Source organism: Fistularia commersonii, chromosome 5 (assembly GCF_037954325.1).
Source record: "Fistularia commersonii isolate RoL2024-O1a breed Wild chromosome 5, RoL_Fcom_v1.0, whole genome shotgun sequence".
NCBI lineage: Eukaryota > Metazoa > Chordata > Actinopteri > Syngnathiformes > Fistulariidae > Fistularia > Fistularia commersonii.
In genome coordinates, this window is record NC_141288.1 from 10,659,204 (window position 1) to 10,731,292 (window position 72,089).

Sequence of the window (72,089 nt, forward strand, 5' to 3'; positions counted from 1 at the left end):
GTTGGAATCGGTGGAAAGCATGTCAGTGGTAGTGTGTGATAAAAGAACATCAGCTAGAACAAAAGGAAAGGAGTTCAAGATGGATGTGAGACCTGTATGGCTTAGAGAAAAGGGCATTGAATAAAGACAGAAAAGAAAAATTTGAACTATCAGAGAATGAGTCTATCAGATGGACAGCCCATGTTGATTTAATTTTTTGGAGATAAATGAGAGGGATAGTGAATATATTTGTAAAAGGATGATGATGTTGGAACTGCCAGGCAGGAGGCCTACAGGAAGACCAAAGATGAGATTTATGGATGGAGTAAAAGAGGACATGGGGTTAGTTGGTTTGAGAGAACAGAATGCAGAGACTAGACAAGGTCAGATGAATTGCTCTGGTGACCCCTGAAGGGAGCAGCTGAAAGGAAAAGAAGATGAAACTTAAACAGGATGGCTGTTGAGTCTATTATGCAGGTAAATATGTCCAAACTGTTGGGTGCAAGTGACACTGACCGTGGGAAATCTTTTCAACTGAGTTGGGCACTGTGTGTGTTTGTGTGGTGGTGGTGATTGGAGGTGGGGTTTCATGGCTATTTTTTATTGAATATACTGTACAGTGTATCATCTTCTACAAGTCATTTTTTTTTTGCGTTTTAGGGAAAAAGAAATATTTGCTCCATTAAAAAAATGAAAGAAAGAAAGAAAGAACAACAAATTAAGATATCCAATTAAATTTTGATTCAAATTCAGTCATGCAAACCACTATCTGTCTTTATATATGAAATCGTTTTTTTAACAATTCAAATGCTTAAATATGAAGATAGTCACACCGTCCATGCTAATGGCTAAAAAACAAAGAACAACTAACAGAAAACTATATTATAAAATCAGATCAGTTGAGTCATTAACAAGACATGTATTATAAATAGAATATTCCCTAATTCTCTGTTTTTTTGTGGGGGGTCATCTTATACAGTTGCAGCAGTTAATGTGATTAGAGAAACTTTTAAACAAGTAAGTTACATGAAACAACACTTCTCATTTATTTCTATGCACCTCATTATTGATTGCTGGCGTTTGAAGATCATACATTTTTTAATGATACTAAAAATATATCTCCTGGGACTTCACTTGGCAAATAAGTCAAAGAAAGATTGACTTAGCAAAAACCAAGATTTTCTCAGAGACTCATTAACCTCTGCGGTGAGATTTACTTTTATAATGGATTTTAACTACAATGACTTCCCTCAATCATCCCTTTATAAACATCAAATCTATAATCTCTTGCTATATCTTGTTGCTCTAACTAAAAAATAGAATGACATATAGAAAAAATATGTTGTGTGAAATTATTTCTTAACCACCTTCATTTTGGTTTGATTAGTTCGTCCCCCAGGCCAACCAACAGGTTAAGGAAACTGCTGCTAATGTTACCAGTGAATAATTTTGAGCACCTGGCTGTGTGTTAAAACAAATAATAAACAGTCTGTACTTATATATCGCTTTCACAACTCGAAGTTGCAAAACGCTTTAGACTAGATCACATTCATCCATTCATCCACACACTCACACGGCAATGGCAGCAAAGCTCAAATGCATGTCACTAACCTGGAAATCAGGATTGACTTGTGGTTCAGTATCTTATTGAAGCATATTTCGCTGTGCCAAGAATCAAACCACCAGCCTCCCAATAAGACGGTTGCCTGCTATACAAACTGAGCGAGGGCCGGCCAGAGCTGCCTGACGACATGTTAGAAGAGCTTGTAGTGGGTGCTCCCACCTTCCCCTCCGCTGTTGAGGAGGGTAAGTTGCTTAAAGTTGTGAGTGCATGGGGTCTGAAAACAAACCTGTGTTGCTGTGATGGCACGACTGGTGTCTCATGGATTGAATTTCAAGACAGTTATAAACTGGGGGTGCATAGTTTGATTAAAGCGCATCGACTAGATGAGATGGTCTAATTAAAGGTCCTATCACAATGTATTATGGAAACTTTCAAATAGAACATTATGAAGCTCAACTGGCACTGAAGAAGAAAGCTGTGAATCTCTTCACCCTCCTAACCTATCTAATTTTTCCTTCTGGGTGGCACTCTAGGTATCTGGAATTTTTATGACTGTAAAGAAAAGGGAAAAAAAATCTAAACATTTCATTAGTAATCAGTGATGGCCAGACTTGAGATTCGGAAAGTGTTTACACTGCATTATGAAAATAGTTGACTATAACAAAAAGTCTAGCTTTTAAAGCCAATGTCAATTAAAAAACTGCATTCTCTCCAAATATAAAAACAGGAATTAATCATTCTGCAATCAAAGAAGTTATATGTTTTATAGAAATTCTATTTAATTAAATGCTGCCGAGGAGGTCTTAGAATTATTCTTTTCACCTATCCATAATGTCCCGAGTTGAGGTCAGTAGCCTGCTACCCCCACTGTACACAGTTTTTATGGCATACTGCTTCCCCATCCGGGGCTACCGGTTGGCAGACCTGAATCTCCTTGGCACCTTCTGAAAGTCATTCTCCATGGTCACACCAAATTCCTCCCTCGACAGAGTTTTTGCCATGGCAACCATCACAGCCACTTGGCCTGCAGGTACCTTTCAGCTACCTTTGGAGTCCCATAGGCCAGAATGACTTGGCAGGAATCCTTATTCAACTTGACAGCATTACTTACCACCCCGGTCAAACAACTTTTTTGGGGATTATTGCCTTGACAGGAACCGACCACCCTACTGTCAAGGCTCTGTTCTGCCACCTTGACAATGGAGGCACAGAACATGGCTCACTCACATTTGAGGCCCTGCCAAGTTTTGAACTCTACCAGTAAGAAGGAGTCCCCAACAGGAGTGATGTTTAGCAGCTCCTCTAGAGACCGGACAAAGAGTCGGTAGTCCAAACTGCTGTTGCATAGAGACCAGCAACAGTCATAACCTTTCCTCACGTGAAGGCGGAGGGAGGCTACCCTCTGGTCCATTGGGTTGAACCCATACATGTGGTGGCTAAGACGGGGGGCAATTAATATGGCCACACCTGCACGGCACCTCTCACCAGGGCAAGTCCAAAGTAGAAGAGAGTTCAGCCTCTCTCGAAGTGAATCTAACTGTATCTAGCCAGAACCTCTTAGCCTCGTGCACTCGCTCAGGGTTCTTTCCCACCAGAGAGGTAACGTTCTATGTTCCTAGAGATCGAACAGTCAAGGTCCCCCGCTTCGGCCGCTATCCAGCTCACATTGCACTTGACGTCCATGGACCCTCCTATAGGTGGTGAGCCTAAGGGAAGGGAGACTCACGTTGCCCTGTCGGGCTGAGCCAAGTAAAGCCCTGTGGGTGCAGGCCCCTCCACACTCAAATCTAACCAAGGGAAAACCAGGTCCGTATGATTTCTTCTTCATTGGGGTAATCTTGAGCCACACTTTGTCTGGTCCCTCATCTGGGACCTATTCGCTTTGGGTGGCCCTAACAGGAGCATAAAAGCCTCTATAACATAGCTCCTAGGATCACTGGTACACGCAAAGCCCTCCGACACGATAAGATGGTGGCTCGAGGAAGGGTTAAGACTGATGTCTATACATTTTGAAAGCCTTTTCGTCAACATTCATGCTATTATTTTGATCAAACTGAGCTGCATCTGCATTTCACATATGTGGATAAATAAAATCCAAATAAATGAATCACTTAAAAATAAATTAATAAATTTATACATTTGAAATAAATATTTTAATTATGGGATTGCCTTTACAATGAGAAAAGCAATTAAAAAAGAGAAAAGCAATTGGTTCATTTTTATGAATGTCCTGAAAAACAGGTTGGATGATATATATCAACCCATTTTGCTTAATGAAATATTTGCTAAATATGAGTAATTAAATTGTCTTTGCATTAGAGTATAGAAAATATAGTGATGTTCAATAGAATGGCAATTTGCAGTTTGTTAAAAAAATCTTAATTACAATTTTTTATGTCCGTTATTCCCGATATTTTTGTCTGTCTTTCTAATGTCAAATTAATATTTAAGTAGATATGATAGTAATTGCAAATATATATAGAATAGTAAATCCAAAAAATAGGAATTCATAGTTGCATATTGAATTAATTTTAAGAAAGAAGCTTTAACTAAATCTATGTTTTTGTGATTCCATGCTTAATTGCTTTTAATGAGGTTTACATATTGTCATATTAAACATTTCTTGTGAAGCACTTTATGAATTTTATTCCTGCCAGGGGTATAAAAACAAAACATATTTTCATTGCATGTTGTCAAGACAATTAAAATGGTTGAACTTATTAGCAGCAGGTCATCCACTCGTCTCTGGTTGCCAGTGTGACTCATGTGTCAACATGTCCTTGAGCAACAACCCCTATTTGCTCCCCACAAGAGGCATTATTGTGAAGCGCTTTGAGTGCCATTAAGCCAGAAAAGTGCAGATAAATGCAATCCATTCACCATTTTGCTGTTTGCTTGGTTTCCATGGCAACAGCATTGACCAACACTCCAACTGGCACCAAATCAACAAAGAAAAGCTCCTAAGCAGCTACTTAGAGCAGCAGTGCATCACTTGTGATGTGCAGGTATTAAAGCCAGAATTCCTCCTGGGAGCAGCCGTCATCAGGTCCAAGCAAGGTTACTGATCCCTCCATCATTCGGGCATAGAAAATTTAAAAAAAAAAAACTTTTAATCAGAAAATTACAAATTAAGAGGGCTAAACTGGCAGATTGAGCCACTTCGATTATCTTGCTGCTGGTTCTCCGACCCACCTTAAGTTAACGCTTCTGCTCAGAGATAGACTTGAATATTTCAATACAGGTAATAATTAACATTTTCTGATTCAAATTTGTCCGGGAATATATGTAATCATTCCATTAAAATATTCTAATTCATTAGAAAATCAAATACGTATGAATCTGTGAATACATTTCATTTCAAATTATGATCACTCATATCTTGCTTAAAGGACATTCTGAGTATTTCTGGTTCTTTGTTATCGTTTTAAATATTAACTATTTCTGAATATTGACAAAGGGTTTATTTGCTAACCCTGACCCAAGAAAAGAACAAAGTTTTTTATGTGACGTTTCATACTTTCTAAGAGACTCCGGGAAAGTCCTCATAGGCCCCACCCACATGTCATACACATAAAGCATCAGAATAATCTCACAGAAACAACAACGATAGTATGATGAGAGCGAAACGCTCATGATGTTGGTCATTTCCCAGTGTTTGATGCGAGCAACAAGCAACAACACCATCAGCAACGAGGTGTAAAGTGGGATTGATTATCTCCTGCCACTCTTCCTTGCCTGCACACCTTATTTGGCCTTGGCGCAAAGGAATTGCCACCTTGTCATGCCAAAAACTATACAGTATATCCCTGTATAATGTGCTGCCAAAGCGTAAATGTCAACACTTTGTCTATACTGACCATGCCCACTTCAAATATCTGACCAAAGGCATCAGGGTAGAAAAGAACCTGAGTGGTCGAGGCCCAGGTTAACAACAACCAAAATTGGTATCAATGACCTACAGGGTACGAGTGAAAACTGGGTTACTGTGAGTCGAGGAATGAGAGGGGGAAGGTATGCTCAGAAGCAGAGAGAGAGAGAAGAAGAAAGCCAAGTGTCTGGGACTGACAGTAAGGAGGAAGGTGGGAAGGTGGATAGACTGTGCCCAGGATATCAGGTGGAAAGGTAATAAGGCTAGAAGCATAGGAGCAGGGTTTAACTTGTACTATCACAGTACTGATAGAGTAATTTTAAATGAGTTTGTAAGGACTGTTCTGGAGGTGAAAAGAATGTCAATTAGACCTATGTGTTTGAAACTGGAACTTGAGGGAGTGATGCTCAATGTTGTTTGCGGCTAAGCTCCACAGGTGGGATGTTAGTTTGAGGAGAAGGAGAAGTTCTGGAATGAGTTAGTGTCAGGATCTCCTCTCTGCAGCCGAGAGGAGACACGGCTGGGATTAATTCGCAATCGGCGCCAGCTGCAGCAGCTGCCGCTAATCAAGATCCCTATAAAGGGCAGCGGCACACTCTGCCTGCGGCCGGAGGAATATGGATGTCCCAGGCCCCTGTCACACTGGACCCCCATCCTGCCAGGACCGGACCCCTACCCCGTTACAACTGGACCCAGCCAGCCGGTGTAACATCTGATCCTGCCTTGACCCAGCCCGAGATCCTGCCTTCACCCTGCCTGGGACCCGTCCTGGTGAGACCCAGCACTGTGCAACTCTGTCTCGGGGCCGGGTGCTTACCAGCGACACCCTACCTGTCGTTCAATCTGAATAAAGCGCTTTCAATCCAGATTCCTGCTCTGAGGTGTGGTTCCCTGCTTGAGTCCGCCCCTGCGCATCGTGACAGTTAGATGATTTAGAGTGATTTATAATATCCCCAAGAGATGAGAGAATTGTATTGGTGCAGACTTCAATGGACATGTTGGTGCAGGGAATAGAGGTGAAGAAGTGATGGGCAGATTTGGTGTCTAGGATAGAAACGCAGAGGGACAGTTGGTGGTAGATTTCACAAAAAGGATGGAAATCGCCATGCTGAATACTTTAATTCTAGAAAAGACAAGAACAAAGGATAACTTAAAATAGCAGAGGTAGGACCATGCAGGTAGGCTATATCTTGTATAGATTGGGTAATCTGAAGGAGATCAGTGATTGCAAAGTAGTTATAGGTAAGAGTGAACAGTAGTATGGCTTCATGCCTTGAAAAGAGTACTATACATGCAGTAGTTGCTTGGAGAATGCTAATAGAGAAGTATAGCGAAGGCCAGAGGGAGCTGCATTGTGTTTTTGTAGATGTAGAAAAAGCATATGACCGGGTGCCGAGAGAGGAGCTCTTATATTGCATGATGAAGTTTGGAGTATCAGAGAAATATGTTAGACTGGTGCAGAACATGTATGCTAGCTGTGAGACAGTGGTGTGGTGTGCTGTAGGGGTAACAGAAGTTCTGGGGGGAGGTTTGACTCCATTAGGGATCAGCTCTGAGCCCCTTCTTGTTTGCAGTGTTGATGGACAGGCTGAGAGATGAGGTTAGACAGGAATCCCAGTGGACCATGACATTTGCAGATGACATTGGGATCTGTAGTGAGAGCAGAGAACAGGCTGAGGAAAATCTAGAGAGATGGAGATACAGTATGCACTGGGAAAGAGAGGAATGAAGGTAAGTGGCAGCAAGATAGAGTATATGTGTGTGAATAAGAGGAACCAGGGTGGAACAGTGAGGCTGGGGATCAAGACGTTGGAGGATTTAAGGTACCTGGGGTCAACAGTTCAGAGCAGCAGAGTGTGTGGAAAAGAAGTGAAGAGATGGGTTCACGTAGGATGGAATGGGTGGAGAAAAGTGTCAGGGGTACTATGCTTTTTTTTTTTTATAGATTCCTGGGTGTAGTGACTGACAAACGGATGGACTGGAGATCCAACACGGAGTCTGTGTACAGGAAAGGCATGAGCAGGCCATACTTCCTCGGGATGCTCAGATAATTTAATGAATGCTGCAAGATGTTGATCTTTTATCAGTCTGTTGTCTCCCGTTCCATCTTGCAGCTGTATATTGGGGGAGCGGCATCGGAGCCAGAGACTCCCACACACTAGATAGAGTGGTCAGAAGAGCTGGCTCTGTGATTGGTCTCAGGATGGAGAAGTTTGAGACCAGGGGGGGAAAGGAGGATGCTTAAGAAACTGTCATCCATCATGTACAACCCTGATCATCACCTCTACCTCAAACTGGATAGACAGTGGAGTAGCTTCTCTAGCAGAATGTTGCAGCTCCACTGTCAAATGGAAAGATACAGGAAATCTTTCCTACCCCTAAGCCATAACCCTATACAATAACTCACTCTAATCAATTACTGTGCTACTTCACATTACCACTTTGCTTCTTATTCATTCCTGTGTATTGGTAAATGTGAGACATTTTTTATGATACTTTATACTTTTACACTTTATTTTATTTATTTTTACGTGTATTTTTAGCTTATCAAGTCCTTGTATGTCTTACTGCTGCAGTGAAAAAATTCCCAAGCATGGGAGGGTTGAAGTACATCTCATCTCATTGCACAAATGCTAACTTTTGCTCTTTGTCTATTTTCCACTACTCTTTCCCATAACTTCATTGTGTGGCTCATCAATTTAATACCTCTACAGTTTTCACAATTTTGCACACTCCCCTTACTTTAAAAAACGGGCTCCTCCAAACGTCTTCTCCATTCCTCAGGCATCTCTCTCACTCTCTAAGATCCAGTTGAATAATCTATCAAGAAACTCTACCACTGCCTCTCCCAGACGCCTATACCTATTCCATATCTTCACTGGTATATCATTGGGACCAACTACCTTTCCTTCCCATCCTCTTCAATGCCCTTCTCCCTTCACTTTCACTACTCTCTGCTACTTTGTGGTCTACAATAGTCACCACTTCTACCCTTCCCTCTCTTTCATGTTCCTCATGAATCAGCTCTTCAAAGACTCCATCTTTCCACCACTCTTCTAGCTTCTGTCAATACTTTTCCCTCTCCATCCTTAAATTATCTGGACCTGCTGTGCATCCTTTCCATCTCTATCTCTCTGTTTTGTCAACTGTATAAATCATTCCCTCCCTTGTTGCAAATCATCGTACACCCTTTGTTTTGCCTTTGCTACCAATCTTTACCATACCTGTATCTCCATGTACTCCTGTATGTTCTCTTTAGTCCCCTCAGTGTCCCACTTCTTCTTTGCTAACCTGTCCACCTCATTCTACCACCAAGTCTCCTTATCTATTTTCCCTCAAGACCACACATCAAGTACTCTCCTACGTGTCTCCCTGATCACATTAACTGTAGTTGTCCAGTCATCTGGAAGTCATCTCCCTGACCACCCAGAGTTTTTCTCAACTCCTCCCTGAGAACCATATAACACTCCCCTCATTCCTCTCTTTTCAGCTTCCACCACTTTGTCCTCTGCTCTGCCTTTGTCCTCTTGGTCTTCCTCGCCACCAGGGTCATTCTACAAACCATCCTATGCCATCTGGTTACACTTGCACCTACCACTACTTTGCAATCACTGATCTTCAGATTACCTTGTCTATACAAGATGTAGCCTACCTGCATGCTCCTACTTCCGCTATTATAAGTTACCCATATGATCTTAGCATTTCTGGACAAAAGGATTCACTACAGCGTTTCAATCCTTTTTGCAAAATGTACCACCATCTGTCCCTCTGCTTGCCTATCCTGGACACCAAACCTGCCCATCACTTCTTCATCCCCCTATCCACCAGCATGTCCATTGAAGTCTGCACAATTACCACCCACATCAGTGGGGAAAATCTGCATCACATCTTCTAAATCATTCCAGAACTTCTCCTACTCAAACTTACATCCCACCAGTGGAGATTAGGCACAAACATACCTTCAAGTTCCAGTTTCTTACTCAATTCTTTTCACCTCCAGCACATTCCTGACAAACTCCATGAAAGTACAACTTAAATCCTGCTCCCAAGCTTCTAGCCTTACTACCTTCCACCTGGCCCCCTGGACGCAGTCTTTCCACCTTCCTTCTCTGCATCATGCCAAGCAACTCTCTACCGTTTCCTGTCATTGTCCCAAATCGTCTCATTGTCCAAAAGTCCCTACTCTCAGTATCAGACTCTTGCCTTTCCTCTTCTCTCTCTGCTTCTGAATACACCTTCCTCCTCTCCTTCTTCAACCAACAGTTGCTCAATTTCCACTGGTACCCTGTTGGTTATCCGCACCAATGCCGGTCGTTGTTAACCCATTTGTTAATTCGGTTAAATTTGGATGTGTGGTTTTGGCAGATATTTTATGCCGGATGTCCTTCCTAATATAACCCTCTGCATTTATCCGGACTTGGGATCGGCTCAGAGTGAGACGCTGCCCAAGTACATTTTTCAATTTCAGCAATGGAACTCTGCGGGAGATGGAATCAGTGTTTGGAATTAATTTAGACCTAGTGCTTCTTTAATACATTTTAAATGAGCAACATTTGACAGTTATCCCCAAGCAACTTGACTTTGCCAAATGTTTCAGTGAGAATTAAAAAAAAAAAGAAACTGCTTTTTATGTACATGAAAAAAGATCTGCAAAATGCTGGAACTTTGTATTGCCTTTAAGTAACAAACTAATATCCAATTATGATTCTGACAGCTGCAATTATCATGCCTCTGTACAAGCTTTGATATGGACGGATTTACCAATGAAATAAAGCAAAATGTCTGGACTACGTGTGAAGCGGAGGAAAGACTCAACATCTGTCAACTTCGAACACTCACAAAAAGGAAGAAAAAAAAAAGTTTTGTTGGAACTATAAAAATTATTGTATTTCACAAAGCATTTGAATAGAAACAAAGATAGACACACTTTTAGCCTTTAGCATTTTTAGTTTTACTCAAAATTATTACCCGATGTGTCCCCCTCCTCGAGCCACCACCAGAACATGGTGAAGGGGTTTGCGTGTCCCAGTGATCTCCAGGAACTCTGTTATCAGGTGTTTTATGCTTCTGGTAGAGTGACCCAAGGCAAACAGGTGAGGGACCAGATGAAGCATGGCTCAAGAAGTGAGCCATCCCAAATGAGTGAAAAGATAATGGACCTGGTTTTCTCTTGCCCGGATGGGTTCACAAATGCAAGCGCCTGGTGGCTGGGCCTGTACACATTGGGCACAGCCAGAAGGATTCCCATTGGTCCCCTTTACCCTGGGCTCACCACCCACAGGAAGGTCCAGGGAGGTCAGGTGTGAAGTGAGCTAGGTGGAGGCCGGAGCGGGGGACCTTGATGGTCCAATATGTGGCTGCAGAAGCTGGCTCTTGGACATGGAATGTCACCTCCCTGGCGGGGAAAGAGTCTAAGAGGTTCTGGTTAGATAGTCAGACTCTATGAATAGCTCAAGCTCTGGAACCAGTCCTCCTGATAGTGTTTGGACTCTTTTCCATGCTTGGAGTTACCCCTGATGAGAGGTGCTGCACAGGTTTGGGCATACTGATTGGCGCCCGTTTCAGCACCTGCCCTTTCGGTTTCAACCCAGTGGAAGGAAAACGTCAAAGGTCTCCTCAATCTCAATGACACTTCTTTAAATAAGGAAGCAGTGTTGGGGCACTCTGGGTTGGACTCCCCTATTTCCAGAAGCTGCAGTTACTGAGGTAGTCAAAAGCTTCTCTGCGATGGGGTCCTGGGGATGAATGAGATTTGCCCTGGGTTCCTAAAGAATCTGGGTGTTGTGGGGCTGCCCTGGCTGACACCCATATGCAGCATCATGTGGAAGGCAGAGGTAGTACCACTGAATTGGCATACTGGTATGGTGATCCCCCTCTTATAAATGGGGATTGGAGGGTATGTTCCTACTATAGAGGGATCACTCAGTCCACTCAGGGGTGCAGGGGAGGAGGGTCATGAACCCTAATTCCAAGAGGAGCAATGTCATTTTCGTTCTCGGTGTGGAACAGTGGACTAGCTCTAAACCTTCGGCAGGGTTCTGAAGGGCACATAGGAGTTTTCCCAACCAGTCTACAAGTTTTCTGTGGACATAGAGAAGGCATTCAACTGTGTCCTGCAAGTAATGCCATGGGGTGCGCCCCAGGAGTGCTCCGATGCCAGAGCATAGTCATTGCCTGTTGTATATTGCCGCATTGCTGTTTCCAGTGAGGGTTGGGCTCTACTAGGGCTGTCCTTTGTCACCGATTACGTTCATAACTATTATTGACAGAGTTTATGGGAGCAGCCAGAGTGTTGAGGGGATCGATTTAGTGATGTCAGAATTGGGTCTGTAGCGGATGATGTGGTTCTGGTGGCTTTATTGTGATCTCTGGAGAGCCACCACCCTGCCCCAAGTGGAGAAGTTTGGGAAAGTCGTGTTTTTTTCACAAGTGAGGGAAGGTTGGAACAGGAGATTGACAGGAGATTGATGTGGCGTCAGCAGCGATACAGACTCAGCATGGCTCTGTCCTGGTGAAGAAGGAGCTGAGCTGGGCTCTTCTCTGCGCCAGAGTCAACCAGAAATCTGAGTCTATACCTTGAGTCCCTGACGAACAGCTGCTGGGTGTGTCCGCTGGCTCTCACAGCTGCTACTGAGTGCTAGCTTTTTACTTGCTATCTAGATAGCAAAATCAAAATCTAGATTAACTGAATCAAATAAACCAATCAGATCAATTAATATAATGCTATATATGATATATTATATTATTCATGTGTATAATATATAAGCTATTATAGGCTATAATACAGTATAATACATTTTAGTACAAGAATAATAAATAATAGATTATAATTGGATAACATATGATATAATACAAATATATACATATATTTTGCAAAATGAAATCAAACCGACCTTTACAATGATTTTGAATTCATATATCTATAATAAGACACCTTGTGATTGACAGGTAACAAGAGAGACACCCCACCTCTGTGCTAGCATCAGCTGGCATTAGCTCCTGGGTATACAGATGGGACCCTGTGTACATGGTAAGCCAAATTTACAATGAATCAATGAATCAATGATCATTTAATTGATCAGAGATTATATTTTTGCACCAGAACAAATCATGTGACTCTGTTTTGCATGTATGACTTTGACACACCTTAGAACAAATGAGAGCAATTAAATCAGCCTTGTATCATGATTTGAACAGGGATTACTCAGGGTGTGTTCAACCAGTGAAACAAGCTGCACTGGTTGTTTTCTGTATCTAATCCCAGTAAAAACCTGCAGGACATGGAGAGGGGGATATCAAGAGGATGTGGCTGAAAGATGGGTGGTGGGATAATTGGAAAGGGTAGGAGGGTGGGGTAATTATTTTGAAGGGTATTAAGTCATCAGATTTACTTTTATCTTGATTGCATTGTGGAAGTCGTGCATAATTAATGGTGGGAGCTTATTAGGAAAAGATGATTAGGCAAATTACACAGGTGTCGGGTGCATTTTTCATGATGAATTTTTGCTGGGATGATCCCAGATTTCCATCTGTTCCGAATGTCACTTCGGGGGAAATTGATATGATACAATAAAACCACAAATTGCAAGCTGGAGAGAAAAAAAAAGATAAAAAAATAAAGGAAAGAAATAAAATGCAATTACGAAACCAGAGCTGGAATTTTGTGGTTTACGAAACATGTTTAGTGAGGTTTTTGAATTAGGATTACAAACGATTAATGCAAGACATTTTAATTTATTGCCACATCTATTCTATTGTCCTTCTCACTATATTAAGCATTTATTACAGGTGTAATTAAGACTCACCACTCATTTAATGATTTTATGAAGGAAGTTTGAAATAGTCCGGAATTATTCCTCCCCTGTTTATCACCCCCAATGCAGGGTCAGCTCTGCTTTTTATTTCAAGCATTTCTATCAAAACCTGACACTGATGTTCATACGTTCAGTTCATCAGCCCTGTCTTTCAAACTGTGCCTTTAAAGAAGCCGTAAAAAACAGTCTCCTTTCTGGGTTTTCACTTCTAATTAACTTTTTTATATTTATTTACACATTTTCAGTATTCTCCCAAACATTACCTCTCCAACACAGAGGAGCCATTTCACATTTAGCTATGCTTTGGCTCTCGGAGCTGCAATCAGCTCGTTCAGCAAAACAAGAAAAAAGATGGAATCAATTTTACTACATGGATATAACATAATTTTATTCTTTAATGTGGTCTAATCGAGCAACACAACGACACAGTAACAGCAGACAATGAAAACAGGTACAGGTGAAAACAATTGAAACAAGAACGACTGGAGGACCCAAAAAAAATATAAAAAAACAAACAAAACACTTGACACAAAACTTTTTTGAGGGGATTGTAAAAGTCTGTAGATGAATATATGATCTTTTTTCTTTTGATATTTATCTAAATATTAATCATGTTGTATATAGTGTTTAAATTGAACAGCAGGACAAAAATGCGTATCAACAATACAATGAATACCCACTTATGAATGTTGTTTTTTTTCCATTTCTTTTTTTTTTTTTTAATTTTATTAGCAGAAAAATAAAATGCACCCAAAATCTATATCTTTTATTAAAAGTATGTTAAAAAACAACTCCATATTGTAAAACAAAGTTGAGAAAGAAAGAAATTGGGAAAGAAAGCACCAGTATATTCACTATCCCTCCTTTGCACGCTGCTTAACCATCTCAGTCTGGCTTCTCTGACCTTCTCTCCAAAACATCTAACATGTGCTGTTCCTCTGATAGACTCATTCCTGATCCTATCCATCCTCCAATCACTCCCAAAGAGAACCTTACCATCTTCATTTCTGCGACCTCTCGCTCTGCCTCCTGTCTTTTCCGCATTGTAACTGTTTCTAAGCCATACAGCATCGCTGGTCTCACCACTGTCTTGTACATATTTCCTTTCATTCTGGCTGATAGTCTTCTATCGCATAGTACCCATGACACTTTTCTCCACCCATTCCAACTTGCTTGAACTGGCTCTTCACCTCTTTTCCACACTCTCCGTTGCTCGTGACTGTTGACCCCAAGTACCTGAAATCCTCCAACTACTTGATTTCCACTCCCTGTAGCCTCACCATTTCACCCAAGTTCCTCTCATTCACACAAGAATGAAACCTATACTAAGTTTCATTCCTCTCCTTTCCAGTGCATACCACCACCTCTGGAGAGGTGGAAGTGTTCTCTGCTCAACCTGTTCTCTGCTCTCACTGCAGATCCCACTGTCATCTACAAACATCATGGTCCATGAAGATTCCTGTCTAACCTCATCTGTCAGCCTGTCCATCACCACTGCAAACAAGAAGGACCTCAGAGCTGATCCCTGATATAGTCCCAACTTCTGAACTTCTCTGTTACCCCCACAGAACACCACACCATCTCACAGCTAGCATATGTCCTGCACCAGTCTAACATACTTAGAGCTCCTCTCTTGGCACCCTTTCATATGCTTTTTTTTTGATCTACAAAAACACAATGCAGCTCCCTCTGACCTTCTCTGTACTCCTCTATTAGCATCCTCAAAGTAAATGCTGCATCTGTAAGACTTTCTAGGCATGAAGCCATACTGCTGTTCACAAATGCTGACTTCTGCTCTCATTCGAGCTCCCACTACTGTTTCATCTAACTTCATTGTATGGCTCATCAACTTTATCCCTCTATAGTCGCTGTAATTCCGCACATCCCCCCTTTTCTTAAAAATGGGCACCATCACACTTCATCTCCATTCTTCAGGCATCTTCTTGCTCTCTAAGATCCTGTTGAATAATCTAGTCAGAAACTGTACCACTGCCTCTCCAAGACACTTCCACACCTCCACGGGTATATCATCAGGACCAACTGCCCACTCTTCATTCACTTGAATCCCTTCCTCACTTCACTTTTGCTAATCTCTGCTTCTTTGTGGTCTCCAATAGTCACGACCTCTATCCTTGCCTCTCTTTCATTTTCCACATTCATCAGCTCTTCAAAGTACTCCTTCCATCTTCCCATCACTCTTCGAGCATCTGTCAATACGTTCCCCTCTCTATCCTCAATCACCCGGACCTGTTGTACATCTTTTCCATCTTTATCTCTCTGTTTCACCAACCTGTATAGATCCTTCTGTCCCTCCTTACTATTCAACTCAACTTACATGTCATTATACACCCTTTGTTTTACCTTGATTCCTCTACCTTTAACTTACATTTAATCTCCCTGTTCTCCTGTCTGTTCTCATCAGTCCTCCCAGTGTCCCACTTCTTTGCTAACCGCTTTCTCTGTATATAAGCATACACTTCCTCATTCCACCACAAAGTCTCCTTATCTACTTTTCTTCCAGATGACACATCAAGTAGTCTCCTACCTGTCTCCCTGATAGCAAAAGCTGTAGTTGTCCAATCATCTGGAAGCTCTCCCCGATCCCTGACCACCCAGAACCTTCCTCAACTCCTCCCTGACAACCAAACAACAATCCCCCCTTTTCAGCTTCCATCATTTTTTCCTCTGCTCTGCCTTTTTCCTTTTGATTTTCCTCATCACCAGAGTCATCCTACAAACCACCATCCTATTCTGTCTGGCTATACTCTCACCTCCAACTACTTTGCAGTCACTAATCTCTTTCAGGTTACCTTGTCTAAACAAGATGTAGTCTACCTGCGTGCTCCTACCTCCGCTCTTAGAAGTTACCCAATGTTCCTGTCTTTTCTGGTTCACTACAACAATTTCTATCCCTTTTGCAAACTCTACCGCCGCCTTCAATTTTCAGTTTCAGACTCATAAGTCTATCTGTTATTCTTTTCACCTCCCGAACATTCCTAACAAACTCCTCCTTCAAGATAACTCCTACTCCATTCCTCTTCTTGTCAGTACCTTGATGGTAAAACTTAAAGCCTGCTCCTAAGCTTCCAACCTTACTACCTTTCCACCTGGTCTCCTGGACACACAGTCAATCCACTTTCCCTCTCTGCATGATGTTGACCAACTCAATACAATTCCTCTCATAGTCCCAATATTCAGTCCCTACTCTCAGTCCCAGACTCTTGCCTTTCCTCTTCTTTCTCTGATTCTAAACACGCCATACTCCTCTCATTCTTCAACCCACAGTTGCCTAGTTTCCATTCGTTCCCTGTCGGTCATCGGTAACAATGGCAGTCGTCGTTAACCCGGGTCTAGATACCAGATACCAGATATCATAAAGACCTGGTATGATCTGGCCCGTCATCTTCCGAAGTTGGATCAGGGAGGTTTCGGGCCGTGCTCCTCTGAGGCTGCAACCACAATAATAATAATAGTAAGTCTTCTTCTTGCCATCATTTATTTTCCATTCTGTGTGCCCTGCAGTTGGGGTCAGGGCAGGGCTACTTGTCTAAAATTAAACTTCTGAATGAATTGGTCAATGAATGAAAGAATGAATCACTGAATGAATGAAGTACCTGAATTAAAAAAATATTCCCGGATACCCATTTATAGACCTTTGTGATTAATATGTCTTTTTTGTATGTGATGCAGAGTTCAATGACACAAAATATTTGTTCTATATTATTTAAAATAAATTCAGATCGATTGATAAAATGAAATATATTTCTCTACCAGCTGAAATATTGCCAGGCCTATTCCAATGATCAAACCTCATTGGTTCCTGCATTATTGAGAGGAAACTCTTCTACTGGGCTGTTTTTGGTGTGGTCCTCTCTGGCTTGCCTTTATTGGGGCTCCCCAAGGAGTACTTCAAGGCCTCCTCAGATCATTAGATGCTCAGGCGCTTGGGTTTTCACCTCTCGCACCTGTGAACCTTCTTCATAAATTCCATCTTTCCACAAGCAAATCAGCCATGCTGTTTGTGGCATTTTCATGGTAGACACTGCTTGTTGCTGTGTTTTCTTATTTTTTTGAAGGTGTTTGGAGCCTCACTGGGATATATCACCATTAACACCATGGACATTTAAGTGTCCTTTTCAACAACAACATTGAATGTCTTGAAATTAAAAAATGCCTCTGTAATTCTGTTTCAAAAAATGTTCCATCATATAATTTTCCATCTAATGCTTCCATGGGGACAGAAGGTTGGTGTCAGTTTAGGGAGTCAATGAACCTCTCTATTCATCGGAGGCCATAATACCTGATTTAACTCAAATATCAGGCTGGTAAATTGACTGTTGATTACATACAGAGGCTTTATGCCCCTGGAAGGGTCACCCAGGGCAAACAGGTCTCAGGTGAGGGACCAGACAAAGCACGGCTCAGAAGACCACCCATGAAAAGAAAAAGCTTTGGACACTCTAAATTTTTATTATTATTATCATCATTATTATTATTATTATTATAGTCAAACTAACCTTGACACATGGTGTGGGGTCTGGAACCAGGCCTCTGGAGAGGGGCTGGACTCAATTTTACCATGGCGTTGCACCCGGTGAGAAGCGCCCACCAACTCTGGGCTTCTAATTGGGGTTCAACCCGGAGAGTCCTATTGGGCCTTTCTGGCCTGTGGAGCTCCTGTGCGGCAGCTGATATCTACTAGCAAGTCAAGTGGCATGCAGCTTCGGTGGTTGCCAAGACACAAACTTGGGTGTGGGAGGAGTTTGGGGAGACCATTGGGAATGACTCGTGGTGGGCGTCGAGGAGTTTCTGGTTCACCAACAAGCGGTTCAGGAGGGCGAAGCAGTGCTCCGTCAACACTGTGTACAGTGGGAAAGGGCGCTGCTGACCTCAATTTGATACGTTGTAGATCAGTGGCAGGAATGCTTCCAAGACCATCTCAATCCCGCCTTCCAATGAATAAGCAGGCCCAGGGGACTCTGGAGCTGACTCACCTATTTCCGGGGCCGGAGTTACTGAAGCAGTCAAAAAGCTCTTCGGTAGCGGGGCCCTGGGGTTTGATGAAGTCCACCCTGGGCTCTTCAAGGCATTTAGGGCTGCCCTAGCTGACACCCCTCTGCAGCATTACATGGATTTCAGGGACAGTGCTGCTGGAGTGGCAGACCAGGATCTAGCTCGCCAACTAGATGCTGGTCTAGAGAGATCCTCTTTCTAGTTTGAGAGCATCCTCCGATCCCCCTTATTAAGTTGCTCTCCAACTATAAGGAATCATACTCCTCAGCCTCCCTGGTAAGGTCTGTTCAGTAGTGCTGGAAAAGAGGGTCCTCCAGGTTTTTCAACCTCAGATCCAGGAGGAGCAGTGTGGGTTTTGTCTCTGTCGTTGAACAGTGGACCAGCTCTATACCCTCAGCAGGGTCCTTGAGGGGGCATGGGAGTTTGCCCAATCAATCTACAGGTGTTTGAGATTTTTAGGGAAAAAGTCTCCATATTTAGGAAGCACTACTTTGCACACATTCCATTATTTGTGAACTGTGTTGCATTGAACTCTTGTCTCCAGAGCATTTTTTTTGGAAGTGGCCAGCTGTGTAACAAGAACATATTTACTTTCTTTATTCTATCTTCTTGCCCTGAGCAACAATCATCGCTTTTTTTGGTTCGCTGACTTCTTGTTGGTTCAGTCTTTAAAGTTACCATTAACCAGTACTCCTGACAGCTGGTTGAGGTGTGAAAGTGACCTAAATACTGGCACGCTTCAGTATAGGTGCAGCACCAGCAGTGTACAATAGCAGTACATCTGCAGTCTTGACTATTTAGATGTTAGTAGTCATGAGGAAGCTGATTTGTGTCAGGTGACACTGAAAATGAGAAATTGAGAAGCTAAGTCTTTTATTGCTCGTGCATGGCTGCTATGGTGTTAGCGCTGCAGCTACTTTTTGTGTATTATTTTGTCGTCAACAACACCAACTTTGATCCTTGTGTAGCGGATGCAGGAATCAACTTCAATACGTATTGTGTGTATGTACTGAACATGGGAGGTTTAACTGACTTTTGTTGGTGCTTGTTTGTGTGTGTGTGTGTGTGTGTGTGTGTGTGTGTGTGTGTGTGTGTGTGTGTGTGTGTGTGTGTGTGTGTGTGTGTGTGTGTGTGTGTGTGTGTGTGTGTGTGTGTGTGCGCACGCGCACCTTGCAATGGAGACATTATAAATTCCTGGTAATGATTATTCAAGGTTTTGTTACAACAGTATCAGTGAGAGTAGGACAAATCAATCACACATCTGGAAGGAAAGGTGAGGACTTGAGGTCGGCGGTTGCTTTCCTGGATGGATAATGTTGCAGCAAAGATGATAATGATGATGAGCAGGGTGACAGATAAAGAGAGAGGTTTGAAGGATGGCTGAGTGGACAGATGCATGACCTGAGAGGAGAAATTGGATTTGGCTCCTGTCTCTTGGCACTGGCAGAGGGTGGCGACAAGCTCAGTAAACTACCTCCCCACACACAGGTGGGCACGTGGTCGCACGCGGGCCCACACACGCATTCTCACACGCACACACCTCCCCTCCACGCCATTTCCATTTCATTTTCCACAAAGCATGAAATTAAAGCTATTTATAACCTGCCTGATAATTACATTATACTTATTCCATCACGATTAGGTTTCTGGTTTTTATGATACAATGTCACAGTTTTAATTAAAGCATCTCTGGCAGCCTTCTCGGCCTGCTGCGCTGTTTATTCACTTCTCCAAAGGCAACTCAGGAGTGATGCGACCACCTGATGACACACTTTACTACAGCTCTCTGATTGACAGTGCTGCCATCAACTGCGGTGCCTGTGATTACACTTGTAATCTGGATAATTTGACTTGGACACATCATCAATTGATTGTGAGCCTTCCGGGTGGATGTGATGGAGTTTGTCGTAGATGGATCGTGTCACCTTTAAAACGCCTCAGTGTCTGTTTAATGGCTAATTACATTACCAAAGCAAAAGGCAGACTGGTGGAAGTCCTCTGTCACCTTGGAGGAATTAATGATTGAATTATGTATCAAAGTCCCCTGGGAGGAGTAAAAAAAAAAGAAGGCCAAGATCTAACGTTGGCTGAGATACTTTGTCAAAAGAGCGACTAAGAAAGTGTACCCTCTAGGAATCCTAACTTATGGCTGAGAAAAAAGAAGTTGGTGAATTATTTAACAGGGATATATCCTCAATAATAAATGGGTAATAAATAAAATATACAAGCTTGTCTTGATTAAGGTGTGTGTATTCCCCTCCCGTGACGCCAACAGGCTTTTGATTCATGTATCTGTGTTTGTGCAGTCCCCCTTCCTCCTCCTATTCAACACTTCCACTTTGTGTAACTTACTTGAAAAGGCACTGGCGCTTGGCTGGAGGGATGTTGTACAGAAAGGAGCCAGAGGAATGCCTTGCCGATGGCGTTGGCTCAAGGCATAGTTAGAAGCCGGGACCACCCTGGATGCTCATTCATGTTTCATTGTGGAGGGAGAGTGTAAACGTGTCCCACTCCAGTGGATTGTGGGCATGGCAGCAGAAAATTGTGCACGTCAGTAATTAATACCTTGTGGATGTTTCACAATTTTTATTTTTTTTTATTTTTATTTTTTTTTCTCTCTGTTGATCGATTAAATCATGCAAAACACTCCTAATTATAAGACTCCCCACAGGATGATTTGCGCCTCAGAGCTGACTGCAAATGTCACGGATGAGTGCTTGTCGCACCAGCATTGACTCTTAACACTACAGGAGACGGATGGGAGTGAACTTTGTACGCAGCCCCTCCTCCAAATGAGCCACTGGTCGAGGACATCGAAACAGGTGTTGGAGGCATTTATCACCATGCTGATACCGGCCTTTCAATAAAGCTGGTGAAGCAGCCAGTTAGCTCAGCCCTCCAGAGCTGATATGATAGAGAACCTGGCACGACTTCCCTCAACAGCTTCGGAGGTGTTGGTCTGCAGAAAGCTGCGGTGAAACATGGGTCACATTTAACTATAGATCAAATGCTGACAGCGAGAAGGGAAGAAATATTTATTTCTACTCACTGTATAATGCTTCTTTAATGTTGTGGCGGACTGTTTCAGAGGAAAACCTGGAGAAGCAAACTTCTACATATAGCGCACAAATCCACTGCAAAGAAAGAGAGAGATGGTGCCATGCAATTTACACAACTTCAATCACACAAACAGCAAGTGGTCTCAGTATAATATTCAACTTTGGTGGGTAACAGCTTATGAGAAATGAGATCTGACATAAAAAAAAGAAATGGAGCAAAAAGCTGTTTTTTTTTAGATGTTTAGCGGAGACAACAGAGCCATATAACAGAGTACATGTCTTTTACAGTCACCAGCTTTTAAAGAAGCTAGGGAGCTGGACAACCCACGACTAATATATGTGTGTGGGTTTGTATGTGTGTGTGTCACATGACTATTTGGTGGTGATACGCAACCATGTGTGAGTAATGTGTAAAATGTCTATTGGCCAAAGGGATATATTTCAGTGTACTTGTCAACAGAGCAGGATGACCAGGACTATTTGGCCAGGAAGCAATTACAATATCTTCAAGGGTACAATTAAAGGTTTTGGCAAAGAGTTCTTAATTCACAAGCCAAACAGTGACCACTCAACACCATATTACATTCCATATTAATTACATATTACATCAAAAAATGGCAATGCCCAGTTCTGTGATCCTACAGTATCTGATGAGGTAAAGGAGCAAATGTTATGCTTGTAATGCCCCCACCCCATAGGATATTTTTTTAATATTGATTTAGCAAGTGACCCATCTGTTTAGTCAATGACTGGCAGTAGACTCAATGTTTTTTATCATATTTCATTAATTAACTCATTAATGTGTTTCTTCATTTCTGTATTTATTTTCCTCCGTCCCGAAAACACATGTTTGCCAAGTTCCACTGCAAAAGGAAAACATACAGTAACATTCAGAAATACAGTATTGGAGACATTTTGGCAAAAAAAAAAAAAAACATTATGTATTCTTCAAGCCAATATGAGGACAGGACTGAGTTACAAAAGCACTGAATTACAAAAGCACAAAGCTACTTTTGTGAACTACAAAGAAATGGATTTAATGTTCCGGCATATATGTAGTAGATGGAACACCCAACCCGGTATATTAGTAGGTGTTTGTCTCCTGTAGCTCGGCGGTGACTTGGGAGAACATGGGTTTATCTGTTATTCAAACAGCAGAGAATCTTTGATCTAAATTTGGTTCTGTATTCACTCGCACCAAATTAAACCAGGGTAATTTACATATTTGCTTGCCTTTGTTTGTTGCATATTGTTTAATTCACAAATTATATGCATACAAATAAATCATATTACCATTTAGACATTGGAATGTGGTCTTTTATTCTAAGTAATTGCCATCTCTAACTTGCAAAAGGTCACTAAACGAAGGGAAATGAATCCAGAATGAGCGTCTATCTTACTGAAGGACTTGTCAAACCTCTTATTAATGTTCTCATGGTCCAGTTATGTATATTGCTTCTAGGATGAATGAGTGAGCATGTCATTTCAGTTTCTTGTGTGGTATGTAGTCAGAGAGAAAATTCAGTGGAAAAAAGGAAAAAAAATGAACGGATGAATGAATGAATGAATGAATGAATGAATGGGTGGATGGATGGATGGATGGATGGATGGATGGATGGATGAATGAATACATGAATACATGTATAAATGTGTAAATAAAAAAATAAATAAAATAAACAAATCAATCAATAAATAAATCAATAAATAAATAAATAACCACAAGTGTGAATTTTCAGAGACAGTATACTTGAGAGTTGAACTAATATATCCTGACAGCGAGCCAATCAGATCATTAATCAAAAAAGACAAAAAACATAAATTAAGAAAATATAATTTTATAACAACAATTCTTATTCTTATTCTTATTCTTGTTCTTGTTCTTGTTCTTGTTCTTATTTTTATTCTTATTCTTATTCTTATTCTTATTCTTATTATACTGGGGAGTATTATCCTGTGGCAAAAAACAAAAAAATTGAAAAGTTTCAATGAACTTCAACATGGTCAAACTGTGCAGTGGTTTCAAACCTTGTCTCAAAGCAGAAAGGTTCGCTGTTAGATTACGGGGATTGTTACTGCAACTGCATAGTTACTCTCCGATTCTTTGTTTCCAACCTACAGTACAAAAAGTCAGGTTCATTGAAGACTAAATTATCAGTAGGTGTGAATGAGAGGGGAAATTGTTGGACATCTATAGGGTGCACCCTGCCTCTCGCCCAATGTCAACTGGGTATGCCCCTGCCTACAATGACCTCATCAGGATGAGTTGTTTAGATCATGAAAAATGAATGAAAAGAGGACCATTTTTATTATTTTTTTTAAATCAGAATATGTTGCTACGGTTTAATCCAATGATACACTGCTGTTGTAGACACTTTAGAGCCACATACAAATTTCATGACTTTGAAAAAAGTCTAATGTCAAGTCAGACAAAAGGCTTTTTTTCTTTTTCCTTACATTTAGAAGCATTTTTGATACCTAATGTCCCTTCCAAAGTAGACACAAATATTCTAAGTAGATTAATGGATTTTTTGTCCCTGGATGTGAGAAATAATGACATCCTCAGGGAGAAGTGAGTCACAATGAATGAGATCAGTATGTGTTTCATGAGTTACGACTGAAATTAATACAGTTTCAGCTCAGATTCACTTCTAGCATGATCTGTGACTCACCTGCAGCTCCACAGGGCCTGTCTTCCCAGTGCTGCCAGCTATCTAAATCCTGTATTTTACACATTGTTCCAGACATTAACAGCGACTGGCAGTTATTCATCACCCCTGGAAAGTCTGAGTCTCTAATGAATTGAAAAGCCCCTGCATATGAAGAATATCGAGCACTGACACAGATCAAAACCAACTAAACAGTTTATTAATTCTCTGCTGTGAATCAGATTGTATGTGCGTGCATGCATGTGTGTACGTGGGGAGGATTAGATTGAACAAGGGGTATGTTAGCTATAGTACCTGAAAATTGAATTAAAATCAATGAATTACACTAGCACTAGTCTATTTCATTAAAAAAACAAATGTTAAAGAATGTTATCCACAATCAGAAAAAAATAAACTTCAAGCTAGACAACACACTGGAACAGTAGTTAATGCTTATACTTCACAGCAAGAAGGCCCCCAGTTTGATTCAGACAAGTATATGGAGTTTGCGGGAGTTTCGTCCAGGTTCTCAATATTCCTTCCACAGTCCACAATCATTCATTAGGGCACCCTTTATTGGCCAGATATGCGAATAATAGTTCGCGAATAGTGAATAGTTTTATACCTCTATAAGTGGTCAAATAATCAATTGGCACCAGGATTCAGAGTTAACCTAACCGACTCTTGATAGATCCATGGGCATAACTAGTATAGGTGATGAATGAATGAATAAATCTACAAGAAACCACCCAAAAAATGGGCAAGAATTACCTAATTTACCTTAAAATATGCATGAAAACAACTTAAGGATGGCAAGAAAAAGAAAAAAATGTAGATAGATAGATAGATAGATAGATAGATAGATAGATAGATAGATAGATAGATAGATAGATAGATAATATAATTTTTTTGCTGTGTGTGTTAATTGCTTTCAAAAGAAATAAGAAAAATGCTGCTGTAGCACTTTCAACACATTGAGGTCCCAAAGTGCTTCACACTGGAGTACATTCACACACACTCACCAATGGCTGCAGAGCTGCCAGGCAAGGCGCTGGTAAGGCCATTGGTTGAGACTGGGGGTCCAGTGATATGCAAGAGAACACTGTCGCATGCAAACAGGAGGAATGTGGGATTTAACCACCAATCTTTGGATTGGAGGGGTGCCTTCTCAAAAAAGATGGCTACAGTTGGCTTTGCATGCATGAAAATGAACATGAAAAATAAGAAAAAAAAAAAGAAAAAAAAGAAAAAAAACAATAATATTATTTCATCTTTTTTATTGAATTTTCTGATTCATTCTGATTATTTGAGAAAATTGTTATTAAAGTAAATTTTGTTATTAATTCTCTTAATGTTGATGAACCAAATTAAACTGTTGACATAGAGCTAAATGACTATTCTATTTAAATCTTTGTAAATAAAGTCCGGAGCCCTTTTATTTTTTTAAACCTGTGTGATTGTGAGCATGTGTATGTGTGTTTCAGGATGTTTTCCCCACCAGCTGTTTATTTATGGAATATGCTGCTCACACACTGCGGAGACAGTAAACTCCAGGGTGAATGTAAACACATGGCCTTTAAAAGCGTGTTAAGGTGAGAGCGTTGCTCCTCCAGGCCAGGACAGTAAAGGTTGCGCACCTCTATGTTGGCAGAGCGCTCGTATTTCTGACAGTCCCTCAACACACCGCCCTCCCAGTGGCCCGAACACCACAAGGTTTGAAGAAGTGCTACATCTGACCTTTTCTATCCACTCAAACAACCGTGTGTGTGTGTGTGTGTGTGTGTGTGTGTGTGTGTGTGTGTGTGTGTGTAGATGATCTTGATTGTTGGCTGTGGGTCATAAGTACAAGTTTAAGAGTCAATGGCCCTCTGAGGTGAAGCTTTGTTGCCAGCGTTTTCTTGTGTTGACGCTGGGGGTTAATTATCAACAATCGCCAGCTGACCTTCTCGCACGTCTCAGAAAGAAATGTTTGCATTTTCAGCCGGCTGGAGCTGCTACAGCCTGTATCACCGCCTGCAACCAGTTTGCATTTGGTTAACACAACAGCTGCAACCCGAAAGGCCAGGCCATTGTTCTGGCCTTGAAACTGCAATACTACCCTTTTCTTTCATATCAATCTTCAACATTAATAATCTCAAATGATGGAAAAACAAATATGTGATGGGGACCCATTACGACCATTCAAAATCAAGATAGTATTGATACAATTCCGATTCATTCCATTATCGAATGGATGGAGTTCAAACTGTAGTATATCACAGCATTTGACACAGAAAAAAAAAATGAATTCAAAAGCCAATGAAAGTATTTTACCTTTATTGTACTAAATAATTATACACTTTAAGACAGAATAATAATGAAACTAGAACATAAGATGAAGTAAAACTTCAGATAGTTTGGTATTTCATGTCGACTTAGCACTTCATATTCTTATATACTGTAAATAAATGGATAAAGGAAATAGAACAACAACAAGGAGTTTCTAAATGGCTGTATCCTTTTTTACCTCCTGAAACCATGGCTTTCCATTAAATATCACCTAAAAATTTTACCTGTAGGACCTTTGTATGTTTAAAGGGATCCCCAGTTATCAAGAAGTTATTTTCCTATTTGATCAATATTTCTACCAGTTACATAAACATGATAATAAAGTCTCTCAACATATCTTAGTGAAGGGTGTATAAAATTGTAAAAAAAAACTTATAGGCCGCCATAGTTGTTTACATCACAAGGCTGTCTGAGTAGTGATGTCATGCGGTTGACCTTTACTTGGTCCCATTCATTTTACTCTACTGTGAGGAAACATTTTATCTGTGTAAACCTTTCCCATTTGAATCCGAGAGTCATGAGCTAGGAGGATAGCACTGAAGACAATCCAAATGAGCTTCAAAATGAAGACGAACAAAGATGCAAAGTGACGAGAGTCAGCAAAAGTTGCTGGTGTGTGTGCAGCAACTGCATTACTCTGCTAACAGAGAGAGAGCGTCTGTTGTAAGGAGCTCCACTTTTTGTAATCGTCTGTTAACTGTAGACTTACAGACCGCTCTGCTTACTGACCGGTTGACTTTTTGTCAGCCTTTTCCATGATCATGCTGGTCTTTCGTCATCAGACGCTACTTCTGCAGTGTTTGGTTGTTGACATCCTTGCGGGGGAACCTCCAGCATCTCCCGCCTGTGGCGTTCTTCAAACGCGCTTCACTCATTTTCCGAGAACGCTTTTTATGCTCGTGAAAGAAAACTGTGGTCACAGCATTTGGGTTTAGCGTCCATTTAAAACTAGCATCACCCGTGAGCTCTTTCGGCATCTTCGCTCTGCTAAATGCGTCAAATGCATCCGGAGAGAAGTGAGGAAAACACTGCCATGGATCCTTTGGAGGTTTTGTATGTCCAACAGCAATATCCCAATCCTTTTTTCTCCTCTTGTTCCTTGGAAAGCTATGTAGACTAGCATCAGTCCCTTTGTTTCTCTTGGACTGGAAATTACTCCCAATAGTGCAGTGTGGCATTATTACTATATGCACCGCACCAAACAGAGCGGAAGTTAACACTAGTAGAAAGCAAAAGTTAACATGAGCAACCTGTATACATCATCAACCCAGCATACATTGTGCTAGTAAAACAATGACTTTTGCCCTGGGTTAAAATATGTGTCATAAATTGCAATTTTTAAATAAATAACAATTTTCAACAATCACCCTTCTACATCTTACCCTATTCTATGTATCCTCTTCTCTCACACCAACTAACTTCATATCCTCTCTCACTGCGTCCATAAATCTTCTCTTTGGTCTTCCTCCAGACCTCCTGCCTGGCAGCTCTAATTCCAGAATCCGTCTACCAATATATTCACCATCCCTCCTCTGTACATGTCTGGCTTCTCTGACCTTCTCTCCAAAACATCTAATATGTGCTTTTCGTCTTTTTGTTATTGTCACTGTTTCAAGACCATAGTATAAGAAAAACATTAAACCATACTTATGCCTATTAGTCCTTCATGTTGGGGTTTCCTTTCCGCATGAATCAATGTCTTCACCACACAGAGCAAATATGACTTACAAATATTGCTATTGATATTGCTACTATTACTATTTCCAACATTAATAACAGCAATAATAATGGTATTAATGATGATAATGCTAATAATAATGATGATTATTATTATAAAATTTTTTTATTGATTGAATTTTTTTTTATTTTTTTTTAAATTGAAAAAAAAAACAACAAGAAGTATATAAGATATATAAGAAGTTACTGTAGACCAGGGTAATCTCTGGCCTTTACGTTTTTATTCCTCTGTAATGTATTTAGGTAGGTAGCAGCCAAATCGATGTAATGGATGTATGACAATGGATTTCTTTTACCAGATAATTATCACATCCAAATATTATCTTTTAATTTTTTGCTCTACTTACAAAGAGTTGCAAATAGTCACAGTGTGATTAGGTCACCCCATGTATTCGCTTTCAGATAGTTCTTTGCTAACTTTGAGACAACCGCTCACACATTTGATTTGGCTAATCTCTGATATTTTGTATGAGGTTCGCCAGCTGTCAGGCAGCATCCCTCTGATTTTTGGATAACCTCTTGCTCATTTTTAGGTAATTCAATACTATCTTTTCCCTGATTTATTGTTGATTTATGGATTATTTCAACCTCATTTTTTAAGCTCCACTTTGAACCAATTTATTGCTGGCTTTAAGAAAATTTCTCACCAAATTTGATTTCAGAACACCTGGCTGGAATGTGAGAAAATAGCGAGATAGCAAATGCTTCCAAAGATCACCTCTCAGCGATTGGATCCCGTGTTTATAGTGGATCTAATGCAAGGAGCTTAAGACACCACCTGTTCTTTTATTAGAGAATATCCAGGCACCTCTTGCCGCTGCAGCCTTTCTGTTTTGCCGTCTGCCATTCAGCTTTCATGCAGAGCCCGAGCTCCTGAGGAGACAATAGAGCAATTCCACAGCAGGAGCAGGTAATCTGTGTGGAAGGTCTGGAAACAATGGCAACCAGAGGAGTTCACACAGTAATAGGTGGACAAACCCGGGAGCGATTAACTCGGTTGTAATCCCATTGAGTTCAATCAAAGCCAGCAAGTAGTACTTTTCAGAATAAAGCCAGGAATAAGGAGCCAGAGGAAATGACTTTGAGTGCAGCACCTGCAGAAATGGATGCAGGGGACTGCCTCAACAAATGAACCATTTCAGACTCTCGGGAGGCGTTTGAACCAGGGTGAAACGCTCACAGAGGAGAGAGGGATTTAATCAACCCATCCCCCTTCAGCTCTCCACTCAGGGAACACTTTCACCAAAGTTTAATACAAGACTTTTTCGGAAGAAAACCAGACCTGTAAGTACAAATGTCTCCTCCGCCATTATTTCTCCTCTTCCGTTGAATCCGTTGAAAGTGACAAGCGGGAAACTTATTATTTCCTGTTCAAATGTAACCAGCCATGTTTCCAGGAAATCACTCAGCACCGGCAATTTCATGCTGATTTTTTATTTTTTTATGTTCAGGCATTCTCTCCTGATATTTAATTGAGGTATCTCAATTTTTTTTCTACCATTTCTGTATGTTGCGGGGGGAGATTTTTGTTTTGTTTTGCTTTAAAAACAATTATGTTTCCTTTGCAGAAATTGTTATACTAAACAACCACATCATTATTATTATTATTATTACTATTATTATTATTTATTCCTTTTACAATTTTCTACAACTTATTTCATTTTATTTTATTTTATTTCTTTTTATCAAGAATCTGTCCAACCAGACTCAACGGCCATGAACCAGTTTGACCAAGATTTTATGTCAAGAAGAGCAGACTTGTAAATCAAAACATACTTCATATAAGTCACTTCCGTTGTTTTATGCAATCCATGAAAGTGACAAGCAGGAAGCTTATTATTCCTGTCCAAATGTGACTGTTGTAGGGATGTTTAATCAATGAGAGATCCTTCGCATTTCCAGAAAGTGGCTCAGCACTGCTGTCATCCAGCGTCTGTAGAGGAAGCTGCTACTACAGTATTAAAGTGTCATACGAGACAGTCGTCTTCCGATGCTCTCAGTTTTCCCCGAGCTGTAGAAATACAAACCCAGATATGGATTTAGTGTTTACTGATATTACAAGATATTTGAATATGTGACCAGACCCTCTGTCATACAAAGCATTCCCATAAGGGGAGGGGGGGTCAATAGGTGGTGATTGTGTGGAACAATATGTGCGCTATCGAGCTGAGGGTCTGCAGGAGCCCTGGAGTCAAAGATATAATGAGAAATCAAAGGGCTGACAGGCATTTATTGTCTTTGACATGCGGGGGAATAGTCATCTAAAATCAATAGATCCATTTCCTACAGCTCCTGTAAGCTATTAAGGTTGGCTATTTACAAATAAATAAATATATAAATAAATAAAAACATCTTGAATAGTTCTCCCAGCAAACTTCCTTCTAAACTACAAAGTAAATATCAGATGGTGACATTCACATGTTCAGATGTTCATTAGGACTTCTGAAGGTCATCTGTGCACCCAGTATGGATGCAGAGGTATCTGGATTTTCTTTCTGATTATTTCTTGTCTCTGTGTGGGGAAGTATTTCAGCTTTTCCATTTAATGTCTTATCTTTTTTAAAATTTTCAACTTCTTCTTTTATTTTCTTTCAGAACACTGCACTATTTTTTAATATTGATTTTTTTCTACTCTTTTTTTAGGTGAATCTTACAATAATTGATTGGTTTTATCCAATTCATTACTTCAAATGAGGCTTGTTTTAGCTACTATTAGTTATATCAATATACACCCTTTCCCCCCTTTTTCGAACAGACAAGGCTCTGATCATTTCTAAGTGAAGTTTAGAAGATTTCCTAAACTTTGACTTTTACAAAGTACTTTTTTTCAGTTGATAGATGCCATTGAACCAGGCCAAATCAAGTTAATTCAATAAAAAAATTATAAATGAATGAATAAACAAAGAATTAAAAGATATGTCTGTCCAGACATTTGACCCTTGCTCTTGAGAACTTTATTTGTGTGTGTGTGTTTGTGTGTGTGTGTGTGTGTGTGTGTGTGTGTTTGTGTGTGTGTGTGTGTGTGTGTGTGTGTGTGTGTGGGAACAGGTATTACTTAAATTCAAATCTAGAAACACTTTTCAGAGAAAGGACTGAAGTGGGTAAAAGTTAATTTAGATCGTTTTTGAGAAACAAACTAACATCCAATCAGGATTCTGACAGAAAGCCATGGCTGATTAAAGCGCCTGGATACCAGCTTTGATGCGGACTGGATGAAGGAGGAAGTAATGCAGAGTTGGAGTATGAGATGAGGAAACAGACAGAACCAATCCATCTCAAAATTCACTAACTTACGGTGGTTTGAAACATGTTAATTAGTATATTCTTCTGCTGATATGTTTGGAACTACTGGCTTATTACAGGTGTGTAAAAAAAAAATGATATAATGTACGTATCTTGAAATGTCCTTTTTTTGGTTTTCTTTCGTTAAGATAAACCTAGGATTTAACAAACCTGGATCTTTGGTCATTTGAAACTGCAGAAGAAAAACCAACACATGTCTAGATTTAAATTCAGTTTTCTTTTTACAAATTATTTATAAATATTGTCATATCAGGACTAACATTTTTACCCAGTGACCAGCTGAGACTATTTAGGGGACTTTGTGCTCCCCTGTCCAAGTTGTCCATGTTCCTCAAACACTGACAAACAGTCATCAGGTTCATTGGAGGCTCTAAGTTGTCTATAGGTGTAAATGTAATGTATTTCCAGATGTGGCCTTCTCACTGACAATTGACCTCTCCAGGTTAAACTCTCACCAATCGTCAGCTGTAATTGGCCCCAGCATCCTCATAACCCTGTGTGTAGGACAAGACACACAGCGAGGGTTTTCATACAAGGATGTTCTTTTTTTTCGTTTTTTTTTTTTTTTTTTTTCATTGGGGTGTGTTTATCAAATTGTGGCTTCTTTCAAGTAATTAAAAATTGACCCCCCAAAAAATGCTGCTTTTTAATAAATTACTTGCCACAATCATTGACATATTCTAGCAAAATGCATTAACAATACTTTTTTAGTCTAAACCTCAGAAAACAATTTCCTATTCAGTGGTGTGTTAAGAGTGTAGAAAACATTTAACACGTTCAAATCAACAGATTGGATGAAGACAGTTTGATTATTACCCGCGGCATCAACTACTTAGATTGAACTTGAGAAACAAATAAACAAAAACAAAACCAACAGCTTGACTGTCACTCCTTTGATTTCTTATTAATTCAATGTGTGGATTGTCCTTCACCTCTACATAGAAATCTGAATATCTGTCAGTTCCAAATCTCACCTGATTAGCACATTCTGGTGTTAAGCGAGGCTTCTTACTTACGTTCCCTTAATTCAACATCTACCTTGCAATTTATTTATTTATTTAATGAATTATTATCATTGTTAAAAAAGCAATAATAACCATTAGGCGCTTCCATCGCATACAGTAATATGATAAGCCATATACATGTACTACCCCACTGGATAGGACAACTGTAAAATAATAAAGCAAAATCAGCGTCTCGAGGGACGTGAGACAGGACACCAGTGTTGGAGGGGGGTAAGTGGTGTCCCTGACCCCCACCCTACAGATGTAGATACACACAAACACAAACCATGTCACTCCACTTGCTAACCATCTGTTGTCCTGTCCCTCAGGGTTGACAAATGTCCCCCATCCAGCAGGTATCAAAGGTGTTGTCATTGAATGCACCCTCCCCCGTCACAGGTCAACTACAAACAAGCTATTACTGACTTCACCAGCCAGACTGTGTGACAATTAAAAATGTGAGTAATTGACTTTAATTTGTAATTTATCTGATTGTATTTTGCAGATTTTTCAATAAGTTTGATAAGTGATTTCTGTTATTTCTGGGTGTGCTTGATGTTTATGCATGTATGTATGTATATTTGGATGGATGGATGTAAATATCTATCTACTTATTTATATTTGTTGCAATTTCTGCAATTATTGCAATGTCATTTCTTGAAAATCTACAGAAAATGTTTTCCAGATTTTGGAGACATTTTCTTCTTCATTATTTTGAAAACAATTGACATTCAGGAACGGCAAAAAAATAACAGAATACATAATGTATTAAAAATGAATTCAAATAGTGACATTCTAAGTCTCAAATGTAATCTACTACAAACTCTTCTTTTACAAAAGAACATAACTTTATCAAAACAATGCAGTGGTTAGAGAGTGCAATATTTATTATATGAAAATACTTAAGTAAAGCATATAAAATTATTATACTTAGGTACCACATATATACGTAAACAAATGTGAATATTATCTGTTATAAGTTCAAATATGATTAGTTTAACATGTTTCCTGGTTCTATTTATGTATGTTGAATGTATATGTATTTTGACACATCCAGACAGGAAAACTGTTTTAAGTACACATGCCATCGATCAAAATATATTCTGTTACTGATATACTGATGTCCCGGCAAAGTTTTACTGAATCGACAGATAAGCTCTGGGTGTGGAGCCACATCAGCCCCCTGTGTGTGTGTGTGTGTGTGTGTGTGTGTGTGTGTGTGTGTGCGGGCATTACCTAGCCGACCGGGAGCTCAATGTCACCAGCATTTCCAATAAGAGCAGTGGAAGGGGAAGGACGGTGGCAAGAGAACAAGGTCACGGGGCCAGAGGCGGCTGGATCACAGCAGGCCGTGCAGCAGATAGTATTGATAATATGGGAAATGTGATCACCTCCAGTCTGCCTCTTCATTTGGGGAAGAGAGGGCGAGCCAGGGAGAGAAGGAGGGTAAATGGGAATTCAGAGGTAGAGTGTAAGGGATCCTGACAATCTCTAAGCGTCTGAGTATCCCTACCAGTCTGCCGCTCTAATCAGCGATGCAGCGACAGCCGTACTGTCTTACTGCCGCTTGGCTGCCACTCCCGTCTATTGATGGGAGTTTGGGGCGACTCGGCCAGCACTTTTTGCTGCGACACTGGAGTCAGACCGTCTGTCCGGTTCCACCCGTCTGTGTTGGGAACAAAGGGGTTCGAATATCATATTCACTGACTGATAAAGTCTCTTTCGTTTAGGGACCCATGTGCAGGATCCAGCGACATCTAAAAGTGCATTGTGCTGCCCCTCCCCTCACCCTTCACTTAAAAATGTTGGGTGGTGTCAATGCTACATCCGACATGTTGTGAGTCTCTTTCATGGATGTATTATGATCTAAGAGAAAAAAGATTTAAACAATATGTGAATTATCTTGACGGAACCATAACACAGTGATCATTGCTTCCTCCTCCCAACAAGAAGGTCCCTTGTTCGATACCAACAGGGGGCCTTTGCATGTTCTCTCTTTGTCCGCGTAGGTTACCTTAGGGTTCTTCGCCTCCTTCCCACAGTCAAAAAATATGGTTCACTGGAGATATTTAGTTGCCCAGACATTTCAATAAAAGAGTAAATGGTTGCATGTTTTTCCTCGTGGCCCTTCGATTGACTGCTGACCAATCCAAGGTGAACCCTGCCATTTGCCCAATGGGATAGGCTCCAGCTCATCTGCGACCCTGAGTGCAAAATAAATGGTTGGTTCAGGGTTGGATAGAATGCTGAAAATTTTTCATCTATATTGGTATCTGGGGTGAAACAGAAGAATTCAATAATGAAGTAGTCCACAATGTTGTTTTATCAAACTATTTGATGCTGTGATTCCTTTGGCAGAGCTGGTGTTCCACCAATCAGAGGGATGGCAGTTCAATTCCCATCCCCAAAATGCCCAAGAGTCCTTGGACAAGACACAGATCCCTCGGTTACTTCTGTTGGCCTACTTTGCACCTGGCATGGCAGTTCTGCCATCATTGATGAGTGATTGTGTGATGAATTGATGAATGCTATGTAGTATGAAGTGCTTTGAAACAGCAAGATGTGAAAGAACTATATGGGTGGAGATCGTTGACCATGCAAGAAAATACGTTTCTCTCTGGGGAGCTCAAATGAGTATAAACCAATTTTCATTTGTTATGAAGCCGGAAAAAAAGGCCCGAGATGTGTAGTTGACTCAAAAAGAGATCGTTCACGTCTGTGATCTTGACAGGAATGCCTTCAGCTCTGCTTGGCTTGCATATATCATGAGCTATCGTTGGTCTTGCTGATCTTGCTGATCTAATCTTCCGCAGCTTGTGCCACCGTGAAGTTGCTTCTCGCGGTGGTGACTTGGATCTCCGCAAGGGGTTGAAGCAGCCGTGAGATGTATACGACATCTTTGCAATTCATATTTCGGTACCTGCCTATACACAAAGCAACTATGGGGGAGGCTTTTCTATAATTGGCCCCACCCTCACTTTAGATTTCTTTGAGAGAGCCATTTCTTTGTGAAGTGGCTTGGTGGCACAATGTTAAGTGCTTCCACCTCACTGCAAGGAGGTCCCTGGTTCAATTCCGACATCATGCCTTTCTGTGTGGAGTTTGCATGGTCCACATGGGTTTCCTCCAGGTTCTCTGGTTTCGTACCCCAGTACAAAAACATGCAGTAGGTTGATTGGAGACACTAAATCGCCCAGATGTGTGAGTACGAGAGGGAATAGTCGTTTTAAGTATGAATGAGAAGTTGAAGGGTTGCTTGTCTTGATTTGTGACACTCGATTGGTGACTGATCCAGGGTGAACCCTAGCTGAGGTAGGCTTCAGCTGCCCCTTGACCCTGAATGCAGGAAAAGTGGTCTAGACAATGCATAAATGAACGAATGTTTCCTTATGAAGCTCCAAAAGTATAATAATGCCTTAGAAAAAGAAAATATTCACCTTACCTTCAACCAGTATGACAGTGAGTTACTAATGATCAAGTTTTCGTTCAAGGGTTGTTGCGTTTCGGAGCCGTATATTAATCCATCGATACAATTTGTCTGATCCCCATCCCCGACCTCAGCTGCCCCGGATATTGGACCACTCCAGCACCTCCCCGTGTCCACACGCTTTCAAACACGCCTGCTCTAAAGTCAAGGTAATGAGACCCAATTTGACTCAATTAGGCAGTGTTTGTGTTGATGGTTATTGAGTGTGATTGTGTGTGTGTTGTCAGCCATCCCCGTGGGACTCCCCAAGGCCACAGAGGGTATAATTAGAGTTCATACATGAGGCTACCACCTCAATGGGCGCGAGAGAGAAAGTCTGCTCGCTGACGCACCTTGGCTTTTGATGTCTGGACGTTTCTTTCTCATCACTATCTATATGAATGTCAACCAATCGGGACAGTGCAAGGACCTGACATTATGTCTGCGGGTTATCATTATGTGTTTTTTTTTTTTCACCTGATCGATTGGCTCTGGTCTGCAGTGGTGCTTCTGGGGGTATCTGTCACTGCTAGTTAGGGATTGACCAGTGGGTATCATTAAGAACGAGAGCTCCTGCTCGGGGGAGGCTTTGTTGTGGGGGGGTTGAGAAGAAGCCATGCCTTTCTCTTTTAGCCTCCTGGACTTAGTTGACCTTTCACTTAGGGAGCAGCTGGAGCCGAGAGATATTTAATTGAATGGAGTCTTCAGATGTATTTTGGAGAGAGGGAGCAGAGGAGATACTGTCGGCTCAAGACCAGGCAAGAGTGGGGGGGAGAGAGTTTGCTTGACCTTCAAAGCCTAATTGATAGGCTTTTCATAGACCTTGTTTGAGATGTGCGTGGTCCCTGTTGTTCAGCAGACCCTTACAACTCCTGCCGAAGTACAAAGTCAACCGCAGGTAGGGAGCCCCCAGTGGCCCGCCGCAATCAATAGCAGCCGGCTCGGCTAACGAGAGCTGCAGTCACTCTCCGGCTTTCACGGGCACCATTAACAGGCGGCGCCCGGCCTAATTCTGCAGCCTGTGCTCATTAATGTGCAGAAATACGGGGCAACGGCAACATTAAGAAACAGCCTGGAGAATAACCGGGGTGCTCCGATTTGGCGAGAAAAGGAGTCAGAAAAGAGGGGCGAAAATGATGTGTCTGGCGCTTGATTGATTAGGAGAAAGCTGAGTTAACAAACGAGGGGGGATACATCAAAACAAAAGCCGCCTGGTGGTGCCCGCCGCTTCGCTCCATGCCAGAATTTTTCCCTCCATGTCTTTCTTCCCCTCGATCTGCCTCCCTGTTTATTTTAGCTCGCTGAATTTTGATAAAACGCGGCGATGGGCAACGCAGGAGGCTAGAGCAGATTAATGAAAATTCAATTTCCTCACGCAGGGCTGTGAGGTAAAAGGCTGAAAGGCGACAGGGGAAGACGAAGGAGCTTTGGCCTTATTGTCTTTGAAAAGTGATTTAATTAGAGCTCCCACTCCCCTCCCCTCTCAGTGCTCTCAAACACACACACACACACACACACACACACACATACATACACATACACACACACACACACACACACACACACACTGCCAGCGGGGATACACAGTACCGTGGAAAGGCGGCAGCCTTGGACGTGCAGAAGATTTCTGAAGGATCATGTACAGAGATCAACTGATAAGAAGCTAATTTTGTGTACTTATGGGGAGCAAACGATCCTCCCCACCTCCTTTTCCCTGCTTCTCCCGGAATTCCTCCAGCCGAGAGGATGAAAGCGGGGAGCGGCGCCCAGATCTGAGGCTGTTTCGGCCATTAATGCTGATCTCCAAAATTAAAGATTTATACCACTTGATAGAGCTCCCCGGCACCAGCACACACATCGATAAAGAAGGACGGAGCTGGGAGGGGGAGCTTTCTCCTTTAAGGCTTTCTTTAAAGTATTTGAATGGGAAAAAAGGGGGTTGGGGGGTCGGTGGGAAAAACACAATCATGAAGAACCACTTTACAGCTAATTGGAATCTCTTGAATAAGTTACCAGTGAATGATGTTTAATTTGGGAAACGAGTGATCTTCCCGACACTTTGATGGGAAATTAAAGCCGATAGGACTCGGCCAGGATCTAAAACACCCCCCCACCCTTTTTTTTCATTGTGGAGAAGTAGTTTCTGTGCTGCTCTCGGCCTAGTGCCGGCAGATGGCCCACTGAAGAGCTTATACCACCGTTATGTTGGATGTGAGAATGAGAGGGGCAAAAAAAAACTATCATAACCTTTGTGGACTAAAACAAAACGTTCCTACAAAATGAAGCCATGCTGTTACACTAATGACATGAAATGCATTTTATTTAGACTGAGATCTGTTGCCAGAGATGCTCGAGGAGAGCAAAGTAAGACAGATGTGATATTTTCCCTGTGTGAGGTGAGTTCATGATGCCCAGCTGTTTATAGACATAACCAAGCTAAAAATTACAGCCGCAGATACTGGACCTGGTCAGGTTTGCCTAAAGCGGAAGCTGATTGGCTTGTGAGAAAGATTGATGTTTGGGTTGAAATGAATAAAATTTAAAAAAATGTGAAAAAAAGATTATATTTTTTCACATTCAAGTATATGTCTCTATATGTGGCCCTGAGATCGACTAGAGACCGGTCTCGGGTGAACCCGGCCTACCACCCAATGACAGGCTCGGACACCCCTCCCACCGTGACCTTGAGTGGCATAAGTGATGTAAAATGCATGAATTAATAATTATAGATTGAAATGTTGAATTTCTTTCTGTTTTGTTTTTTTCTGCCATTGAATTTGCCAAGTACTTTTTTTCTGTTTTTCCTGTGAAGCCGTGATCAGAGTTGAGACTGTTTTTGTCTAAAAGGGCTCAGCCAGGTCCTGTAAAATTATTTCTCGTCAGCTTTCTTTGTGATCTTTGCCGATAATGAAAATTACATAAAGTGACAGCAGACATAGCCTCTAATGTCACTACAAAAGGGATTACATTTGAGTAGTTCATGCATCATCCTGACAGTATCAAAAAAAAAAAAAAAAAAAGAGTTATTTCCAGCATCCTGATCTGACTGTTGAAACCTGATCTCTCGGCTGCAATGCCTTCAAACTCCCTGCAATATTTGAAACCCAATTTTCACCCTTTTCATTTGCTGTTTTTATAAGTCTGTCACTCTCTTCTTCCTCGAGGGTTATCCAATCATGGTGACATGATTATGCATATCAAACAAATGGAACAGGGAAAAAATATCTAAATTACCCATGAAGGAACGCTCATTGTTTTATTCATATCCCTTTTTTGTTTTTATCCCGTTTCTTCAAATTTGAGTGTTGGCTCTACCCTGGGACGTCGTCTGCAAGACCCGGCGGATCCATGACAAACATGAATCAACAGCATCTTATTAAGGGGAGACAGTAATACTTCATGTTTGGTTTTGCGTGTCAATCAAATCAAAGTCCCCTCCCATGTTTGCTCATTAGCTGAGGTGGAGAATCTCCGACATCCAGCTCCTCGCTATTGCATCGGGACACCAGCTGTGGTTGGTTGAGGTAACCCACAGAATCAGGGTTGTAGCTCAAACATGGTAACATAAGTCCAATGTGTGTGTGTTCTCCAACCACAGGGTGTTGTGATGCATCTAGTGCAGTAGTTAGAGGGAAAGTGCAAGCCCCACTTCATGTCTGCTTGCATCATCTCACTTTCAGAGCTGCCGCTGGATTGCCATTGTTGCGAATGAAGAAGCAAACAATACATCAGTCCTCTTCTGCCAATTCAAAGCCTTTCCATCACCAAGACTCCTGCCATGCCTCCTCGTAGCACACATGGTAACTGGGCCCAGGCTAACTTGGCAGGGGGTCTGGGAGTAGCAGTGGGCACCATAGATATAGTGCAAAGGCCCACCCTAGTGGATACGCCATGGCACTTATCAACCTCTGCCCCACTGCCTTGTTGGTGAGTCTGGGAGGACAAAAGGCTAAGGGAGCACACCCTGACAGAAAAGCATTGTGCTGGAGGTACAGAATAGGCGATACTCCTGAGCCCACTGCAACTGCTGGAGAGTGCCAGTTGTCTTGGGCCCTCCTTGCCGTTGGATTACACCCTCCTGCAGTGATGAAATGCTGCTGGGAAATGCGCACCCCCAGCAGCACTCAAAATAATCTCCCTGCGCAGTTATCCACCTGTGCCTTGGTGAGACCAGCAGCCAGAAATGGTAGATGTCTGGTGGTGATGGGGTGTCTTGTGACAGGAGTGGGTCTAAATGCGCTGGAAGCTCTTAGTTAGAACCCTACACACCAGCAGCACAGGGCTATCAATGGTCATTAGCAGCTCAGGTTGAGTTGCAGCGGCTCCCGACAGACCCCTGTGCATCTAAGCAGCCCATCTTAGGAGGGCTTATCCCGATTGGGGAGGGGCCTAGAATAGGTGGCCTGAAAATTGTCTACTCAGAACATCCTGGATAGGTAACGCACATATGAACCCAGTGGTCAAAATAAAAAAATAAATTAAAAAAATGCTAAGACCTCCTTACCTTTCAAAATAAAGCAAGTTATCGCTGATCCAATCATGTCTTTCTCTCTGATCTGAAAGATCAAGATAAGTCAAAGATAAGTAATTGCTATTACTGTTACAACTAACTAATCATTACTAACAGAATAATCATAATAACAATAGCAACATAGCAACTTCAATATGGAAACTGCAGTTGCAAGAGCTTCTGCCTTACATTATGAAGGACCTCTGGTTTGATTATCACACATGAGCCACGTTTGCCAAGTTCTTCCCGAGACTGTGTGGGTTTCCTGCTACACTTCAAAATCATGCATCTATCTATCTATCTATCTATCTATCTATCTATCTATCTATCTATCTATCTATCTATCTATCTATCTATCTATCTATCTATCTATCTATCTATCCATCTATCTGAACGTGAGGAGTAATTAGTTAGAAATAGATAGCCATATTACACAGTGAATGTGAGCATAAACAGGTTAAATATGAATTTATATTTTGATAGAAATGCATGAATCTTATTTATATAAAATGTTTACAAGATACTACACACATAAATTATCTGATTGAAATGATATAGAATGTGACATTCATCATGGATTTATAAAGTAATGATGATGAACTGTGAGGTGCTGATTTAGAGATGATGCTTACTGAGTTCTTACTACTGTAACACAATGTCAGTGATCTGTCACTTGTTTACTTAGTGAAGAGGGTGTGGCCAAATGATGGTGAGGGCAGGGGACCTCTGGGAGCCACTCCACACACACACACACACACATGGAGCGGGCTGAGGGGCCTCGGCGGTGTTCAAGCGATCCTTCAATGTTTAATCAAAGCGTGCCTGGTCTCTTTGTCTTCATGACGATTTCCTTCACAAACTAATGATATGACTATGTGTTTGCACCAGTGGATCCGGAACTATTCATCCGACCAGTGCAATGCAATCTCTAATCGGGTCACACACAATCAAAAGATTCCCCCAGGAACCCGTATAGGTTTATCACTCAGAAACTTTGGGGGAAGCTCTACAGTATCTGTCAAGATAAAGTTTGTTCCCTCTGTTCTCAGGGTTCTAAACAGGCAGGTGAGGAATCTTGAAATGACTGATCACAATACAGACAATGAATTTGTCTGTGCATTTGTAAAAAATTACCACAAAACAATAATTCTAAAATAAAATAAAATAAAGTAATTGACCTAAATATCAACAAAATATGATTTAATAGCAGGAACACGGATGGTGTTCATGACACTTTAGACAATTAAACATTGTTGTAGTCCTTCAGGATGGTGACGGTTCTACATTCGCTGGCCCTGATGGCCAAAAAAACAAACAATAAATAAAGAAAAATGATAAGTGAAAAAAAAAAAAAATCGCCATCCTGGGATGACCGTCTGCTTGATGGTATTAGGATGGAATTAGGTTAAATGAAAGTTCAATGGAGGAGGTGATTCAGTGAAAATTTAACCAAACATTTAATCAAATTCCCATTGTTTTCCTAAAATGTCTGCTTTGATTATCCTTGTTGTCGGCACACACTCCTATTTTCTTCTTTGATCAGTTACAGAAATATGACAGAACCACCGTAACTTGGAAATTAGAGAGGGATTTATCTGACAACCCACTTATTCCCTGAGTCCCCGCATTATTCTGATTATCTTTTTTAAATTTTTCATGCCTATAAATGGCTTTTGAGTGTGACATTTGGATTAGGAACACACGGAGATGCGTGTCAGATAAATCAGTGGTTATTAGAGGGGGAGTGCGGGCTAATGTATGTTCCACAGGTAAACGCGCAAGTCTGATTTATTTCAACAGTTCTGACATTTAGTGCGCGGCTCTCAATTGCTGTGGTCAGTAATTATTCAATTATACAAGCTAATTGACAACCTACGTTGTGCTTTATAGGTGGAATTATCAGGTAAATGGACTGCCTCTGAAAAAAGCCACTTCACCCCAGCAATTAAAAAGCCCGGCTTGCTCATGTCTCGGCTCCTCGTCTGGGCCGGTGATGCAAGCCAGAACAAAGACTCCATTGTGTTTTGGATTGCGGCTGTTGATCGTGCCTAAGTGTCCTTTTACACAAATGTAAGTGTTTTAGCGCTCGCCAACTGCAGAGCTGTCCGAGCAGATCCTAACAATGTGAAGCACCATCAAAAGAACAATGGAACCGAAATCCTGAAACTTTGGACACCAAGGGCTGGCTTATTTTGAATAAGGTGATGGCTATGTGGACAAAAGAGATGCAGAATAGAAAATGGTCCACATGTTCTGCGAATGGGATCTGAGAGGGCAAAGCAGTTAAAGCATTCATTTTAACATTTTACTTTTTGCCCTGTGACGACAAACAGGTTGCTGTTTGCGTTCATCAAGTTAATAAATAAATTAAATATTGGTCACCTTCACCCCTACCCCAGCTGCCAGATAAGCTAAAAAATGGATGATGAATGAATGAAATAATGAATATGTATAGTTTTAGGTCATCAATCAATAGCAATACATAAGAAAATAAAAGCCTAACACTTCAGTTGATGTACAGAAAATATGAATAAATGAAGTGTATCAGAATTCATGTATTAAAAAGTAAATGAATAAATAAGTACATGTGTTTCCTTCACTGTTGTTGTTTTTTTTTTTTTTTTATGATAGTCGGAACCTAAGAGTTCAATCCCAGCCTGTGTAGATAATTAATTACCTTACTTCATGATGTATTTCACCATATTTCCCAAACGTAAACATGGGTGCACGGAAAAGGTGCTGTCTACCTTCAGATTCCCATGACGAGGGATCGTGACGGTTGCGTTTAAAACATTGTAATCTGTGCAAGGAGGGTAATTAATGGTGAACTTAGTAGCATGAGAAATGAATCGGTGTCTAAAATACCTATGTCTGCAACTGCTTACATACTGATGCTTAAAGTCGGTTTATTCATTAACCCCAACCAGTGAAAAGATGAACTTTTTTGTGCAAATTCCCTTTTACAAGCAGCCAGTCAAACAGCTGACTAAAAAGTGAGGCTCATCACCGCGGTAACAGCAACCGTCGAGGCTCATTCATGTTACATCTGTTCATACTGAGCAATATAATTTTATTTTGACATATAAGATCATAATGGAGAAGGAAAGAGCTTAGTGGAGAACAAAGAGGTTTCTGATGGGACCATGTGTTCCCTTCCCCCCACACACATACACACACAAACAAATGCACACACATACATGCACATACACAAACACAAAGTTGCCATTAATGATATCAACAACCTCCAAACTTCCTCTTGTTTGTTCATGATGAAACCATGGCATAAATAATGTAAGTAACCATCATATTACAAAGCCAAAGGGTGATGCTGGTGTGTTTTATTGTCTCTAATTTGAATCTATTTTTCTTATAGGACCTGGATGAGGCAGTTATAGTTTTTTGCCTGTGCATCCCAGCACCCTGCTGCCCTTGGTGATGTGTCTCAGTCACACTGAGCTGCAAATGCATCTAGAATAATTCACTGCAAAGAACGCAGTGCATTACAATCATGTTTTATATTTAACAATATAACTATGACTGCTTCTACTAGTACTACTTTTACTGGTACTATTACTTCTACTACTAACACTACTGCAACACATACTCTTCATCGTCATCATCATCATCATCATCATCATCATCATCATCATCAACATCAGTATCGTCATTAAATTGATCAATGGCACAACAATATGAGATCACTGTTTTTATTATTACTATCATCATTGTTGGTATGTGAAGAGTGGGGTGATAACAACAACAACAACAACAACAACAACAACAACAACAACAACAATAATAATAATAGTAGTGGTAGAAAGTCATAGTTGTGGTAGTGGTAGTAGCAGTAGTTGTGGTATTAGTTGTTTTTAACTTTTAATCTATCTATCTATCTATCTATCTATCTATCTATCTATCTATCTATCTATCTATCTATCTATCTATCTATCTATCTATCTATCTATCTATCTATCTATCTATCTATCTATCTATCTATCTATCTATCTATCTATCTATCTATCTATTCCCCCTCCCCACTCTAAGTACTCTATTCCGTCTATTTATTCATTTATTCATTTATTCTTTATATTTATCTATTGAGAGATCTCAAATACGGCCAATGTGTCTTCTTTGCTAAGCTTTTCCCACTTAAATGTAAAATAAGGCCTCTTTTTCTTCACCCCATAAAGCCTTCTACCATACAATCACCCCGTGGTCTCAGACGGAACTCTTTTTTTCTACTGCCAGATTCATTGTATTTTACAGCATAAGCAGTCCATTTGCTTTATGATCCTGTTGTTTCCTGTTTAATTCTCTTTAACACAATGTAGTTAAATTGTGAATGTATACAACAACCAAAATCCTGGACTGAGCTCACCCCATTTCTATTCTACTCGTAAGGTCAGTGATTACTTCCTGTTATGTGGCATCGGGGACTTAATCCTCCCATTCAGCACCTGACGGACAGGATAAACTCTTTTTGCAACCAGAGGATTTGTATCAGAAATCTACACCAAACCACCTGGACAGGGAACCTGTCTGCACGGACAACAGCAAATATTTGGACAATACGTGGATAACACGCTTCTCCAAGGATCCCAATGTATCCAGAATAAGTCCTGCACTGAGTTTATTATTGTTTTACACCTGATGCTGGTTTGTGTGTCCTCATAATCATTTAAGCCAAATACATTGGTTAGAGATGTCCATCTGTTAGAGATTTTCATTGCACTGCCTTCAAAGTGCATCCTGAAATAATAAGACATAATCCACAATTCAATTTACTACTCTTGGGCGATGACTCGGAGGTAAATCAAATTGTGGGAGCAGCTGCCAAAAACTGCCAAAGATGTCTGCCATTTGATAAGTTAGAAGGGGGTGGGGCATTTGGCCAGAAACTGTTGGCCAAAAGAATTTCTTGGCAGGAAAACAGGAAGGGACCTCCTGTGAGGTGACAAAATGGAATGGGTTGTCAGTACAGGCATGTTTCTCGGTATATATTTTATATATTCAGTATTTGAATATGGAAATTCTCTTTTTCAGTAGGTTGATTCCTGTGGAAATATTCCTCCTCTTGATCTTGTCATTTGGGCTCAATCTTTACATCCGTCATTGTGCTCAGATTCAGTCAAAACATAAGAACACACCCGTTCTAGTAAGGTTTATTTGCGGTCCGAACCAGCAATATGCTGCTCCATCAGCCACTGCGGTCTATGGTTATATCACCTTCACTTATTGAGAAGCCTTATGCTGCTCAAACAGTGTAAAGGCAACATTGCATTTTCATGCTTTACATCTGACTGCCAACAAAATAGGATTTTGTTGTTTACATATTTGGCTCAAATGATAAGTTTAATTGAAATAGGATCATCATCATCGGCAGTCACTTGCAGTCGTGAATGACTATCCTCTTCTTGGTCCTTGTGGGTCTTCGGGTGTTGGAAGAGCCCAATCCCATACCCGACTATTTTTGTTCGGCTTGGGTAGGAGAATTTTGTGATTGTGTTGGGTAGTTTTGGTTGGGTCTGTTTGGCGGGTGCTCCCTCCTCCCTGAGTCGACATTAGTTTTCTGAAGAATGGTAAAGGTCATCATTGTAAAGTGTAGCAGCCTAATGAACAGATTGTCTCCAAGTCATCATTTTTTTGCCAAGTCTTCCCAAACCTTGAGCTCTATATGACATTTTTCAGGTATGTTTTCATTTTGTCCTTGTGCCTCTTCTAGCTTTCATGTACATGTTTTCCTTCTGCAAGCTGGAAGTTAAGGACTTTTTGGTAGGTGGCATGTCAGACATGCAGACAAGGTGGTCCAATCCATCTGAGCTGGTGCTGAGCAGCACAGTTGAAGTGCTGGTGTATTTCATCATCTGTGGCTTCATTTGATGAGGTATGGATAGTGGTAAACATCATCCAAATTGGTGTTGTTGACTGTGATGGTTAGGGCTAAAACAGGATTATTACTGTTCAATTGTAGCAGATGGAGAACTTTGGTCTTTTTGAACCAATATCGGGGCTAAGAAGCTTGTAATTTTGCAACCATAGTCTCGGCTTCTTCTTCTTGTTCTTCTTGTTCTTGTTCTTGTTCTTGTTCTTGTTCTTCTTCTTCTTCTTCTTCTTCTTCTTCTTCTTCTTCTTCTTCTTCTTCTCCTTTCGGCTTTTCCCCTCAGGGGTCACCACAGCGAATCAAACTTCTCCATCTAACCATATTCTCCATATCCTCCTCCCTCTCACCAACTACCTTCACATCCTCTCTCACAACATCTGTAAATCTCCTTGAGACCTCCTGCCTGGCAGCTCCAATTCCAGCATCCGTCTAAAAATATATTCACTCTCCCTCCTCTGTACATGACCGAACCATCTTGGTCTGGGTTCTCGGACCTTTTCTCCAAAACATCTAACATGTGCTGTTCCTCTGATAGACTCAGATTCCTGATCCTATCCATCCTGGTCACTCCCAGAGGACATTAGCCTCTTCATCTCTGCAACCTCTAGCTCTGCCTCCTGTCTTTTCATTAATGTGACTGTTTCTAGGCCATTCAGCATCGCTGGTCACACCGCTGTCTTTTATACCTTTCCTTTAACTCTGGCTGATAGTCTTCTATCGCACGATAACCTTGACACTCTCTCCACCCATTCCAGCTTGCTTGTACCTGTCTCTTCACCTCTTTTCCACACTCTCCGCTGCTCTGGACTGTTGATCTCAAGTACCTGGAATCCTCCAACTTCTTGATCTCCACTCCCTGTAGCTTCAATGTTCCACATGGGTTCCTCTTATTTGCACACATATAATCTGACTTGCTGTAACTAACCTTCATTCCTCTCCTTTCCAGCCTTTCCCACATCTCTAGATTTTCTTCAACCTGTTCCCTGCTCTCACTACAGATCACGATCTCATCTGCAAACATCATGGTCCATAGGGATTCCCGTCTAACCTCATCTGGCAGCCTGTCCATCACCACTGCAAATAAGAAGGGGCCCAGAGCTAATCCCTGATGGAGTCCACCCTCCGCCTTGAAGTTCTCTGTTACCCCTGCAGCATACCACACCGCTGTCTCACAGCTAGCATACATATCCTGCACCAGTCTAACATACTTCTCTGCCACTCCAGATTTCCTCATACAATACCAGTAACTCCTCTCGGCACCCTGTCATACACTTTTTCAAAGTATGCGAAAAGACAATGCAGGTCCTTCTGACTTTCTCTGTACTTCTCTATTCACATTCCCAAAGCAAATACAGCATCTGTAGTATTCTTTCTTGGCATGAAGCCATACTGCTGTTCACATATGCTGACTCCTGCTCTCAGTCTAGCTTCCACTACTGTTTGCCAGAACTTGATTGTGTGGCTCATCAACTTTATCCCTCTAAAGTTGTCGCAATTCTGTGCATCCCCCTTATTCTTAAAAATGGGCACCATTACACTTCATTTTCAGTCTTCAGGCACCTTCTCACTCTAAGATTCTATTGAGTAATCTAGTCAGAAACTCTACCACTGCCTCTCCTAGACACTTCCACACCTCCACAGGTATATCATCAAAAACCTACTGGCTTTCCATTCTTCATCCTCTTCAATGCCTTCTTCACTTCATTTTTACTAATCTCTGCTACTTTGTGGTCTACAATAGTCCCCTCTTCCACCCTTCCTTCTTTTTCATTCTCCATATCAATTAGCTCTTCAAAGTACTCTTTCCATCTTCCCCTCACTTTTCGAGCCTGTGTCGATACCTTTCCCCCTCTATAATTAATCACCTGGACCTGTTCTCATCCTTTCCATCTTTATCTCTCTGTTTCGCCAAACTGTATAAATAATTCTCTCCCTCCTTACTGTCCAACCGAGCATACAAGTCATGTATGCCCTATGTTTTGCCTTTGCTACCTCTATCTCCCTGTACTGCTGTCTGTTCTCTTCAGTCCTCTCAGTTTCCCACTTCTTCTTTGCTAACCGCTTTCTCTGTACATCCTCCCGCACTTCCTCATTCCACCACCAAGTCTCCTTATCTACTCTCCGTCCAGATGATACACCAAGTGATTTCCTACCATTCTCCCTGATAATATTAGCTATAGTTGTTCAATCATCTAGAAGCTCTCTCTAACTACTCAGAGCCTTTTTCCACTCCTCCCTGAAAACATACAACATTCCCCCCTTTTCAGCTTCCACCACTTTGTCCTCTGCTCTGCCTTTGTTGTCTTGGTCTTCCTTGTCATCAGAGTCATCCTACAAACCACTATCCAATGCTTTTTGGCAACGCTCTCACCTAAAACTACTATGTAGTCACTGATCTCTTTCAGGTCATCTCGTCTATACAAGATGTAGTCTACCTGCGTTTTCCTGCCTCCGCTCTTACAAGTTACCCTATGCGCCCCTCTTTTCTGGAAAAAAGTGTTCACTACAGCCATTTCCATCCTTTTTTCACAGCCTACCAACATCTGTACCTCTGCGTTCCTATCCTGTACACGAAATCTGCCCATCACTTCTTGAATCCCTCTATTGCTTGCACCAAGATGCCCAATGAAGTCTGCACCAATTATCACTCGCTCACCTCTGGGAATATTCTACATCACTTCATCTTGCTTGCTCCAAAACTTCTCTTTCTCCTCAAACTCTCCTCAAACAACATTGAGCATCACACTTTCAATTTCCAGTCTCAAACACATAAGTCTATCCGACATTCTTTTCACTTCTAGAGCATTCCTAACAAACTCCTCCTTCAAGATAACTCAAGATACTGCATTTCTCTTCTTGTCAGTACTGTGATAGTTTAACTTAAAGCCTGCTCCTAAGCTTCTAGCCTGACTACCTTTCCACCTGGTCTCTGTACTGTACACACAGTATATTTACTTTCCTTCTCTGCATCCTGTCGACCAACTCTACCTTTTCCTGTCATAGTCCCGATATTCTAAGTCCCTACTCTCAGTCCCAGACTCTTGCCTTTCCTCTTCTCTCTCTGCTTCTGAACACATCTTCCTCTTCTCCGTCTTTGACCTACAGTTGCCAAGTTTCCATTGGTTCCCTGTGGGTCATCGGTACCAATACCAAGTTGTTAACCCAGGCCTTGACCAATCAGGTATGATCTGGTTATTAGGTTTGATACGCATGTTTGGTTTGGCAAAAGTTTTATGCCGGATGCCCTTCCTGACGCAACTCTGTGAATATTTCTGGGCTCTGGACTGGCTCAGGGAGACACTGGCCAGTGCCCCCCTGAGGCTGGCTCAGGGAAGCAGTGGCCTGTGCTGCCCTGAGGCTGCATTCACAGTTTGCCGCGTCTCCTTTCTTAAAAATTGTGACAATTAAGTCATCCCAAGTTCGGTAGGGATTCTCCCCTCCTCCCATATTCTGAGAGGATGTCAGGCTCTGCTGGGATGCCATGGGGTCCAGTAGCCTTGATGTTTTTAATCTTTCTTATAGCTTCCTGAAGCTCTTCCAGCCTGGGTGGTATTATCATGTTCTCAGTTATTAGCTGCTAAGAGAGCTGGTTCAAGGCTATAAAATGTGGGGCGATTCAAGAGAGCTTCATTACGTTATTTCTATCTGTTTATTATCACATCTATGTCTTTGAAAAGATGGGTTCCCATCCGGGAGGACATCTCTGCATGACATTGTTCAACACTGTTGCGCCTAAAGTCACCAGACCCATGGCAAAGGGAACCCTGGATCCAATGCCATGGAAACAATAAAGACCAGAGACCCCCCTCTGTTGCAGGCTTCAGCTGTCATCACTTCAGTTGTGACCACTCCTTCGCCACTTTTGCCATTGAGCTCTGTCGGTCACACTTTGTCTGGAACCTTCCCTTTGAACTTACGTCGTGGGTGACCCTACTAGGAGCGAGAGCTCCAAACAGCATCATTCTCAGGATCATTGGACAGCACAAGGTTCTCCATCATGGCAAGGTGATGACCACGGAGAACAACTGAAATCAGATAAAAAAATGAACTCACCTGGCTTAAACCCTCTCACAACCTTCGAGATTAGTGAATGAATTAATGGGAAGATGGCTCCTTATTATCAATATGTTAATATGTTTTATGAATGTAAACAAACCAAATTTAATTAAGACCCCATCAACTGACTTAGACCACTGTTTTTTTTAATTAGGGGGGTAAAAAAAATTGCCCGTCAAACTTCCCTCTCATAAACCACCCTATTTGACCTCAGGTAAACACAATACAGATATGCTGAGGTATACATTCTCCCTAGAATTAGGAAAACACAACCAGTGGATATGATCTGACAAAATAACCCCCAATTTAAATTCAGGCAAAACATCTCCTTGTCTCCTTTTAGGAAATCTAAGTACATCCAAGTTCAGCTAAAATCAAAAATATTACGAATTGGAAAGGGGTCTTTTTCTCTCTTGAGCAACCCCTCCGGCTCAGCACCAGGAAGTACTGAGACCCCATGGGGTCTGCTGCTGTAGGAAGGGGGATGGGGAGGGTGGGCATGCATGAAACACAACCAAAGTCCACATTGTTCATGTAGCATCCGGAAGACGCCAGCCTGTGCGGGTCGAAGGTGATGGCAGGGCTGGTGGGCTCGCGTTTCCTCCCGAGCGGTTATGACTTCCCTGCCACCTTTTTGTCTCTCTCTCACTTTTAATGACTTAGAGAAGAAAGTTTCTGCTGGCGCTCAAGTTGACGAAACAATAAATCACAGGATTTCTGCTCACGTTAATTGACATTTGACAACATAATTTGCATAATGATTCAAAACAGCCTCCAGGGAGATGCTTAAGAGGAGGGAAACATTATGGATTTGCTAATTAGTCATCGTCAGTTCTTCTGCATTGTTGCAGTCATTAGTCTTGGTGAACTAACTCGATCAGACAACCATGGCTTTATGACAGTCGTCATCACTATTCAATCATGATTATTGCTACTTTTCCTGGGTGGCTGAAATTACCATGGTTTGATATGCCTGACAAAACTTCCCGCTGAAGTTTTAATCTGAATGTATAGCCTAATTATGTGAAGTCTCGTCAGGCTTATTTATAATGCTGGTCATAAAGAAAACATGTTTCAAAGACTTGGCAAAGGCAAAAAACTCTGACAGTCTCTGCCTCCCTGACTCATCTGAAATCAGCGGCCATTGGAACTGAAATGGCACTGGACAGACACTGTTGTTGGTCCTGAGGGCCGTCTGAATGCCAACTACAGTGATTGACAGCCGGAGGAATCTGAAAAGTTCCTGGAGTGCAAGGTGGTGGAGCTCAGCTTGACTAGCGTTAGCTGAGGGCGTCACCTCCAACACCGCTCATCAGCTCCCCCGTTGACTGCTGTTCCAATCCAAGGTCATCAATGAGGTCACAAAAAAAAGAAGGAAATGTGCCCATTCAAATTCACTGGAAAGTAGAAAAATAAATAAATAAATAAATAAATAAAAAAAAAAATATATATATATATATATATATATATATATATCATATTATATCACATATAATATGAATAAAACACGCAATAATAATAACGGGACAAAACGATGAGGCCTGGCCATTTTATATGTCTTCTTGTCAGTTTTAACAACATTTCTTTTCATGGCTTAGTCTCGAACAATATTCCCAATGTATGTACCAAATGTAACAAACAAAAGGTTCATCATTCTGTTTTGCGCATGACTTTTTCTTTGTCTAACATTTTACATTCATATAGATTAACAAAATAATGGGAAAATTATGAAAAACTACTGGAAAAAAAGACTTCATTTATATAACAGTGTCATAACCTCCTATATCTGGAGGTAACGTTGCTATTTTATTAATGCTAAATCTTTTATCAACAATGCTGTTGTTTATTAAGACAAGCACGCTTGATCCTAATATCTATTAAATATAAACTTGTAACAGTTAAAGACTTGCTCACAGCCATCATTATAAATGGTAAAACTATGAAACCTGGACAACAGCTTATATGTTATCCATTCATTAACACTCTGAAATTTTGCAGGTACCTAACTCAAATCAGGAATTGTGTATAATGGGGTTTAACAAATTCTTTATTGGACAGATTTGATCAAGTGACTCAGAGGCTTTCTATGTTAGCATTCCTCATCACTCCCAGCTTTCAGAAAGTGATTACTGATGTCATTAGCTTATGTTTGTGTCTGAGCGGAATTGTTCATTCAACTCTAAATTGGCATCAGTGCCGACTCCCATTGGACACCTTTCATCTAAACTGACTTCTTGATTCCAATTTCTTTGTTATTAAATTGTTTCTATTTGAGTATTTAAAATCAGTGTTTCTTTTTTTTTTTTTTGGTATTGTTTTCCTGCTTTGTCAAACATTTCAGTAATTTAATTTAATTTAATTTAATTTAATTTAATTTAATTTAATTTTATTTTATTTTATTTTATTTTATTTTATTTTATTTTATTTTATTTTATTTTATTTTATTTTAGTTTGGTTTAGTGTAATTTAATTTTACTCCAAGAATAACACTAAAGTAATCTAGGGTAAACATCCTCTGACATTTTGATTTCGCCCTCTGGTATTTTATTCACTGCCACACAGATGAAGCAATGTCATATATTATCAAATACCCTCTTCTCTGATTTATTTTGAAAGTCCTCCAAATGATACATTGTGGTGGATACTAGGGGGTGTGGCCTTTCACCCCATGGGACTGGGTGCTGGGATGTGGTTTAAGCTACACGGAGGTTCACTGTCAGTTTGATATTGGTGTTAAAGGAATAAAGTTGGAACTCGACATCCTCTCAGCAATGCTTTCTTTTCACACTACATTGGTCACCCCATCCTGGACATGTCTGAATCGGACCACACTTCAGCCACATCTCACACAGTCGACTGTTCTTGCTGCGGCCTTGACGCTCCCGCGGTTCTGGCAGAGCGACCCGGCTTCCTGGTATCAATATGTTGAAACACCGTTCCACCGGGACGGAATATTTTTGGACGAAGGCAGCTACTTCTTGGTTGTTGCGGCACTGGACCAGCAGTCCACATGCGAGTCATGGAGCTGTTGCACGACCCTCCGCAGCACAGTAGATACACCCCCCTCAAATGTCTTCTACTCCAGAGGTTCAGCCTGTCTGCCTCAGAGTGGGCAGAGACGCTACTTTTGCTATTTGGTTGGGGTGATAGGTCAGCCATGGACCTGACGGACCAACATGCTGTTGTTGCATGGATTGGACGACGGCAGTTTCCTTTTCCCACGCGTCTTCCTGTACCAGCTGTCGCCTCAGCCTTGGTAAACTCCCATTGTCTGGCCGCATTGTGCTAGCTATCATGTGGCTAGCATTCCAGAGAATAATGTCGGGGGCCCCCGCAGACAGTACCAGGGAACATGGAGCCAGTGGTGGTGGCTGGAGTGACTTTCCAGAGAATACGTGCTTTTACACTGCTTTTTCTATCAGCGGTTCAGCAGCAAGGCACGGCACTGCATCCTGCCGTACTCCTTCAAAGCGCCATGGAGCTCCAAGGCTGGCCCCCAAGTGGCAGCTGTGGATGCTGGCGGACACACGCAGCTGCTGTCAAAGACTCTGGGTCAGGAAAACAGTTTCATGTGGAATCTGGCTTGCAAAAGTGCCTGCTTTTTCCCGACTCAAGCAGACATACAGGCTAGAGGCGGCAGCTCGCTATGAAGTGCAACTGACGGTTCGGCCATTGCAACATTTGGCTCAAAGTTGGTGCCTGTTTTTTTTCATGGTCACTATTTTGAGTAAGATTTTGTGATCACCTCCATCACTTTCCCTATCATCGGCACAAACGTCCTGTGCATGAATGGTGTGTTCATGGACATAACAAACCGTTGTTAAAGTGACGCTTTATCTTTCGGTACTTTTCCGTATGTGACAGGTGGAGCTGCACTGCAAGGACATGAGAACTTTTCAGCATCACGAGATGTGCACCAAAATTTTGCTGACAGATTTTCAGTCGCTAACGAAACCCACATTTTCCACTGTGTCTACTAAACACAGTGTGGAGCATTTCATCCCAACAGTGGGGCCTCCTGTTTTCGCCACCATGGAGCGTCTGGGGTGAGGCAGTCCAACAGTCCGTAGGCCTCCCTGCTCCACCAGGTGCCCAAGACCAAGGGTTCATGGCATCCTTGCAGACATCCCTTTGGACAGGGGCCCACAGTTCATATCAGGGCTCTGGTAGGCACCGATGGGGTTATTGGGGGCAAAGGTTCACAGTACAACGGCATATCACCCTCAAGGTAAGGACTTATGCGAACAGTTCCTCCAGTCCCTCAAGGCAGTGCTGTGTGCTGCGCTATTAGATGGCAACTCGGTGGACTGTTTACTGTGGGTTATGCTGGGCTGTGTTCAGCTCCTAAAGACGACCTCAACGCATCATCGCCGAGGCGGTTCTTTGTCAGCCGCTATGAGTCCCAGGGGAATTTTTGCCTGAGAGATATGCTCCTCCACCCCATCTGGCTGCTGATCCTTTCTTGGCCAACAGCTCTTGGGTTCCAGGCCCATTCGCTGCTGTTTTCCACAGTCATTTGTACCTGCAGAGTTCATGTTGGCTCAGTTTGTGTTTGTGAGACTTGATACTCACTGCTCGGCTCTTCAACCCCCATACAATGGGCCTGTCTGAGTTCCTGAGCGGGCGTAGGGAGGAGATCACGCTGGATTGGCAGAAGTCAGCACACAGGGTGGCTAGGGAAGTTATGTTTCCTTTCCGGGTTCCCCTTCGAGGTCACCCTCCTTCCAGGATCCCAGCAGTGCCTCCACAGGTCCAACATCTGGTGCCTCCTGCTGCTTTGACCGAGGGACGACACAGTCATTATGGCAGGCTGCTCAAGCCTCCCATGACGGACTAGTTTTGTTTTCAAGACTCCCTTCTGGGTGTTTGGGGGAGGCTGTGTGGTGGACATTAGGAGTGTGGCCTCTCACCACACAGGACTGGGGGCTGGGGGCTGGGGTGTGGTTTCTGATGGGGGCATTATGGTCTACAGAAGTTCACGGTCAGTTTGGTGTTGGTGTTAAAGGAATAAAGTTGGAACTCGCCTTTGTATTCCTTTTCGCACCACAACATTACAAAGAGGAAATAAGGCTTCCAGGTTTGTATCAGTTTATCCCAGTCACTTTTGCAAGCAGAAACACACAACCATTTCTGTCGAGACAAATTTTTTCTCCTCTTTTCATGTTAATATGAGGACTTCAGTTGGAGAATTGTTTAAATGTCAGTTTTATTTTTGATGAGCTTTAGATGTTTTCTTTAATGGAGATTGATTTCATTTGCCTTTTGTTTTGACCTGAAGTATGGTTTTGACCTTGGATTCCATCCTAGTGTGTATATATTTAAATAATCCTGTTCTTGCTAATTAATTGCTTTGTGGCAACAAATCCTCTTTTTGATGCACCTTTGATGAATCACTCTGTCTCCAATGTTGTGCTTCAGAAGCCCTAGATCATCAGTTCTTATTACAGGGCGCTGCAATAAAAAGTTTAAAACTTTTTTTCACTTCTGCCCTCCTTTTTTTTAATCCTGAGGTTTCTATTTGTATGCTTGTAGAAATTTGAAAAACCTCTGTAACTATAAAATGAGTTATAGCCTTTTTGAAAACGATAAAGGTCACATTTGCATTTAGCCCGCAACAACTTGTGTATGTAGCTTGATAGAATCCACAATGTATGAAATCCTCTAGCTGTTTCACCATAACTTATCAGACCAACAAAGCCAGTGTTTTACAAACTGTTTGCTGGATGTCTTCTAGACAAACTGGACTAATATCTCATGACGCAAATCAGCATCATCTTCCGCTTTCCCTTTCGGCCATTTCCTTCAGGGGTTGCTGCAGCCAATCATCTGCCTCCATCTAATATTCTCTGCATCATCTTCTCTCATACCAACTAACATCATCTCCTCTTTCACATCATCCATCTTCTGTTTGGTCTTCCTCTAGGCTTCTGTCTGGCAGTTCCAACCCCAGCATCCTTCTACCAATATATTCACTATCTCTCTGTGCATGTACATATCCGAAACATCTCAGACTGACTTTATCTCCAAAACATCTAACATGTGCTGTTTCTCTAATAGAATCATTCCTGATCCTATTCATCCTCCTCACTCCAAAAGACAACCTCAAAATCTTCATCTATGCTATCTCCACTGTTCTATTGCAATGTTCACATTCATATCTATTATCATATTTACAACAATGTTTACACTCTTCTACCAGCAAACACGCCAATGCTCTGCGGACAGCAAAGTAGGACTTTTACTGCACAGGGAAACTCGTTTCTACACTGTACATGTGACAATAAACGCTTTGAATCTTGAATCTTAAATATCCTCCTCTGCTTAATGTCTTCTCAATGGTAATGTCCACCTGTTTCATCCTGCTGATGTGTGTTTCTTCACCTCTTCCCCACACTCTCCATTGCTCTGGACTGTTGACCTTAAGTATTTAAGAACCTCCATCTTTTTTATCTCTACGCCCTGTTATCTCACCATTAAACTTTGGTCTCATTCAATCAAATATAATCCTGCTTGCCCCAACTAACCTTCATTCCTCTCCTCTCCAGGGCATACCTCCATCTCCCTTTATTTTCCTCCACCTGTTCCCTGCTGTCACTACAGATCACAATGTCATCTGCATGTCATCTGGTGCGACACCGCCACTGCTAGAGACAAAAGTAGATTGCAACATATCATTTGCTCTGCAGAGCGGGTGATTGGCTGTAATCTACCCTCTCTACAAGACGTGTACATCTCCAGGACCCGCAGGTGCGCAGGCCAGATCCTGGTGAACCCCCCTCACCCAGGACATGAACTTTTCCAACCACTCCCCTCTGGCAGGAGGTCCATCAGGCCCCAGAACTAACCACCACAGAATCAGTTTCTTTCCATTGGCAGCCTGCTTCACAAATAATGCCCCGGTCCCCGACTGACACTGTACAAACCCCTCTAATGCACTACCTTTCACTGCTTTGCACAACCAACCACGATAGCCCTGATCTCACTTTTATGTTTCACTTATTTAATGCCTGTTACATGTTGTCTGTTTAGCACCATCAACCAAAGCAAATTCCTCGCAGTTGCAAAATTACTTGGTGAATAAAGCAATTCCGATTCCGATGCTGATTCTGCAAACATTATGGTCCATGAAGATTCCTGTCTAACCTCATCTATCAGCCTGTCCATCACCACTGCAAACAAGAAGGGGATTAGAGCTGATCCCTGATGCACTCCTACTTCCACCTTGAGCTCCTTTGCACACCTCACCACTATGTTACATCTCTCATACATGTCCTGTGCCACTCATACATATTTCTGTACCACTCCAGACGTCCTCCTACGGCACCATAGTTACACAAGTCAGCATCAAAAAGCAGCTAAATAGGTGTTCTTCCTTCTTGGAAGTTGACAAGGTCAGGGAGTTGAAAAACAAGAGAAGAAAATATATTGGAAATTTGACAATTATGTTTTCCTAACAGGAGGGATAGTAAGACCTCGGAGGTAAGTCAGAGGTTAGAGATGAGCGGCATTCAATAAGAGGGCAGCAGGTAGGTGCAAAGGTCTCCCTCTAACTGGAATCTTCTGCCGCTTGTGTCAACATCTAAAGGGGAAGTCACTACTCGAATATTGCAGAATTTTCAGAAAATGTTGTGGTTGGCGAGGATTTGGGCGAGTGGCCTTTCAGACAGGAATTCATTGTTGAATAATAAAAAAGAAAACATGTCAGGAATATGTGAGTGATTAAACCATCGATGTGGGGAGTGAACGTGTGGAAACATATTGACTTGGTGAGGCTGCAGACAGAAGTGAAAGGGCTTGGAAAGGCCTCAAGGAACGCTAAGTGTGATAAGAAACTTTCAAGCTGCACGCTTCAAATTCAGCAAATTAATTTTTTATAGTTTGATCAATTTTAGATCTTCTCAGCAACTATGGCGGGGTGTTTTGTCCTGATTCCCAACTCTAATTCATGCCTCAGAATTCCTCACAGAACAGCCACACAGGACAACCAGCAAAAAAAGAAAAAAAAAAAAGGAAATGAATCAAAACGAAAAGAAACACAGGTGAGTAGTAATCTATTACCATTATGTGACATATTACCAGTAATACATCGGTTTAGCCCGAGAAACAAGGTTAAGGTCAAACATGGCAGCCTGGTTTTTCAAGAGACAAATCTCTGCAAAATATTATTTTGCTTCGCTTCAATTGTTTTTGTCACACTGAAAGAAAACAACTAAGTGCCTCCTTCAAAATCTACCCTTTGATTATTTGAATGCCGACAAAAGAGTTGAATATTTATTTATTTATTCAAATATTTAATCTTCATACAGTATATTTATTTACACCAGGAATCAAAACAAAATTCCATGTATCCAGAGGTATAAATCAGCCTGATTCCTGACAGTGTTCTAATTGAATCCTACCTGAAATGTAACGGAAATCACAGATATCTCACCTGTGTTGCAGTGTGGCTATCATATGAATAATATTAATACTTCTACAAATAACACTAAAAGGGTGTAGAGATGACCAGTTGTCACCCGTGCATAAAGCGAGGATTGAAACGTCCATAACTTAAATTTGAACTTTGCAAATGTAATTGAAACCACAGCATTCCCCTTACCGGCTCGAACGCCTTGCAAGTCATTATTTTTCAACGGGCCCTCCAAGAAGCAACAAGTTGGTTTATCGGAAATGTGAAAGCCCATCTCCACAAAACGAAATGATTTGCGTTTTTAAACTAATGGTGCAGAATATTTACTGATCTATTTTTTAATGTGGTGAACATGGTAGATATTATACCATCCAGCTTTTAAATGAAAGCCCCGAGTCTCATTTACTGCTTGCAGCAGTTTTCCACTCATCTGTTGGAGATCACAGGGCCTTCATCCAAAACAAAGCCAGGCACTCTTGTATTTGTTTATGGCATTTAGCTACAGGCACCTCTTTGTTACGGATGAGTGTGGCAATGAAAACATTCAACCTAATTGGCCCTGACATCTCTGTTTCACCATCACATTTGTATTTGTTGTTATTGCTCCTCGACTACAAGCGCTGGTGAGGGCTGAAAAGGGGTTTGCAGTCTCGGAGCGCTCGGCTTTCAGAGCCTCCATTATGTGTTTGTTTTGGCGTTGTCCGAGTGGAGAGGTGCTCCAAACGCTCGGCAGTGGTGTCTTCTACGAAACAAATAGTTGTGACAAAAATGTTACAGCTTCACTGTAAAAAGAAATGCACAGATGAAAAGTGTGGGGAATTGTTCACATTAATGCAAAACGCCTTGCCTCGCCTCTGTAAAAGTAAAATGTGCTCTGTTCTTGAATTTCCAAGCATGGGCCTGCTCCTGCTCCAACAGAATGTCAAGTAGAAGCGAGGAAGCCTTTGAGCTGGACCTATGCTACACACAAGATAAATGGACAATTCTAACGTTGATTTGTCATATATTTCACTTTTACAATGCAGCTGTCAAATAGTTATGTTAAAATTCCCATTCTCATCAAGCCCATCTTTACTGAGGCCCAGTATTCTACATGCCATCAGCAGGTGGCAGTATGTGTCACTGCCTCTCCCACAAAGGTTTTTTATGGGTAATCGGTTATTTTATCCAAAGTCTTCAGCTCATGCATTATCGCGACTGCTTGGTTTAGCCTTTTGTGTGTTTCCCTAAATGTGCATCACTGAACAGGGACATCAGTGACTGAATCTTATTGCAACCAATGGAATGATTGAATATTCATATTCAGCTTAAGTTTGAGAATGGGATATCGACGATTTACTATCCAGTAGCATGGTGTTGCAGTGGTTAGCACCTTTGCCTCACAGCAAGGTCTCTAGTTTAACTCCAACAGAAGCCATTTTTTCATTCCCTCCCACACTCCAAAATAATGCAGTACATTCATTGGAGACCCTCCAGTGAATGGTTGCATATCACCATATGTAGTCGTGTGATTGGTCCAGGTTGAACATGGCCTATCACCCAGCAGGGACCTCACCACAACTCTGAGTGCAGGAAATGTGGTATAGACAAGAATGAATGAATGTATAAATATGTCTGATATGTCAAGGCAAAAGAGAATGTGATCCTCCTATTCACTTAGTATAGTTTGCGATCTCTAGGCCATTAGTGTTCATAAAATGTTGGGATGCAGGATTTAGAGGAAATAGTTTTATTTTGCAAAATGGCTCTTCAGCTGAGCCCAGCCACAACGAACTGCAAAGTACTCCCCCCCCATTCCGTTTTTTTCATTTCTTTTTTATTTTTCCCCGTCTTACAGGATCTTATCTGTTAATGGCTTCTCAACCTGAGACCTGTTATATATGCACGCTTGTGACGAGCACAGAAATGTTAAGACGGATGTTCTTCTGGGGAAGACCAGTACTGTAAATATTTCCGACATGGAACAAAAAGAAAAAAAATTGGGCAGGGATAAAACCAATTTAGAATAAATAAAACGGTCAGAGGATTAAGATTTTAATTATTCAGTTTATTCGTAACTGCCAATTTAACAAAAATGTCTGTGTTTAATTGATCTTGTCTGTGTCCGTATGTTTGCGCCATGAGGATTTACAAATCTCAGCTAACTGATTTTGACACTACAATTTCCAGGACATGATGTGGGGCCAACCAGTCAATAAATCCCTAATAATAAACAGTATCAGAGTGTTTCTTAGAACTTGGAATCTTATAAAAACCAGTGTGATTCAGGGTGTCTTAGGTCTCTCCGCAGCATTTTAGTGTGTAGTGTTACACACTTGGCAAGTAAAATAGATAAATAAATATAAAATTTAGAGTAAATGAATACATATCTCTTCATTCATTTATTCAGCGGATTCTCCAGATTTTACCCACAGTCCAAAAACTTGCATCAGGTTTATTGGGGAGATCAATAAACCCAAGCGTGTGAATGAATGTGTGAATGGTTGTTTGCCTCTGTGTGTGGCCCTGTGATCAACACCCAAGTGGTACAGGACGAATATCAACTCTCGCTAAATACCACCTGAGATATGCTCCAGACTCCCTGCGACCCTGAATGCAGAATAAGTGATATAGATTATGAATGAATGAGTGAATGATCGATCATGGACAATGTCATTGATGACAAGATGGTGTGCATATTTATTACAAAATGGGAAGAGAGAATGGAAAGGATTATGCATCAACCATCAGGATCTGGTGTCCTATTAACGCCTCCTTGCTTCTGCCAATGATTTGTTCACATTCATTCATTCATTATCAACCGCTTATCCTGCTCAGGGTCCTGGTGCCTTTCCTATCCGTCATTGAGCTAGAGACAGGGTTTAACCTGGACCAGTCGCCAGTTGATCACATGGCCTCACACAGAGACAACCAACCCCTGACTCTCATTCATACATTTGGCCAATTTTAGAGTCTCTAATTGACCTGCTGATTGATTTAAGTCTGCAGGAGAAACCCAGAGAAACCGTAGGAAACCCAAACAGACATGGGGGGGAAATGGAAAATCCACACAGAAAGGCCCCCTGTTGTTATCAAATCTGGGACCCTCGTGTTGTGAGGCGGACATGCTAACCTAATGAGTTTATGTTGTAAAGTTCTGGCATTATGTCTTTAAAATTCAATCAGTTGCATTAAAACTGCCATCAAACTAAATTTGAGGGCATTAGCTCGGAATCAGAAAAAGTCTTTATGCCTCCACAACAGCTCCCCCTGTGGTGGGAGGAGTAATGAACGCCCCTGTGGCAGGAAATGTTATGTTCTTTACCTGTCAGTCCATATCGTGTCAAAGGGATGATACTCGGCAGTTTGAAATGTTCACTTGGACTCAAAAATGAAGGAGTTAGATTTAAACTGACACGCACAAAGGAGGTGGAGCCCGCATGCATCATCTAAATTTAGGGATAAACTGATTGCTCAACCGGAGGCCTAAGATTAGATTGTTTTTTTTGTACCAAAATGTGTTTTTCCTGTGACAAATCGCTTTGCAGGGAAATTGACAGCAACGCTGGCCAGGACTCAGTTTGTCACAGCGTGATAATCCAGTACTGAGCATTTCATATTTTTTAGACAGGCCTTCGTTGAACATCACACTCTGCTACACATTTCCTGTCTGCTTGACACTTGTTTGAAGAGTCATCTCCTTTATCACCTTCATCGGAAAATTTGCATCAAAACTGGCTCTTAGGTGCTGGTTAACACTGAAAATTATGAAAGGGGTGCAGGACAGTCGGGTCTCTTCACCTTCGGGGTCTTGCCACTGCCTGTTTCTTTGATTGACAGGTATCAGCGTCGAAAGGACATACTAGTTTTCCACATATTTGTCACAACTCATCATTGTAAATATGCTCTATTGCATTTAAGTCCAGACCACTAATGTGAAACACCCTATCTCAGAGGAAAAGCGTAATATGTGCACCGAGTTGGTTTTTCTTCTTGGTATATCTTTGTCATGATTGCTGGCTATAGTGCTGTGGTCTTAGGTGAGGCAGAACAGGCTTCTCGGAAGTTCTGGGCGGAGACTGGATTGCTTGCACTTCACACCTGCAACCTATCTGCGCTCATCACTCCAACTACTTAAGGACTTGTAGGAGCCAGACTCCCTGCCTGTTTAAGAGTTTTCACTCTCCTGGATTCCATGTTGTTGTCTAAGTCCCTTGCCTGGGAATATTTCTCACTGTCATTGGAACTTGCCTGCTCACCCTGTCTTCTCTGCTGGAACCCTCCTGGATCTCAGTTGCTTCTGGGTTCCCCCTTTATTCTGCCCGATACAACCATGATAGTACAATTTGACCCTAAAATGGACCTTGCCGATACAGTCATAACAATCCTGTCCAAGAAAGGGGAGCTGCTTGGAGAATGTGAAAAAGCCCTGCACTTCCTGGGTGAGCAACAGGGTAATCACTAACTGGATAAAGTGCGTGAACGAATTGAAAACATCTATGAAAAACTACGAGTCTCTCCTGTGACCCCTGGACCCTCATCTGTCCCGACCCCATCAAGTCTGGTCAGAAAATGAGATGCAGTTTTTCTATCTCCTGATCAGTTCTCTGGTGAGGTGAACGAGTGTGGTAGGGTTTCTTCTTCAATGTTCTCTAACAATTTCACGTTCACCACAATTATTCTCCTCTGATGCCTCGAAGATATCCTATGTTATAGCTCCAAAGTGGTAGAGCACTTGCTTGGGCAGTAGCCTACTTTCAGTCTCGGTCCATTGACGCAACCTTGTTCTCCACCTTCTGGGACAAGTTTTGTAGAACCCTTAATCATCCATTGAAGGGTTCAAATGCCAACAAGAAATTGCTAAACCTAAAACAAGGAAATCAGACAGTTACTGATTTCATCAGTGTTCTGTATTCTCGCTGCTGAGACTGGATGGCCCTCTGACATGCTTAAAGGTGTGCTGCTCAATGCTCTTAACAGTCAGACAAAAGACCAGCTAGCGACCAGGGTAGAGGCAAATTCCTTAGAGTTTGGTCACCGTGGTCATTAAGATCAATAACAGACTGGCAGAGCGCCACAAGGAGAGGAACTCCAGAATGTCCCAGTCAGTGAGGAAAATGAACCTGCAGGGACACCCACGTCCAGACCCAGTCGAGTCTGCACTACCAGCCTAATTCCTCCCGGAAATCAACCTGAGCCCATGCTACTGGGGCGAGCTAGACTGTCCCTTATGGAACACCAATGCCAGTTGGAGAACGGCTGATGTATTTATTGCGGTTCCCCGGTCATTACATTTCCTGATGCCCTCTGTTAAAGGACAAAGCCCTGCCAGCAGAGGCAGGAGTACTGGCGGGCAAAACTCTCCAACACAATACTCCTTGTTTAACTGTAACTATGTGGTGCAGCTCATGGCCTCCAGGTGCTTATGGATGGAGGGGCTGAACAGAATCTTACCAATCCCAACGTGGCGCACCTTTTGCCATTGTCCAATCCACCTTGTTTCTGCTCTTGGATGGGACGGTTCTGGTCTCAGTTGATAGTGCAGATTTGGAAGTCGGTCTGCCCTTGGCTAAGGTTTCCTTGAGCTCTGGTTCTCATCCCCTGTCCAATAGCCAGACGGAGCAACTGAACTTATTGCGTAGTGGCCAGTGATCCTTCCTGTCGGAGCCAACGTCTACGCTGGATTGAATACGCCTACAATTCCCTGCCCTCTTCGGCCACTGGTTGCTCCCCCTTCGAGGCCTCCCTGGTATTCCAGCCACCATTGTTCCAAGAGGAGAAACTAAAAGGTAAGTACTTGTACCGGGGAGGCTCTCCTCTCGACAGCTGAATGCAGCGGTCGCCTGGCCAATCGTCATCACTGTCCAGCCCCCCAGTTCTTGCCTGGTCAGCGGGTTTGGCCCTCTGCCAAGGACATTCCCCTGAAGGATGTGCACGGGAAGTTGGCGTAGATATTCATCGGCCCTTATGAGATTGACTCAATTGTGAGTCCCACTCCCTTCCATCTTAAGCTCACCCCTTTCTTGCACATTCATCCCATTTTTCACGTGTCCTAGGTAAAGCCTGTTATGCCTTCTGACTCAGCCATGACAATGTTACTGATATTTGATTGGTTACCAAAGAGAGACAGGAAATCTAAAACTTAAAGCTTAATATGAATGAGAAGACTCGAATATTCGTAGTGCATTACTTCGTAATGTGAATTCATAGCAGTTAAACCAGTTATTTGGATATTTTGAGAAATGTCAGCATGCAAATTAAGAGGCCTTCTGATCAGTTGGGTGAGGGGCTCCTTCAGGTTGGATTTACCCGTGAGCTTCTCTCACCACCGTCAGAAAGGACTGCTGGCTGACCACTTCTGTTTGAAATGCCGCAGCCAGACAAGAAAGAGAAAATTTGATCAAATCACACCAGCCCTCAGATCTCTACACCAGCTTCCTTTTCATTTTGGACTTGATTATGAGACCTTTTGCCTTGTTCATGTAACATCCTGGGTTTGACTGGAACCAGCTGATCCAGGCTGGTCTTTCAGCCTATATTCTCCAGCCTGCATGAAATGATATTGGACTGAATTTTTTTTTTTCTCATGTATTTATTTTTTCTATTTTTTGCTGGCACCATCCATTTTCATGCTATTACCACCTACTCTTATTTGTTGTCATTCTGATGTGTACATACTTTGTCTACTTATAATTCTTGTCAAGCCGAGAGTACCTAAAAAATGTTGTTATATTTTCATGATGCTCTTGAGTCTTGCTAAGACTAATAATAGCTGACTTAGTGACTTAGTTATTGGATTGACAGGCGAATCAAATCCTAGACTTAAGGCTTAGCTATATTAAAAAAAAAGGTTCGTCACCTGAATTAAGTCATAATGTGAATGAGTATCACTGATCTTTAGTTGTTTCCTTATAACTGAAATATGGTGTGGACCTGTCAACATCTTAATCCAAAGTCTAATTGTGATGTTTTCTAAATAGCATTGCTACCCCATTGTAGCATTATCTGAGGTGTTATATTACAATGCAGAATAAAATTAAACAATAATGCGTTTTAAAAAGTTCAAAGTTACATTTGCCCTTATGGATTTGACAAACACTTTATCAGAAGATGTGAATGGTGATTAAAGGTCCATCAATTATAAACAAAGTAAACATGAATAGAATAAATATGAACAGAGATAAATGCATACATACATACATCAATAAATACATTGGATTCTGGGATTTAGTGACATCTAGTGGTAAATATGGATTGAACCCATAACTTTTCACCAGCCCTTTTAAGGAAAGCAGGATTTGCATAAAATTTTAGGATAAAATTCAGGTGTTCCAACATCTGACAAAAAGCACCCAGCACCTGCAGAATCAGGAAAACTCTTCTTATCCCGGCAGACAAAAGAAAAAAAGATTAATGTCTTTGCTGCAGTTTGTGAAAATAAAGTCAAGAGAGAAGGAGCAATCTCATGAGACTTGAGTCCCTGGAGATCATGAACAAAGTTGCAGGGGGTAGATTATGGGGTCCCAACGGTGACAGACAGAAGGAAGGAGGCATCCAGCATCTCAGCCACAGAAACATTCCTTCTTTAAAATATGATCTTTTCACAAGTATTCAGATTAACTGTCCTAATGATGTCAATAGGGTGTGCATTATGTGCATGTAGCCATACTTGGGTATTGGAAGGTAGCAGCGGGAGGGGCTATTAAGTAATAGACACATTGATATCTGTCTAATTCCTTGCTTGACTGTTTTCTGTTGACAATTCTCACATCGATCATAATAATTGATCATCATCTGTTGAGTGGAACCAGCTCTCGCAATACAATACTTACACTTGATACTGATGCAAGAAAGTTGCTTGATTTTCTTTTCTTTCTCTCTTTTTGGTAATTGGGCAACAAACCAATGCTCAAGAACAAAAATGTTGTACAACCACAATGGCAGTGCAGCAGCTATATTTTTTGGAAAAAATCTAAAAGATTATTCCCCAGAAAATATAATATGGGGGGGGGGAAAGGCGGAGCTCCATCATCCATCCATCCATCCATCCATCCATCAATCCATACATCCATACATCATCTGCCGCTTATCCTTAACTCAGGGTCACAGCGAATGCCTGCGCTTATCCCAGCTGTCCTCAGCCAATAGGCAGGGTTAACCCTGAACTGGTCACCAGCCAATTGCAGGGCCACATATTTAGATAACCATTCACTCTCTCATTCATTCAAGGAATTTTTAGTCACGTTTCATATATGCGTAAATATGTATCTAACATGTATATAATAATAGTAATGGAATACACAATGGCACAGGCCATTGTGTGGAGTTTGCACATTGTACCTCTGTCTGGGTGGGCTTCTCTTTTAATAATCATATTTAAATTATTAGTATTATTATTTCAGTGAGTTAGCAATCCATAAATAGAAACTGATTCTGAAAGATTTATATGTTTGAAAAGCAAAACATAAACAAATTGCAGGACATTATATAAAGATGAGTGTTCAGTATGTGAAATGAGCTCTTTAAGCCACAGTTTTAATATGATTTTTAAAGTGATGTCCAACCATCAAGAAAAAACAAATTCCATCTCTACAATGTGATCAAAAGCTTACATGGTGTAAGTTGTATTTATTTGCAGGCGCACCAGATGGGAGGCATACACCCCCCAACACACCAAACCCCCAATTTCCCTCCCCCCTCCAGGATGATGGTTTTCCATTTGCTGTTACACCGATGTTGTCTCAGGGTGCACTTCCATATCTGATCTTCTCCTTGTTTTTTCTACAAATTCGCTAAGCTGACAGTCGGACACAGCTGCCCATGGCCCATTCGACTTTGCGTTCCTTCTCCATTCAGCTGCTCCCGCAGTTCCATGGAGGAGAGAAAATTAGTTGAGGAGCCAATTGAGAGAGGCCTCCAAACATGAACGCAGCAGGCTATTTATACTGTAGCTGAATGTGAAGGCTAAGTTATTTGCTGGGGTTAAGGAAACACAACCATTGGAAAGAGCAACCGCTAGAGAAGCTGTGAAATAATTTCCTGTCAAGGGCATAAAACGCTTCTCAATTGAGGTAAACATTTCTACTTTCAAAAGCAATTTATTTTCTAACAACCCCTGAAAGCAGACAACATATCTTATGTTCCCTTTTCCTTGAATTTTCATTTTCCAGCCACCACATCCCCAATCCCCCCCATCGTCCCTGTGTTTCTTCTGTGAGAGTTTACAGTAGTCTGAGCTGGGGTCTGGAGACTGCCACTGAGAAATTGCTTGGTTTCCGAGTGCATTTGGATTAGGGTCAATGCAATGTGTTATTTTTTGTGGGGAGGTTTACCGTCATGGCTTACCATTGATTCTTTTCCCTCTTTTCTCTTATCATTTATGACAACAGCCTGGAACGTTTCGTCTGCATAAATGGCTTGGCCAGTCCCCTGCCAGGGTTTAACCAAATAACCTGCAGCGCAGCAGTGGGATAAATATACGTCTGTACCGCGCTCCTGGTTTCATTTAGCTGTGGCTTACATAATTTGTTATATTAAGTTTATTATGTTATATTAAGTTTATTAGTACCAAAAATTTCTGACTTCATCTCACAAAAGGATAGTTATAATAATAATGATGGTAATAGTAGTAATATAATAATTTATATGAATCACAATGATGATTATAATTAATAGTTGTAGCAATGGTATTAGTATTAGTGTTATGAGTATTAGTTTTAGTTTTAATAGAAATGTATATTTCCATTTAATTTTCATTGCAAGAAAAAAATAAACAAATATTCAAGAATAAAGTGTAAATGTCACCTTGCGCTGGATGTTAAATTGAAAAAAAAATGTTCTGAAGAGCTGAAGGGAAATCATGAAATAAGAAAAACTGAGAAGAGTGTAAAAAATCATTTTTTTAAGCAAATATTCAGCTTATATAGGCAATAAATATCTTGAAAATGTAAATGATGTAAGCCAAAGAGGTTTAAAAACAGTGCAAGGCTCAATATGATGACTAAATAATGATAATTAAATACATGAATAAAGCAATCAATGAAAGGACATGCTTTTATTTAAATTTGCGTTTTTTTTTGCTCTTGGAGAATGAATTAGAAATTGAATTAGAAGATAAAAATGAAAATGCTGTGCATGAAGTCAAATGTTTCCTGTTGCCAGACTAAATGAAAAAAAAAAGTGGAGGAGACAGACTTGTTTTTTTTTACATTTTACATTTTACAGATAGTCGAACATTAAGTGTAGTTTCGCTGAATTTCAGAATGGAGCAAAAAAAAGGAGCTGTTTGTTATTGATATAATCTCGCCATTGGCTCAAAGAACATTTGCGTAGTCCCAGAAACTCACCTCCACCCCCTGAAGACATTCACATTCCAGCAGCGTACAGTCAAAATGACTATCCAAATGGTATTCTTCTCACTTTGACAGAGAAGTAAACCAAGGTGCTCAGAAGGAAATACATAAAAAAGCAAAACGATAAATTGTATTTATAGAATATTGTAAGGGGTAGAAAATATTATCAAGGCTTTGTCACACTAGTTCTGAGATATAAGATCAACAGGGGTTTCTATTTAAGCCTTGCTGTAGAGATTTTGGGGAATGGATTCACTGGCCAATCGCTGACCTCACAGCATCAAACTACATGGTGATGCCTATTAACACCAAAGGAAGCTGCTGAGGATATTTTATTGGATGCAAGAAGTGACTTGAGAAATTAATATAATATTAATATATATATACTGATGCAAGAAAGTTGCTTGATTTTCTTTACTTAAATTAATATAATATAATTAATATAAATTAACATAATATGTATTATAAAGTTGATGATTGAGGAGAAGAAGTTGGTGTATTGTACACACCTTTTCAGGTTTGAATCTAGGAATTGAATAACAAATACGAAAATGGCAGGATGGTCACAAAATAAAGAAATAATAATAATAATAATAACACTAATAATAATAATAATAAAGTCATATTTCACCATTACATTTTCCTTCATTCATTCAGTATCTATCAGGAGCTGTCAGTCACAGGTCTACATATAGTGACATACAACCATTCACTCTCTCTTATTCACATGTCATACAGATACATATCATTATTCACTCGCTCGTTCACATGTCTTCATGTCATTCCCTGATGCGCTGTTCCTAACCTTTTATTAACTCACTTGTGGGAGGAAACCCATGCAGATACTGGGAAAACATGATAACTCCACACAGAAAAACCACTGTGCTACTATGCAGCCAAAGTTTAATATTGTCACCTTCTTAAAATAATTGCCAAAGCCAAGTTTTTCAGAAAACAAAAAATGAGTTAATTTAGGTGTTTTTTTTTTCCCCCAAATTACTTGGGAGGTATTCTAAGTGATGATATGTTTTTCAGTTAAAATGGAGGGAACATGATTGTATTATAATGTTCACTTATTTATGGTGGTATCAATAGAAATATAGAAGCACTGGCCACAGCTCAGAGGCCCTCTGATGAAGTCAGCCTGATAAAGCGCTACAAAACTGATGATGGATAAAATTAAAATAAACAAGTAAATAAAAATCAAAAAATATGGCCTTCAACTGGGCAAGTTATTCTCCAAACATTTCACACAATGGACACATTGTTTAAAACCTAGCCTTACAATTACATGTAGTAATTGCAAATCCTTGAAAAACATTCATTCTTGTTGAATTCATTAAACTGCCTAATAATCATTTATCGAATGTAATGAATATATCCCTGAATTATATCACCCAAGGCACTGTTGACCCGCATAGATAATAACATATAGAAAATAAGTCATTTACTAATCAAAAATGACCTTGTATTTCTTCATATTCAAACAAATTAGATTAGTTTGCATCTTCCCAATGTGTCATATTTAAAGAAAACCCATTTGATTCATTTTCATTGTGCCCCTAAAGTTCTTTATGCACGTATATTGTCAGCATAAAACTCCTCGACTGAGTTTGCCGAGACACTTTATAATTACCTTTTGTGACTGTAGATAATTAAAAATCTTATAGTTTGAAAGGACTTCATTATGACTATTGTTATTCTTTTTAATCAAAATAACGAGGATGGACTGTTGATAACAGCCATCAAATATTATTACCAAACTTAATTTTTTCAAGTTCCTGCTGTTTTGCCACAATATTCAGTCACAGCCCTAACATTTTGACTGGATTTTACATTTCTATCATCTATTGAAGGTCAGGAAAATGCGTTGCGATCACCCATGATGCATCTTTTTCCAGCCATATGCAGTCATTAGCGGTCCGGCATTACATCACAAAGGACCCTGGTTCAATTCCAACAGGGGACCTTTCTGTCTAAAAATATGCAGTGGGAAAATTGGGAAAATAGCGCCACTGAGAGAGAATGTCTCTGGTCCTATGGCCCTGCAGTTGACTGGTGATGGTGTACCCCGTCTTTTCCCCGATGGTGGCTGGGATAGGCTCAAGCGACCCTGAGTAGGATAAGTGGTAGATTATGGATGGAGCACACATATGACATTTTCTTTGACACCATCTAAATGTGTGTCATTTACAAGCATCTCCTTCCTGTTCCTCGATGCATTTAGCATCCCGGACCCGAGGGTCATTAGCAAGACGAAAGACCACGCATTAGTGGAGCAATGCGAGCAACAAACACAATTAATAGGAGACAATTGCCCAACAAGGTCAGACAGTCAATAAACAAGGGGATGTAAATGGATAGACAGATATTATCAGATGGAGAGGAAGTGACCGGAGGAGAGAGGAAGCCCAGTGAAAACCAGGGGAGATTATCGAATAAGCACACTAGATTACACCAAGTATTTCCACGAACACCATAAATAATACGGAGAGGTAGAACAACAAACTCCAGAGCAGGTCTGAAAGTCAGTTGGTTGATTTGTCGCTGATAGTCGCTGATAGACAGTATTACTACTTCTTTTTATTTTATTTTCTATTTTCGATAACACATTAACATCATTCCATTCTCGGTACTGTAGAATCATATTATTAAAGATACATTGCTGTCATTGTGACACAAAGGTGACTATAACCTCTCCCCACCTGCCCTGCTGTTTTCCCCCTCCTGGAGATGCATTTTCCCGCTGCTAGAAAAATGGGGAGATTGTCCGTCCGATCAGCAGAGATCCGAGTCGGTTCCCGGCCACCTCCCTTTCTTGTTGGAGATGAACGCTGTTCTCTTTAGTGTCATGTGGTTGCTATTTATTTGTGGTGTTCCATCATGTGGGGATTTTTGATTTGGTATTGTACTTGTCTTGAGCCACGGCGCAAAAGTACAGGCAAACCAATTTAGTCTCATAATGTTCCTTTTTGACAGTACAAAGCAACAAAAGCTGGTGTGGGGCTGTTCTTCATCTCGCCATGGTAATTTCTGCTGTTTTCTCAATTACTTTGCCCGTTTTTGTTCTGGCCAACCCATTGACCCTGCTGCATTGTCTGTAAGTCAAGCTCACACTGCT